This window comes from Lytechinus variegatus, chromosome 1, assembly GCF_018143015.1.
Source record: "Lytechinus variegatus isolate NC3 chromosome 1, Lvar_3.0, whole genome shotgun sequence".
Lineage (NCBI taxonomy): Eukaryota > Metazoa > Echinodermata > Echinoidea > Temnopleuroida > Toxopneustidae > Lytechinus > Lytechinus variegatus.
The window spans coordinates 49317165-49389253 of NC_054740.1; the positions used below are offsets into that span (position 1 = coordinate 49317165).

The 72089-nt window shown below is 36.2% G+C and overlaps 2 protein-coding genes across 2 annotated transcripts; both read left to right on the forward strand.

The window, feature by feature from the left end:
• Positions 1–17529: 17529 nt before the first annotated feature.
• On the forward strand, positions 17530–18888 carry LOC121406603 (adhesion G protein-coupled receptor E2-like). The gene is made up of 2 exons (XM_041597612.1): positions 17530–18054; positions 18625–18888. Exons 1-2 carry the CDS (start codon positions 17530–17532, stop codon positions 18886–18888), a joined length of 789 nt encoding a protein of 262 aa, XP_041453546.1.
• A 13778-nt stretch (positions 18889–32666) lies between these two features.
• LOC121415577 (protein white-like) lies at positions 32667–60412 on the forward strand. The gene is made up of 16 exons (XM_041608844.1): positions 32667–33325; positions 36683–36731; positions 37187–37382; positions 37895–37966; positions 38458–38547; positions 39267–39433; positions 39978–40152; positions 41403–41492; positions 43209–43237; positions 44029–44134; positions 46862–46999; positions 47747–47839; positions 48660–48795; positions 54110–54316; positions 58939–59012; positions 60097–60412. Exons 1-16 carry the CDS (start codon positions 33106–33108, stop codon positions 60202–60204), a joined length of 1950 nt encoding a protein of 649 aa, XP_041464778.1. The 5' UTR covers positions 32667–33105; the 3' UTR covers positions 60205–60412.
• Positions 60413–72089: the final 11677 nt, after the last annotated feature.

Consider the following 72089-nt stretch of genomic DNA (forward strand, 5'->3'; position numbering starts at 1 on the left):
TTTTAGGGTTACACTTCGTAATTCCGAAGCTTCGTAATTCCGAAGGTTCTTTATTCCGAAGGTTCGTAATTCCGAAACACGTAAATTGCCTATACCTCGATGTTCGTTAATCCGAAAACGAAAAAGGGTTCGTTAATCCGAACATTTGTGGCGTAATTCCGACGATTCGTTATTCCGAAGATTCGATAATCCGAAAACGAAATAAGGTTCGTTGTTCCGAAGGTTCGTTAATCCGAAAACGAAATAAGGTTCGTTGTTCCGAAGGTTCGTTAATCCGAAAACGAAAAAAGGTTCGTTGTTCCGAAGGTTCGTTGATCCGAAAACGAAATAAGGTTCGTTTTTCCGAAGGTTCGTTAATCCGAAAACGAAATAAGGTTCGTTAATCCGAAAACAACATAATCCGAAAAAAATAAGGTTCGTTAATCCGAAAAATGAAAACCGGGAAAGCAGAGGCAGAGGCAAGGGGAGGGGGGCGGGGGACACTTTTGCCGTTCAATTATTATGAGGATGGGAAGGCAAGGGCGGCCGAACGAATTTCGTTGGGGGTAAAGCCAAAAAATGAAACTCATACGTCAAAATGGGCACTTTGGTGATATTTTCACCTTAAGATTATCATCTGCTTGAAGTCATTGTGTGTTTGATAGTGATTAAGTAGAGAAAAACTTTTTTGAAGTGACTTCTTATTATGGCAAAATGTATATTTAGGCTTTATTTTTCGGGAGAGAGTATAATGAACGAGCGGCTTGGTAAAACAAATTCAAAGGTGAAGTTGTATAACGTTTTTTGTGGTCAATTATTCTTAAAATGGCATTATTGCGAGGTGTTGCGAGCGTGAATCACAAGCTAAAACTTTAGGTTATTTCAATAAAAAATGAAAATTAGTTTTTAAAAATCCGAGCAGATTTCTGCTGTCATTAAAAAGATGTGCATCTAACTAAAGAATTAACACGAGCGCAAAACGCGAGCTTAAACATACTGACCAGAAAAGGAACCTGTTAAAGAAAGCATTTAGTGACCTTTTTAGGATGCATATTTCACCAATCGAATAAGAGTACGAAGCGCAAGCTGAAAATTTTCAATATTCCAGCCTGAAATTTTAACTTAACTTGTATACTTTAAAAAGAGTGTTTTATTTCGAAAAACATGAAAAACGGCATATTTATTTTTGAAAAAGAAACTTTCCCATTTTGGAAAATATTAATTCCCATGTTTTTTATTTCATTTTTGATGCCCCCTGCCTCCCTCCCGACCTGATCTAAAGGGGACATTTTAAGAACTTTTTGCAGTTAGCCATGAAGACGATGTGTGTTTTAACCAGTGGCAGCGGAACGTTTTTTTTTTTGGGGGGGCAAAGCAAAAAAAAGGGGCCAATAGGGGCAATTTGGTGCAAACGGATATTTTCACCATTAGATTATCATCTGTGTAAAGAGGTTGTGTGTTTTGTAGTAACTAAATTGAGCACAATTTTTTAAGTTATCACTAAAGTTATATATTTAAGTTTCATTTCTGCGAGCGTAGAGAGCAAGCGGTTTGGGGGAAAAAGTCAAATTTGAAGATGTAAAATTCACCTTTTTGGTCAATTACTGTTAAAAGGGCATCCTTGTGAGATGTTGCGAGCGAATCACGTGCTCAAACTTTTGGAAATTTCACGTGGGCCTAGAATGATAATATTGATATAGATATTATTTACCCAGGGAAGCCACTTCAGTTCTGAAAACTATTCTCCCAGCTATTATTATTTTTTTACAAGAATGCTTGGAATGTCCAGTTTTCAGGTTGGGAAATCGGAAAAATTTGGCTCACGTTTCTCGCTCGCATCAAGTATTGTTTATTGAGCAACTCATTCTATTCCTGGTTACAAAAAGAAGTATGAAATGTCCAGTTTTCATGTTGGAATATCACAAATTTTAAGCTTGCGTTTCGCGCTCTCATTATTTAGTTCGTGAGATATATATTCTATTCATGAGTCACTAAATGCAGTCCTTAAAAGATTACTTTCTGAAGCATGTTACATAAAACTTTTTACATGAGAAAACTCTGGTAAAAAATGAAAACTAAGGTTAGTCTGATTTCCGCCACTGACTTTAGCACAGGGCAAAAACTCCTGTAAAAAAACCTGGTGAGTTTTCTCAGGTAAAAAGTTTCATGCAACGGGCCCCAGGTCAGTATATAAACAAATTACAGCTCGCCCTCGCATTAATAATTCTTTAGAAAGATACACATCTTCCTCACGATTACAAAAAATGCTCCGAATGCTCACTTCACGTCTTGTTACATGAAATGTCTACTAGTTTGAGCTTGCGATTCGCTTTGGTTTCAACATCTCACAAGGATCATTATTAGTATTGCATTGCATAATATCGTGTAATCTTGTAATGACAACATCGTTTTTGTTACCAAAATGAATTATTTTCATTTTCGGAAATACGAACCTTATTTAATTTTCGGATTAACGAACCTTATTTCGTTTTCGGATTAACGAACCTTATTTCGTTTTCGGATTAACGAACCTTATTTCGTTTTCGGATTAACGAACCTTCGGAATTACGAACCTTATTTTGTTTTCGGATTAACGAACCTTCGGAATTACGAGCCTTATTTCGTTTTCGGATTAACGAACCTTCGGAATTACGAACCTTATTTCGTTTTCGGATTGACGAACCTTCGGAATTACGAACCTTCGGAATTACGAACCTTCGGAAATACGAACCTTCGGAATAACCGAACCTTCGGAATAACGAAGCTTCGGAATTACGAATGTATGCGGAATTTTAGGTGCCATGTAAAAATGGCAGAGGTAATAATGGCAGAGGTAAAAATGGCAGAGGTAATAATGGCAGAGGTAATAATGGCAGAGGTAATAATGGCAGAGGTAATAATGGCAGAGGTAATAATGGCAGAGGTAATAATGGCAGAGGTAATAATGACAAAGGTAAAAATGGCAGAGGTAATAATGGCAGAGGTAATAATGGCAGAGGTAAAAATGGCAAAGGTAAAAATGGCAGAGGTAAAAATGGCAGAGGTAAAACTGGCAGAGGTAAAAATGGCAGAGGTAAAAATGGCAGAGGTAAAAATGGCAATGGTAATAATGGCAGAGGTAAAAATGGCAGAGGTAATAATCATGATAATGGCAGAGGTAATAATGGCAGAGGTAATAATGACAAAGGTAAAAATGGCAGAGGTAATAATGGCAGAGGTAATAATGGCAGAGGTAAAAATGGCAAAGGTAAAAATGGCAGAGGTAAAAACGGCAGAGGTAAAAATAGCAGAGGTAAAATTGGCAGAGGTAAAAATGGCAAAGGTAAAAATGGCAGAGGTTAAAATGGCAGAGGTAAAAATGGCAGAGGTAAAAATGGCGGAGGTAAAATTGGCAGAGGTAAAAATGGCAGAGATAAAGATGATAAAGATAGGCTACATTATGATTATCATCCATGACCCGACTCTTGTCGACGGAATGGGCTATAAAAACTGATTAAATATTATGTTGTTTTTCGTCATTTAAGATCTAAACTCAATCATTTTCTTGCCAAAATGATTTCGATTAGTGACTGCATGATGAAAGGATCTTAAGCTCGTAAGCAGAACAACGCTTTACATACAAACCCAACGATTTTTAAAATGTAAACACCAATGTGTGCAGCCACTAGCCCTCTGAAACGAACAAGTTCGGGTCTACGTCGAACTACTTTCATAATTCAAACTGGATTTAAAAAAAATAACTGAACATTCTGTAATAAAAGTGTTTTTTTTTTATTTCCATATCATGATGGATCATGATGAATAGATCCGCCAGTGATGTCACTGGCGGATCCATGGGGCACAGCTGGCCCCCTTGAGAGGTAATTATTAAAATCTTAGCAAATATGCTAACTCAAGTGTCCCTCCTTTTTAAAACGAGACCCTTTTCTGCTTGCTATTTATTTTGTTTACGAGTTAGTAGGCGGAGAACTTTTTTGCATGTCATTTTTCAGGAAAATGTGCCCCCCTTGGAAAATCCTGGATCTGCCCCTGCTTAATGTGATACGTTAAAGAGCAATACCTCAATGCAGCTAGTCCAAGTGGATGCCAGGTTCCCAAAGGGTTTGACGTCATACAGTGGCGTAACTACGGGGGGGCATGGGGGGCACGTGCCCCCCCCCCCAATCGGCTGGCCAAAAAAAAACGGAGAAAATGAGAAAAAGAGGGGGAAAGGGAAAGAAAGTAGTGGGAAAGAAGAAATTATTGTTCATTATAATGTTATATTATGATTATGTTATGATATATTATTTTTTTAAATCATTACTTTATGAAACATAATTTGTTCAGAGCCTATATGTCTTCATTGTTCCTGGCGCTCGCATTGTCTGTTTAACGAGATATTATAATCCTGTTGTACTAAAACTTCCCGTTTTCAAGTCAATATACACCGAATATATTTCCTCGCACTTCGAATTATTATTGTTTTATGTAGCTACATATGCTTCTTTTTCATGACTACTTAAAGTAGTTGCCCCGTTTTAAGACCTTGATATAATACACTTCCTGTCCGTGCTTACGTTCGCATTAGTGGATTGCTGATATATGTCTGCTCTCCATGAATTCCTAAAAACAGTTTTTAAAATGTAACTTTTTCTGATCTGAATATCAAAATTTCAGCTTGCGCTTCGCGCTCGCATCATTTGGTTAGCGAAATACGCATTATCTTCGTGAATTCCTACAAAAAGGCCTTAGAATTCCCCTCTTCAGTTCTGAATTAACCAACTTTCCAGCTTGCGCTTCGAGCTCGCAATATTTGATCAGTGAGATGCATATATGATAATCATGATTACAATTACTACAAAAAGGTTTCATGTGTTTAGATGTAATTCTTGTCTTAACATCAGCATGCACTTGGCACTTGCATTAGATGACTATGGTGAGATATGTGTACTCTTAATGGATTTCTTTTAAAAAATAGTCCTTAAAATATCCCTGTTTGGGGTAGTCAAAATAAAAAAAAATCAGCTCGCGCTTCACGCTCGCATCATTTAGATAGTGAAATACGCATTGTCTTCGTGAATTCCAACAAACAAGCCTTAGAATGCTTCTCTTAAGGTCTTAATTTCCTAAATTTTCAGCTCGCGCTTCGCGCTCGCAATATTTGATTAGTGAGATGCGCATTATAATTATGATTACAATGACTACAAAAAGTAATTTAAGTGTTTAGATGTAATTCTAACAAAATCAGCATACGCTTGGCACTCGCATAAGATGACTATGGTGAGACATGGATTCCTAAAATATAGTCCTAAAAATGTACCTGTTTGGGTTAATATATACGAAAATTTCAGCTCGCACTTCGTGCTCGCATTGTTTGTTTAGCAGGACAGGTACGTATCATGATTACAAAAATTTGCTTATAATGTCCATTTTAGTTCTGAATATTGATAAATTTTAAGCTCGCGCTTCGCGCTCGCATTATGTGATCAGTGAGATACATATCCGTTTAATGGCACTGTCCTTGAAATGTCACTATTACTTAGGTCAGTATACCTGTAAACTGAGCGCGCTTCGCGCACTCACTAAGTGACTCAAATTTTTTTTATGGTGCCCCCCAATGCTGTGACCTACGGTACGCCACTGACGTCAAGTGGGAAGCTGCCCCATGACATTTTATCCACTAAAAATGGTTCATTGCTTTAAAAAATATTTCAGGAGCGTCAGTGAAATGATTTGTCGCTTGATATATACTGAAGATATATTTTTTTTATTTTTCTAGAAAATGCTCGCAAATGACGTCACCATTGAAATATAAAAGTATAGCTTTTTAAATCTTTGATTGATTTCCTAAAACCCTCACCATTATCATTTTATTTTTTTTGCTATTCTACAATGACTTTTAACCGAGGTTGAACTTCCCCTGTAATGAATTAATTACAATTGCGATCAAGAGTGTGCTTCAAATTTGAATACTAATACAGCGATTTGACATGAGAAGGCCATCCATAAAAGTCCAGAAAAAATAAGATATTCTAGCCAAAAGATTATCAATTTGGTGCAGACGATCTATCTATGATTTTAAGAATGTCAACCTTTCCATTATTTCTATTTTCTTAAAGGAGACATCCGAAGAATCCAAAGTATTTTATAATGCCTTTTTGTGGACATCATTGTAAAGGGGAAGTATTACTAATCAGATATATAACTTCACTTTTCAAAATAGTCATTAGAGTTTGCAGAAATCAGCTCTCAAAAATGATTTATTTTCATGCCATATTTCTGCCTTCCATCGGTCCTCTTGCGAGCTCCAGCTGAGTGACGTCACACAATGAGCGTGAGCAGCTGAGCTGACAGCAGCCCATTAAAGACGATCTTTCCAATCAGCGTTTTTTGCTCTTAAAATTGTTTATTCCTCACAAGATTGGTCTTGTTATATAGATAAAAGTTTGAATTTACTGAACAGTGAAATAAAGTGCACATTTAACGTATTTTGGTAACCGATATTTAGCTTAGAAAAAATGATTTTTTTTCAAGAAATATATTTGAATAAACAAAGCATATTTTCACTCAGAAAACACACTTGCGACAAATTGATATTATAATCAATATAAAGCATAGACATTCTTCGTCACGACTGAAAAAAAATTATGAAATTTCATTACGTAACAAAGTCAGGAACCACAAAATAACATGGCAATATCCATCGCGAAATGATTGAAATTGCAGTTGAATTGCCGAAACATGATTAGCCCACAGCGGCCAGCGGACTTTGTTTAATATATCTTACAAGCACACAATAATGCAGGGAGTGGTCTGTGGCCAAACGTGTTGGTCATCGTTTTGTCGTGTGCGAGGACCCTGGTTCAAAACTCGGAATAACTTGGTTATTTTTTTTTATTCCTTCTCGTCCCTACCCAGCTTTTTTTTCTTGTGAAATCCCATTCAGACCTGTATTTATCAAATCTTATTTAATTGCTGCTTTTGATTTTCAAGTTCTTGATTAGATTCTACTCTTATTTGGGATGGGAGGGGTACAGGATGAGTTAAAAGTCAAGTCCACATCAACTAAAAATTATTTGAAAAGAGTAATTTCCCTTGCTGTTTTTACTCAAAACAGTCACAAAACAATGATATGCAAATTAGTGTTGTCACATCACATTCGTTTCTAATTTTTTTGTGGCATTTTGTTTTTTAATTCTTTGCAGATTTGAGTATAGGAATTTCTTCATCCGAACACAATAGGTTACATTTACGGAACTGTAACTCTAAATGTTATTTGGAGGAATTAAAATCCCTCTGAAAATTTTTCAGAAAATAAATAGAAAATTAAATATCAAATCTACATGTCATGTAAATATATCAAACAACAAAATACAAAAGAACTTAGTGCGTGTGACATAACGGTTAGTGTAATTTGCACATCGACACAGATGAGCATATCATCGTTTTATAAATTAGGCAAAATTTCTCAATGTTAGAGTAGTAATTATATTAATTTGAATCAAAGTTTTTATGAAATTTCCTGCAATATCTTATTTTTCTTTAAATTCAAATGAATTTTTGATTGTGTGGACTTCTCCTTTACTCTTAATGTAGGGAATGCATAGCAATATTTATCCAGAAACAAAATTGTCTTAAAATATGCAAATCTGTAATTGGGCACATGTTCACTTTTCTTTCATCCAGGCCACTTCCTCACACCCACCAGGCTTACAGTCTTAGAACAAAAAAAAATGATGAACCATCACACAACAGCACACAACATTCAGTGCTTCACAATAAATATTTCACTTCTGTTCATACATGTACATGCAATAAATATTGTGGAAAACAAATAAAAGGCGTACCCATATTCAAATACCGTTTAAAAGGACAAATATATTATACCTTTCGAGAAAAATCAGCACGTTAGATATCTGATAACAAAACACAAATATGGGGCACTGCAAGAAACTTATGTTCCATTGCAAATCAAGCGTAAGTCTTAAATTCAAATTCAAGCGTAATAAGGTCGAGTTGCAATAGCAGTTCAACTACATGTACATGTTTGTCTTTAATCAAAGGACTTACCCTTGATTTGGGACGTGTGATTGATTAGAAAATTTCTTGCAAAATGCCCTAATAACATTAAAATTGTTTTTTTCGTTTTAAGTTGTGTGTTCTTATTTTCGACAAGCTGTATTCCTGTCCAAGTCAATTTTTTTAGTTCTCTCCAAAACTGTGCTCAAAATCGTTTCCAAGATCGATAAAGATAAATTTTCTGTTGCATCATTATCAGTCCAAAACTTGCATCGTAGCTCCTGGAAAGAGTGAAAAAAAAATGGCTATATCCAAATCAGTAAGAGGACATGATGGAATCTCCCAGATTGAAGTAGCGAGCAGAGACCAGAAGTCACCAGAGTCAGCAAGTGTGCAGATCTGTGTGTAGAAGAGAGAAAAAATAAAGAAATAATTTAAATAATCAAATCAAAGTATGAATTTCATTATCTTGATGATTGACGACGTGCGGTGGCATGTAATTCCCGGTCAACAACAAATAATAGTAGGTTTAGACACCTGAAAAATTCCACTCAGAACACTGGTGCTCTACCTCAACGCTCAAGTGATGTTTGTGTAGGCCCCACTCTACTTACCGCTTAGCGGTAGTGAATCACTTGAGGTACGGTACTCTGTGTCATTACAAAGAGTGCATTTATCTTCATTGTTTTATGTTGAAGGCACTACGCATTCATATGTAGAAGCACTCTAATCAGAAAGAAACACCAGACTCTAGTTTTGGCCAGGAATCAGCATGATCAGGGTAACCACTGCTGAAAATTTGTCTTGCTTCATGACATCGGCATTATGGTGATATAATTCTGTGTATCTGGAAGTATACGATACAGGGCCCTCCTGAGCATAAACGCATTGGGTACTAGACCTGTGTATAATAAAAACTTAAACATTTGGCCTTATCGTGAAAACATTCGGCCTTATCGTGAAATTTGGTGTTTGTGCGCTCGTTGTGTACAAAGTCAATGGGAGTGGATCACCGCCGTTGACGAAATAAACGGCAGTGAATGGACTGGTGACAAAAACTACGATAATGCCAAACATTCCTCTGAAACAGCATATTTTCGGCCATGGTCCATGCCAGTGCTCCTAAATAATTTAATCGCCTGAGTCCTGACCAGTTTATTTAGTAGAAATCTGACTGAAGTCTTTGTGAAGAAAAATCTGCTGGAATTGTGCAAAAACATTATTTCTAAAATAAAGACTTTTTAATTTTAATAGTAGTCATGCCAAAATGCATGATTCTAAAATTATATCAGATCTGTATCTGTCATCTGACCTGAATGCATCGTCAGAACAAGTACAGACTAGGCTATAGTTTCCAAACATGCTTACCTTGACTTTTGACTGGATCAAACAGCGTAACCTGCACTGCATCGGCAGCAAGTGAATGGGACCGTACAGCTTGGTTGGAATCAGAGCAACACAACGAAGACTGTCGAGTGGACAAAATCGGTCTTTCCAGTTCATAATTCAATAAAAATGGACAAAGTAACACAGTTCTGGTTCTCTTATAGTCTGAAGATGTCGAAATCGGATATCACAACACATGAAGAAAACGGTAAATTCGAAGAAAAATAGAGACCAGGAAGGTGTATAAGTGTATTATGCACAGAGAGATAGTGTGTAGTCGATCATGTGACGTCATTATTCTCGACTGTTTTCGATCGCGTGAATGTCTGCCTGGGGGCGGCTGGGGGGCTGAGAAGGGTCTCTATTAATTTCATTTCTTGCATTTCCACAACATCTGTAAGACTTTTTAGTGACATATTTGTGTATAAAAAGACAAGACCTTTCCATTCATATATAATTTGTCTATAATCATCACTTTCGTGAATTTTCTTTGTGTGTATCCTTTAAAACCTTTCTTAGTTAATCTATGTAGGGCTTACATGCGGGGGCTTTTTTATTTTTTTTCATGGGGGTTGACGACTCTTTTTACCTATACCATTATGACCTCTGCCATTTTTACCTCTGCCATTTTTACCTTTGCCATTATTACCTCTGCCATTTTTACCTCTGCCATTATTACCTCTGCCATTTTTACCTCTGCCATTTTTACCTCTGCCATTATTACCTCTGCCATTATTACCTCTGCCATTTTTACCTCTTCCATTTTTACACCGAGCCGAATTTTAATGTATAACATGCTGGGTTTCTTTTTTGGTTTAAATTTACAGGGACGATGTAAATAAGAACATACAAATAAAAAATATAACTGCAAAAAAGTACTTCAGATAATGCGCTCAAATAATCAGATAACTTGAACCATAAAAAAACGCATTCCATAAATGCACGTAAATAAAACGATGCCAGATATATAAGCTTTGGAACATTATTTTATCAGTTTCAGATGAGGTGGCATGAACTTTTAGCTGTAGAATTGTATTATTTCTATAGGTCCCAGTGATGACAAAGCCCTCAAAGATCAATAGCGTCCCCTTATTCCTGATCTTGTTGGCAATATTCACATCCTGTGCATCGCAGCTGAACCCAACATCGGACTCTACCAATAATCGCACATGGCCATTTCGAGATACTGCAAACAGATCTAAAGCAGAAGAAAAATGGTCGCCTTATTGGGGTGAGTAAAAAAAAACACTGAACAATAATATTGTCAATTACTTTGAAACAGATTTATTAACCGCAAAACTCTTCATCTCATGTGAACAGATAATGATGATTTATTTCAAATCACATAGATTTTTTTGTGTGTGATATTGGTCCTATGCCCATGCAGGCTTGGATGAACAAGATATAGTCCAGGATAGAAGAGGCATAACCTTTTTTTTTTTTATATATATACAATATTTTTGATGGTTTCTTGTCAATTCGAGGGCGCTGATTACGAATTTGGATGACGCCACTCGTGTAACATTGAGCATTTTACGCAAATTAGCAAAATCCAATATTACCGCCAAGATATGCAAATTACCCATGAAAAATCATAAGATTGTCCGCACATTGGCTGTGAAATTCATGAAATTGTGTAGCAGGAGTGAAATACAATCTTAAAAAATAATTTTTGACAAAATATTTATTTTCCTGATATTCAAAATGGCCGCCATAGGCCATTGTATACACTATCGTGTACAATATGAATAGGGAAAACTAATTTTCACAAAAATGAGCACTAAACTGCAAAAAATCGCGATGTATGAACGAATTGATATATACAAATCATCATTATCAACGAGATATATCATTTATAATGTCATATATGGAAACATTGCTGTATTTTGATACTAACAGCCGCCACTGGCTCAAACAGTATTGCGTACAATGGCAGTGGGGGCCAAAACTTCACAAGAGTGATCACTAAATGCTTATTATGAAGATTAAACAGGTGGAATACTGACTATAAACATAATTATTAACGAAATATATTATTAATATGTCATGTATGTGGTGAATGTTATATTTTGATATTCAAAATGGCTGCCAAATACCCTAAAAGTATTATTATGCACGATGAGAAATGGGAGAAAAGAAATCACAAGAGTGAGCGCTAAAATGCATATATATGTGAGAAATTAATTGGATACTGTCTAAAAACGTATTTTCTAACGAAATATATCAATCAGGTTTCAAGTTTGTGTTAAATACTGTATTTCGACTTTAAAAATGGCCGCCATCGACATTAGCTGTATTATGTACAATGCAAAGTGGGAAACCAATATTCACAGGAGTGAGCACCATAAACGCACGTAATAGTGATCTATGAGTAAAATATTGTCTGATTTTTTTTATTTTAGAGTCAGAATGGCCGCTACAGTCCCTTACGGTATTAAGCACAATATGAATGGGAACAAATCATTTCAACAGAATTTGGCTTTGCTTGGTCAAATTGTGATGTATGAGTGGAATGTTGTTTGAAAACATGATTTATAACAAAATATGTCATATTCTATGTAATTCAGGTGATAAATACTGTATTTCAACATTCAAAATGACTGCCATATGCCCTTTTTCTGAACAATATTTGTCTCCACCCAAATTGTATATTATACGATAAGTGCCTATGGTGGTCATTTTCAATTTAAAAATGTAGCATTTATCACTTTAATTACACAACATTATGATATCTCGTTAGAAACCTGGTTTTAGACAATGATTCACACTTACATCACACTTCACAATTATATGCAATATTTAGAGTCAAGCAAAGCCAAATTCTGTCAAAATTATATGTCCCATGTTACAAAGTACACAATAATTTTAGGACCTATGGCAGCCATTTTGGATTTCAAAAGTACAGCATTTATTACCTCCACCATGTCCACGACCAATATGTGATGTATTTAGTTAGAAATAATGTTTAAGACAATATCTTTACTCGTACATCACAGTTATATGCATTTTATGATTCTCACTCTTGTGAAAATTAGTTTCCCTGTTTGCATGTTACATAATTTAGTTAGGGCTTGTAGAGATTATTTTGAATGTCAAATTACAGTATTTATCACCTATATGGAAGAAGAAATGTGATGATTAAAAAAAATGTTTTCAAATAACGTTTTACTCATACAACAGAATTATATGGATGTCATAGTCAAGCATATCCAAATTCTTACAAAATTATATGTCCCAATTCACATTGTAGATGATACTGTTAGGGCCCATAGGGGCCATTTTGAATTTCATAATACAGTATTTATCTCATGCATCGCAAAAGAAATGATATGTCTTGCTATAAAACATGTTGTCGGACAATATTTTACTCATAGATCACAATTACATGCATTTTATGTTTCTTACTCGTGTGAAAATTAGTTTCTCCATTCACATTGTACATGATGAATATAGGGGCTTTGGCGGCCATTTTGAATATCAAAATACAGCATTTATCACATAAATGGCATATTTACAATGATGTTTTTAGTCAATATTCCACATGTTTATTTTAATAATATGCATTTTAATGCTCAATTTTGTCATTTTTTGGCCCCAGCCATTGCCATTGTACATACTCTTTGGGCCAGTGGCGGCTATTTTAGATATCAAAATACAGCAATGTTCCCATATATGACATAATAAATAATAATTCTCATTAGTAAAGTTGATTTGCATATGCTACTTCGTTTATACATCGCGATTTTTGCAGTTTAGTGCTCATTTTTGTGAAAATTAGTTTTCCCTATTCATATTGTACATGATAGTGTATACAATGGCCTATGGCGGCCATTTTGAATATCAGGAAAATAAATATTTTGTCAGAAATTATTTTTTTAAGATTGTATTTCACTCCTGCCACACAATTCCATGAATTTCACAGCCAATGTGCGGACAATTTTATTATTTTCATGGGTAATTTGCATATTTTGGTGGCCATATTGGATTTTGCCAATTTGCAGAAAATGATCAAGGTAACACGAGTGGCATCATCCAGATTCGTAATCAGCGCCCTCGAATTGACAAGAAGCCATCAACAAATATTGTATATATAAAAAACAAGATTTGGTCAAATTTCTATGGGGCCTATTCTGGACTAATACATTGTGTAAAGGTCAAGTCCACCCCCAGAAAGTGGATTTTAATAGAGAAAAATCAAACTAGCGAAACGCTGCAAATTTTATCCAAATCCGTTGTAAAATAAGAAAGTTATTGCATTTTAAATTTTCGCTTATTTTTCATAAAACAGTGATATGCACAATTCAGTGACATGCAAATGAGTCAGTTGATGATGTCCATCACTCACTACTTATTTTGTTTTTTTATTGTTTGAATTATACAATATTCCATTTTTTTAAAAAAAGATTTGACAATAAGGACCAAGTTGACTGAACTATATAGTATTAAACAATGCTAATTCCATGTTCAGGGTTGAAGTCAAGTGAATCGTTGATTCACTTGACAATGAGGAGAAAAATTTGAATTTTCACATTTCATATAACAAAATACAAAGGATATTGCGTGTGGATAACGTCATCAGCCTCCTCTTTTGCACACCAACCAGGGTGAAATCAAGCGAAAATTTGAAATATCATAACTTTCTGATTTTAAATCCGATTTTGACGAATTTTTCAGTGTTATGCTTGTTGGATTTTTCACTTTTTATTCAAATCAACTTTGGGGGGGGTTGACTTTTCCTTTAAGGGACTGAAAAAAGCTGCATGTTCCAATATCAGGCATATTTAGGAGATTTTGTACATAACGTTTTTCTACAAATTACTAATTTCTCATTTAATATATAATTATCAACCGATTCGAATCTGTTGGATAATCTGCCCTGTCCGTCATGTAAATGCATAAAATATACATTATTGGGCATTATTTCATTTCATTTCATTTCATTTATTTCCATTTTCAACAATTACAGTTTATTCTGTACATGTTGACATATATAAATAACAAAACATATTTCAAATATTCCTGTACAGAAAATTATAGTCGAGTTAACATTTCATTTAGATATTCAGTGGGATATTTGCAATTTCATATGAATATGAAATATTTTAGGTACTTACCAATCAATAGCCGACGCGACAAAAAGTGGAGAGTGATCACGGTGAGTTGCATTAAAATTCAAATTTAGGCATTATTTGGGTCCCTTGAAATTCATCGAAGTGTAATAGTAACATGGCAAATATGTAGCACAAACATCACACTAAATAATTCTGGGCATCATGCTTTAATATACATATTTCAAATGAGGGAAATGGCTGCTGAAAAAATTTGGAAGAATGATCAGTTGCTTAAGTGTAAACCTTTATCTATTTTATCTGTCTCGAATATTAAAGGACAAGTCCACCCCAATCATAAGTTGATTTGAATAAAAAAGATAAAAATCCAACACGCATAACACTGAAAATGTCATCAAAATCGGATGCAAAAATGAGGAAGTTAAGATATTTCAAATTTTCGCTTAATTTCACAAAACAGTTATATGTACATCCTGCATGGTCGGTATGTAATTGAGGGGACTGATGACGTCATCCACTCATAATTTTTTAAAGTATTTTATCATATGAAATTAGAAATATTCTAACTTTCTCCTCATTGTCAAGTGAAGCAAAGATGAATTCCTTCCTGAACATGTGGAATTAGCATTGTTTCATACTATATGGTTCGGTCAAATTGGTCCTCATGATAGTCAAATCTGTAAAAAATAAAATATTGTATAATTCAAACAATAAAAAACAATAGAAATACTGAGTGATGGATATCATTGACTGTTTCATTTGCATGTCATTGAAATGTGCTTATAACTGCATATTTTGTGAAAAAAATAAGCTAAACTCTAAACTATCATATCTTTCTTATTTTATATCCGATTTTGATGGAATATTTAGCGTTTTGCTAATTTGATTTTCTCTATTTATTAAAATCATCATTTCTCTGGGGTGAACTTGACCTTTAAGAAACTCTGTGAGGTTGGTCTCCTTGGTTAAAGGAATGTTCCTATGCTGAAGATAAACTCACATGTTTGTACAAATACACCCTAAAACGCACAAATACATCTATAAAATGATGTAAATGTAATTTCGAATTGTGTGTGCCCTTCTTGTTCCTCAATGGATGGAATTCTCGTGTAAATGAACTCATACATCTCTTACCTTTTCTCATTATTAGACAACGATCGAGTAACGAATGTGACGATTGGAAACTTGACGGTACCAATTTGCATGGACTCCCATGTGTGTTCTGCTAGAACATGTGGTATGTTTAACAACCAAAGTCACACATGTCACTGTGATGAACATTGCACCTTCTTTGACGATTGTTGTCCCAAGTTTACCAAGGATCATCCAATCGATTGCAGTAGATACTGGAATCTACAGCCGTCACCTCTTGACTTATACGACCGAAGCTTCTTCAGTTGTGAAGAGGTTAAGATAGGTGAAAGAGATACGAGAGCGTATGTGCTTATCTCCAGCACCTGGAAGGACAGAGAGATTCGGGAAAGGTGCGAAGTTCCCTACCGAGTATTGCATTCTACTTTAGAAGATATCCCATTGTCTTTTGAGAGCACCGTAAGCTTTAGGAATGTATATTGTGTGATATGCAATGGGCTTGACCCTCAAACACTGATTCCATGGCACATTAACTTGATATGTCCTGAAGATGTTGTTACTGATCTGCAGGTTAATCCACAACCCTTTGGAGATATACTTAACAACAGCAATTGCTGGCCTTTTGTAAAATATCCTGCAAATGCAACAAATGGTCTTGCCGTAAGGACGTGTTTCAAGACGAAATCCCATGAAAACCACACAGACCTCTGTAAGACCTCACTTGACCCTGAACTCCAATATGCATGTGAAACTTTAACTGCTCCAATATTGATTGACGGAGACGGGAACCCTCGTTTCAAAAACCCAGCTTGTTACGCATGCTCAGTCGGTCCATACCCCGACCAGAGAGTAATGTGTCCTAATTACATGGACCTGGATCATTCCCATGGTTTAATTGGACAAGAGTCTGATGCGCCAAATCTTACCCCGATTTCTGTTTTGTTTGACTTCACGTCGGACAGCAACACCAGACTACAAGTAGGTGAAACTGTTGTATCAACAGTCACGGTGACTTGCCAATCGGGTGAAGTTTTTGACCCTTTCTCTGGTGCGTGCTTAAGACTTACCTGCCCTCATAAATACAGAATGGTTAAAGGTGCATGTGTCAAGGAAGATACAGCTGTCGAAACCATATGCCAGATGATGAAATATTACAATGAAACTGTTTCTGTTACGGTTCTCTTTAACATGTTTAAGGAGCAAGGCGTATGTCCCTACTTTGGGACCACTCATGCATGCTTTACCAACGAATTGATGGTAATCTTCGGACTAACGTCTCAAGCCAAGTGCATAGAAATCTTTACCAACGGCCATTATGAGACGCTTTTCATTTGGGGTCTAAAAAGTAATTTCACTTTTGAAATGGTGGATGAGACCATTGAACATTATCGCGAAAATATGACAACTGGATCATGCAACGTGTCAGCCGTGTCATTATTCAGTCGCTGTGGTACGTCCATAAATTGCGAGACATTAATGACAACATCAACCACCAGTTTTGAGATGACCACGGGCACAACCCTAATTCATCCTCACAGTACACCCCCCTTTCCATCAAATTATGACACTATGAACATAGAGAGATTTAAGGTACTTGAAACCACGTATCAACTCTTCCGGAGCAGACACAGCGTCACAAGGACCGAATCTAGGTTTGTATGTGACTCGAGTGAAGGAAACCTTCCATGTCCAAGTACCGTCTTTAACAGGAGCTTATTCATTCATTTAGGGGATGGTGGACTTTTGCAGTACATACCATCAGGAGAAATTTTGTCTCGAGAGCAATACGCATTGTTAAAAAAACGGGTTGCTTAGAGCGTGTCATTTCTTAAATCAGAATGGAACCGTTAATGAAACGACTACCAATTACTTCTTTCGATATTCACCCATGCAGACATACGTTAGTTTGGCAGGAACTTCCCTTTCACTTGCATCACTCCTAGTGACTTTTTTGACCTACGTGACTTTCCCTTCACTTCGCAAGCAAGTCAGTAACCACCTGCTCATGACACTATGTGTGTCCCTATTCCTCGCACAGTGTCTTCTGCTCTTCGGAGGAATGGTTAGCAGCGCATCGCAGCATTTGTGCACAGTGTTTGCTGCTGCATCCCACTTTTCATGGTTGACTGTCTTTACCGTCTCCACGATGATCGCCTTTGATCTCAGCCGGACCTTTGGATCCCATGCAAACATTAGGGTATCGACAGCAAACCTAAGATTGCTTACAGGTTACCTATCACTGGCCTTTGGGTTGCCATTTTTGTTTGTGAGCTTCACCCTTACTCTCAGTATCCTCAAAGGCAAAGATCTCGACTTTCATTACGGTAAACAATCGTCTTGCTGGATCGGAGATGGGTTGGCCATCCTTTTTGTATTTGGCGTTCCTGTCTTATTCTTGCTCTGTCTTAACCTGCTGTTCTTTGTGAAGACAGTCCATGGCATTGCAAAAAGCAAGAAGATCGGAATGACCCTTCATGAAGGAAAGAAAGCCTGCAGTTATACTGAAGAACTTCTCAAGATCGCAATAAAGGTATGCGTTTCGAAACTTATCACCCTTTTCATGCAAAAAAAAAATAATTCTATTGCTTTAGTCTATCCAAAAAAAGAATAGAATTGGTGTTCCTTGTTTCGACTCGCCAAATGCTACGACTGTGCTTGCACCGACGCGACGGCCCTAAAAAATTCAAATGAATGAGTTAGCAGAGAAGATGTTACATAGAGTACAGAAGTGATAGTATATAATGTGTGTCATATCTTAATTTTGTCACTGGAATTTACAAAAAAAAGAAACAGTGGTACCGGGTTGAGCGTTGCTAAACGCTATTTATAGTAGTAACAAACAATTTTGCATTGCATGAAGAAGATATTAATTGGTAGGCGGTCTGTTATTTGCAGCAATTAGAATATTTGGATTGGATAAAATAAGCGCCCTTCACGAAGGCATGTATGCCAACAACCTCCAACACAATTCAATAACATGGTTTAATTGGTCCAAAACAGTAAATGTTTTTTTTTCTTCGGAATTTGCCTTTCCTAAAAGTTTGATACTGAAACGCAAGCCTATAATTAACAAATAAGTTGGATTTTCATGGTTTAATAGGTATCTTCTATAATGGGCTTCACATGGCTCTTTGGATTTGTGGCTGCATTCAGTAAGCAGGAAGCTCTCTGGTACATCTTTATCATCCTCAACTCTTGTCAGGGTCTGTACATCTTTTTGGCTTTCACAGCTACCCGAAAGGTTTGCCACATGTGGCGGGACCTCCTGCTCAAGAAGTTATACGGTAGGAGACCTGACGTCGGATCTGAGATGAGACTGCGGACAAAGTCAGAACAAAGCTTAGTTCAAACAGTATCAGTATGAAGTATTCATTTAGCGGAGAGGGGAGTCGATATAGGACCATGGAAATATTTTCCGAACTAAAAATGATGAAGCAATCGAGCTTTTGTATATAATAGCTGAACATCTTATGCCAGTGACGTCATAATTTAATAGTACCCTTTTGTAAATAATAGCTATAGGCTTATGTATTTGACGTTATAATTGTATAGTCCCCTTATTCAGAGGAAATAGGAATACGCATAAACCGAGTATTTTTCAGACATGCGCCACCTGCAGATCATCAACACATGCAAGGCGATGTGTTCAGACTATATCATGTCTAAGATTTGTTCTGTTATTACTACTACTAGAATATGTGAATAGCCAGATATGATATATGATATTAATTTGGAGCTATATATACATGCATGTAAAAGATATAGGATGAAATAGGCATAGCAGAAACTGTTTATGTATTAGTGTTCTCAGATCATGGTATTTTAGATAAACAAAACAAACAGAAAGTATGTACATGAAACGTTATATAAATGGTGTTGTTCAGATCTGATATAGCGTTGTTTCCAGTTACCTTTATTTACAATTTGAAATTTGTCCATGCTGTAGTCACGATTTTTATTCCAGGAAACTTAGGATTGTTCATTCACGAAATTTAAAGAATTTGGATACTCTGACAAAAATCTATTCGCGTTTTCGAAATTTCAATCCATACCGGGTGGGAATAGTTTCCCATATGTTGCAGTAATCAAAACATTTATTAAAATGGTTCAATCCCCATTAGATGTATGTGATCCTCATCATGGCCCTGGAAAGCGAGGGTGTTGGGGTTACTAAAGCAAACCCATGGGGGTGTTGCGTGTGTTATTCTCCATTGGCAGCTGCAGCACCCCCCTATAATTCTAGATGTGAAAAATTGATCAATGTAACACAAAAATGTCCCCCCCCCCCCTTTTTTTTTTGCTCATCAATTTTCTCGGGACCAAAATTACCTAATTTTTTTTGGTGATATTTTTCTTTGTCAAATTCACATCAGGACCCCAGTTAAAATATCATTCTTAGATCCCTGCCAAAGGAACGTAGAGAGCAGCAACATAAAAGCAATACTGCAAAGTGTTGCTGCCCTCTACGTTCGTTTGTCTTGCCCAACTTGGTCTAGCCACATTAATGCGATTATTGATAAATGTAAGAAAACATTAAATTTATTACGTTGCGTTTCGGGTACGTCCTGGGGGAATAGGTATGAAATTTTAATGATGATATACAAAGGTCTTATTTTATCTGTTTTAGACTATGGAAGTGAAATGTATGATTCTGCCTGTACATCTCTTAAGAAAAAGCTTGACTCTATATAATATAGAGCTTTGAAAATCATTACAGGAACGATATACAATGTATCATTAGAGTCTCTACAAGTTTTGACCGGTGAATTACCGTTGTATCTTCGGAGAAAACTGTTTAATGATAAATTTAGATATAAATTTGTTGTTTAGTACTTCATGTCATCCAAGTAGAGAAATTCTCATTGAACATACGAACAGACACGAATGGACGGAAGGGGAAAAACCTTTCAATCTTCGAGCCTGTAGTGATGAGGTACTTGTAGAGAAGCAAGACAACTTATTAACAAAAATCCCGGAATGGCGTTTGTCCCGCCCTCCTGTGTCGTTTTATGCACATCGTATAATTAGAAAAAAAAGGATATGCTAACGGCCGAGATGAAATCGATTGTTTCAGAAAGAATTGGAATTGTGTGGAATGGTTATTTACATATATATACTGATGGATCCAAACAGGATAATTTTAGAACTGGGGCAGCATTTTATGTTCCTCAATATAAAATAAAAAAGTATTTCAGGTTATATAATGTAAGTATCAGGAGAGCTGAACTCATGGTCATTTTAATGGCACTTGAGTGGTTAGACTCCTTTGATAAACCATGTTCCGTAGCTTTTTTTTTTTTTTTTTTTTAAAAAACAAGTGCACACCTAGTTACCAGTAATGCATATAGCATTTCCATTTATTTGAAAGCAGGATAAAAGAGCATTGTAGATTTATAACGCCTTGCTCACGGGCATAGGTGCCGCGGCCGGGGATCGAACTCCGGACTTTCCATGTATAGCCATGCGCCTTAGACCGCTCGGCCACGGCTGTTAAGGCCCTAAACCGCAAATCGCCGCCTAAGCTTGTAGAAAAAAAGTATTTTTGAAACGAAGGACCTTGGATGAGTGGTTTCACTCCCCTGGTAACATTTAGTATTAAAGTTTGAAAATTTTTGAAAATAAGCTACTATTACTACTACTACCACCACTACTACTACTACTACTCCTACTCCTATACTACTACTACTACTACTACTCCTACTCCTACTACTACTCCTACTACTACTACTACTAAAACTACTACTACTACTACTCTTACTGCTACTACTACTACTCTTACTGCTACTACTACTTCTACTACTACTACTACTACTACTACTACTCCTACTCCTACTACTACTCCTACTACTACTACTACTACTACTACTACTACTACTACTACTAAAACTACTACTACTACTACTCTTACTGCTACTACTACTACTCTTACTGCTACTACTACTTCTACTACTACTACTACTACTCCTACTACTACTCCTACTACTACTAAAACTACTACTACTACTACTACTATTCTTACTGCTACTACTACTACTTCTACTACTAAAACTACTACTACTACTACTACTCTTATTGCTACTACTACTTCTACTATACTGCTACTCCTACTACTACTACTACTACTCCTACTCCTACTCCTACTACTACTACTACTACTACTACTACTACTACTACTACTACTCCTACTCCTACTACTACTACTACTAAAACTACTACTCCTACTACTACTCCTACTACTACTTCTACTATACTGCTACTCCTACTACTACTACTACTACTACTACTACTCCTACTACTACTCCTACTATACTACTACTAAAACTACTACTACTACTACTACTACTACTACTACTACTACTACTCCTACTCCTACTACTACTCCTACTCCTACTACTACTACTACTAAAACTACTACTACTCTTACTGCTACTACTACTTCTACTACTGCTACTCCTACTACTACTACTACTACTATTTCGTACTGATTATGACTATAATAATATGAGTACATGGCTTCATTACCCTCGTAACATTTTGTATTAAAGTTTTAAAAAGATTATAAATATTTAAAAAATTATTTATAGCGATTCTTTCTTTATTTTCCGCCTTTCATTTCTTCCCTTTTCCTTTGCTTAAACCTACAGGCGTTAGATTATACTAGGGGAGAATTAGGGATACACAAAAAAAAACCACAAAAAAAACCACAAAAAACGGCACTATGTACAGCCCAAGTTGCCCAACTCCCACCATAACCAAGAGTCCAAAACCAACAAACAAGAAGAACAATAATGATAGCCTTTTAGGGCCCCATGGGAGACCAACTTTATGTTGAATGAGTACCCTGGTAAAATATTTAAATAAATAAACAAATAAATAAATACGTGTATCAACAAAGGGATCAACAACAACATTTCTCATAAAAATGAGATCAGCGCCCGAGTTCTAATTCCTCACTCTTCAACCTCCATCCTTCTGCGATTTATGTTTGCCGCCCTCTGTGTTCACGCCTCCTATTTGTTTATTTATTTAAATATTTTACCAGGGTGCTCATTCAACATAAAGTTGGTCTCCCATGGGGCCCTAAAAGGCTATCATTATTGTTCTTCTTGTTTGTTGGTTTTGGACTCTTGGTTATGGTGGGAGTTGGGCAACTTGGGCTGTACATAGTGCCGTTTTTTTTTGTGTTTTTTTGCGTGTTTTTTTGTGTATCCCTAATTCTCCCCTAGTATAATCTAACGCCTGTAGGTTTAAACAAAGGAAAAGGGAAGAAATGAAAGGCGGAAAATAAAGAAAGAATCGCTATAAATATTTTTTTAAATATTTATTATAATCTTTTTAAAACTTTAATACAAAATGTTACGAGGGTAATGAAGCCATGTACTCATATTTTTATAGTCATAATCAGTACGAAATAGTAGTAGTAGTAGTAGTAGTAGGAGTAGCAGTAGTAGAAGTAGTAGTAGCAGTAAGAGTAGTAGTAGTAGTAGTTTTAGTAGTAGTAGTAGTAGTAGTAGTAGTAGTAGTAGTAGTAGTAGGAGTAGTAGTAGGAGTAGTAGTAGTAGTAGGAGTAGCAGTAGTAGAAGTAGTAGTAGCAGTAAGAGTAGTAGTAGGAGTAGGAGTAGTAGTAGTAGTAGTAGTTTTAGTAGTAGTAGGAGTAGTAGTAGCAGTAGGAGTAGGAGTAGTAGTAGTAGTAGTAGTAGTAGTAGTAGTAGTAGTAGTAGTAGTAGTAGTATAGTAGGAGTAGTAGAAGTAGTAGGAGTAGTAGTAGTAGTAGTAGTAGGAGTAGCAGTATAGTAGAAGTAGTAGTAGCAGTAAGAGTAGTAGTAGTAGTAGTAGTAGTTTTAGTAGTAGTAGTAGTAGTAGTAGTAGTAGTAGTAGTAGCAGTAAGAGTAGTAGTAGTAGTTTTAGTAGTAGTAGTAGTAGTAGTAGTAGTAGTAGTAGTAGGAGTAGTAGTAGGAGTAGGAGTAGTAGTAGTAGTAGTAGTAGGAGTAGTAGTAGGAGTAGTAGTAGGAGTAGCAGTAGTAGAAGTAGTAGTAGCAGTAAGAGTAGTAGTAGTAGCAGTAAGAGTAGTAGTAGTAGTAGTAGTTTTAGTAGTAGTAGCAGTAAGAGTAGGAGTAGTAGCAGTAAGAGTAGTAGTAGTAGTAGTTTTAGTAGTAGTAGTAGTAGGAGTAGTAGTAGGAGTAGGAGTAGTAGTAGTAGTATTATTAGTAGTAGTAGTAGTATAGGAGTAGGAGTAGTAGTAGTAGTAGTGGTAGTAGTAGTAGTAGTAATAGTAACTTATTTTCAAAAATTTTCAAACTTTAATACTAAATGTTACCAGGGGAGTGAAACCACTCATCCAAGGTCCTTCGTTTCAAAAATACTTTTTTTTCTACAAGCTTAGGCGGCGATTTTCGGTTTAGGTGCAATTTGCGGTTTAGGGCCTTAACACACGGCACCTCCACATAGCACTGAATATGATCGATTCATATTTCATAAAATACACTATTGTTAATGAAATTTTATTCAAAATTCATAAACTTAGTTTAAAAGATATCTGTATTAATTTTGAATGGATTCCCTCACATTGTAATGTTAACGGCAATGAGATCGTCGATAAAGCTGCCAAGAAAGGAGCCGCGAAAAATTTTATGGACATCGTTTTACCAAACATTATAAATGAACTTACATGCTCACGTATGACATTTTATAAAGGTGTCTGGCAAGCAGATTGGAATGCGTCTAGAAATGGTAGATTTTTATATGCTATTCATGATAATGTCTTTAAGCAGGCTTATAGAAAAGGTTTTTCTCGGAAAGAGGAATGCCTCCTTCATCAAATCACAATAGGTAAGTGCAGATAAAACTATTATATGTTTCAAATTAAACAGCACTCTTCAGGCCTCTGTGAGGTGTGCAATGTATTTGAGACTATTGAACATTATATTTTATTTTGTTCAAAATATGTAAAGGAGAGACGCATCATGTTTAATAAACTTAAGATGAATGACCCGAATCTAAAACAATTGTTAATTAATCCCGATTATACGCGGGAACTATTATGTTTTATATATGCTACTAACCGTTTTGACAGTTAGGTGTGTGTCATTTTCTTCAAACACTAGACATGAAAGAAGGATTGATATTTCCTATTAATAAGAAAAGACAAAACAAAAGAATAAGAAGAACGTGAAATTGTATGTGATGTCACAATTGAATTGTTATTTAACTAAGATTTTAAGAAATTATCTAAATATATAACTAGTCATGCTAGTAGCCGATCGGTTAGCTGGTTTGCCCTTTTTCACGAACAATCATTTAGCACGCGCGATATTTGATTTCTCTATTTATATTAATATGTTTATTCCTCGAAGATTTTTTATTTGGTAGGACCTACTAATATAATAGGTGGATGGGTGATTAATCTATATTAATACTTCATATAATCGTCACCAATGGTTTGACGTCGTATGGATCCCCTTTGCCGACGACGTCCTACTTACGAAAGCGACTGGCGCGTATAATCTGGAGAGATTGAAGAGCGCCATCATATTCAACAACAACAACCAGTCTATGTATATATAGGGATGACACAACCTTGCCATATAGACACCATCAGCTCATAACAAAATTCAGAGCTCAAGAACCAGTGACTAAAAAGATATTTCTTTATTAGGATCGAATATTCTCACATATTTTTTTCGATGCCATAATGCTAGTCCTAGGGTCTGTTGCAGAAAGAGATGCATTTAAAAACAACTAAAAATCAATTGCAAGTCACTAACCGTGTATCCCATTGGTTAAGAGTCAACGTTTTTATGAGTTCCGTTTGATCGAAAGTCTTTCTGCAACGGGCTCCAGATAACGAAGGGGTCACGTGCCTCGACATTTCCACCAATGAGGAGGAAGGAGCGGGGTTGGTCTGTGAGGTAAGGGCCACGCCCATGTTGTCTGTCCATTTTATTCTCCGTGTTTCTCACTGGTTTAATTTACTTAAACAACATCGAGCCGTTTGATCCCACATCCATTCTTATTGGTTAATTTAATCTAACGGGTAAGTAATTGCTACCCCCGCCCCAGGGGGGGGGTGGCATTTACTTGCTATCCCTGCATGTAGACACGCCACCCTCCTGCTCTTTAGTGCTTGTAGAATCAATCGGTGTCATGAGAATCACACACAATCAGGTCACGAAATATGCCGGCTTATACAGTGCGTATCAAAAAAAGTTTACACTTGGAAAAAATTCTGTAAAATTATACATTTGTAATATCCTGAAGATTTTCCACATTTTAACATTGGTACAAATCCATTTAAGCAAATGACGATATAACTGTCGAAAAATATTTCCGCTTGAGTGAGCACCATTTACTTTTGAAAAGTTAGTGAAAAATGATTGGCGCAGAACTTTGAAATAGTTATGCAAATAAAAGTAGACCTTAATCATGAAGACATATTTTACCTTTTTAAAGTGGTTTCCTTGCCCAAAACAATTCGAAGAGTGCATTGCTCCCCACCCCACTCCCCCACACATCGAGGCCATTTCCTTTACACTGAGCTGTGATTTACATGAAATGGTTTAGGCTTGATTTTTATTTTGTTAATCATTGTCAAGTGTAGAGAAACAAACATTACATGAAAAATGAAAGGTAAACCTACTTAAAATGATAAAAACTTAGTAAAAAAATGCTGGATATGTCTGATATAAAATTTTGTTCAGATTCAATTATGTCCTCATATCCAGCTGGAACAAAAAGGGTAAAGGGTGTGCTTACTAACTGTTGAAATTTCAATTTGGGTGGCAAATTTGTTACAAAATGGTTAAATGTATTCGTTTTATTTGAATTGACTAAAAGTCAAAGGAAAAATGTATGAGAAATGTTTCGCAGGGTAAGTTTGATTTCGCCCTTCTCCCTTGACACAGCGTGAAAACGAGCATTTCTGCGCAAACAGGATTCTGCGAGCTTTACAAAAATGGACAGTGCTAACTCAAGTGTAACATCCAGTCATTACTTTTACTCTCATTGGATATATGAGACCCAAACCGAAGAATCTATGCGAAAAAATTACCCACATGTTGTATATTTTTTAATTCCCAGGGCTTTTTCAAAGTGTAAACTTTTTTTGATACACACTGCAGTAGTGTGTTAAACTATCAAATGGAAAAAGGTTATAATATACGCCAGTTATGTTGACCAAACACCATGAATTCGATACTACAGCGTGTCCCTCGAAAAATGTTAATGGCACTCTAGATGTGTATTATATTAGAATTACAACATAATACTGTCTGTATTCTTTACGCCCGTACACTACTATTTCCTATAACTAGATTAAGTGCCATGTGATGTCATTCAATCATAACAAAACTCTAACCATTTGTTCATTACACATCAGGAACCTCTCCATCCAAGTTTTGTATTTAGTCAGGTTCAGCTAATGACATTGTTATCTATTTACGCATGTTAAATGGTGCAAATTGTATTAATTTATTTATTTTCAGCAATGGGCGTAAATCTGCAAGGAATCCCTTTTTAGGACTCGGGGATGACTAAATATTCGTCCCCTCTGGTTATAAGATGAGATCAAGATGATATCATGGATTAAAAAATATGATAATTCAGTTGGTCTACAATCAATCAATTTTATGTTTGATTAATCACGTTTGATTAAAGATATCATGCTAATCTTCTTAAACATTCAATTTTCTTTTAAATTCAAGTATTGGCCCGCAAGTTGTTGGCCGAAATCTAAAAAGGAAATAACGACGCAATAAGACGTTTTCTGATGAAATCTGAAAGAAGGCTCTTAGCTCTGTGTTTGGTGACATCCCGTTAGTTCGCGGTTCCGATAGTCCGCAGTGTGTGTAAAATTATGGTCATAGTGAGATCGAATGTCATCGAGAGGTTAAAAGGTCAAATGATACGAGACCATGGGGTTCTATCAGGCGTGGATCCATAAAATGGCAAAAGGTAAAAGTGGCAGAGGTAAAAATGGCAGAGGTAAAAATGGCAAAGGTATAAATGGCAGAGGTAAATGACAGAGGTAATAATATATGGCAGAGGTAAAACTAACAGAGGTATACATGGTCAGTCTTAAGCCCCCATGCGAAGAAATCCAATATTTCCTCCATGTATACAGTAAATTAAAGGTTCTGAGAAGAAAATTGGAATTATGTTAGACTAATGAAAAGGGTAACATTTTTGAATGATACTTTGGATCTTCTGCACCAAATTGTTAACACTGTCTTGAGGTGGTATTTCCTATTTTTCCTGGACTTACATGCACGGCCATCTCATTTCAAATCGCTTTTCTAATATTCAAATTTGAAGCACACTTTGGATCCCAAGTATACTTAATTCATTACAGGAGAAATTCACACTGACATAAAGTTTATTGTAGAAATAGCAGACAATAATTAAAATGATATTGGTAAGGGTTTTAGGGAATCTATCAAAGTTTTAAAAAGCTATTAAAATTTTACATTTTAACGTTGACGTCATTTCCGAGCAGTTTTTCCCACATATGATGGAATAATAAATATCTCACTGTATTCTGATCACAATTTTACACACACGAGGACTATCGGACCCGCGGACTAACGGGCCTGCGGACTATCGGACCCGCGGACTAACGTGCTGTAACCGGTTGATCTATGTGGGGATAATAACCAAATGAATGCATAGTGTGTAGGAATAAATCGTTTTCATTATTTTGGGATAACAGGTCAATGTTAAAATCACCCATTAAATATATTTGTTTATCTTCTTTTGTTATGGTATGAAGGCATGTTTCAAGCTCTTCGCAAAATAAATTTGCATTGCCATGAGGGGGTCTGTAAACTAACCCAATAATTATATTTTTGCCTTTCGGCTTCATGATTTCTAAGAATAAAGTTTCACTTTGTTTTAATGATATTTCTTTTCTTATTTTAAACTGCAAATGTTCATTGATGTAAAATGCTACACCACCTCCTCTTTGATCTTCACGATCTCGCCTAATAAGATTATAGTTTTGCAAGTTGAATATGTTAGGTGAATTATTATGAAGCCATGTTTCCGTGACACCAATAATGGAGAATTTGAAATTTATTTAGAATAAAGAGTAATGATTCCAATGATTCAAAGTTTTTGTTCAAACTTCGGGCATTAACGTGAAGCAAACTGAATTTGTGTTCTGTGTCTATAAATTTAGAAGTAAAATCTTCAGTTGAGTAATATGTATTACATGATGCATTGTTTGTATTGAAAATAGAAAAAATGTCTATGTCATTACTCGTGAAGAAAAAATGATATTACCAAGATTTTAAGATCGAAGATATGATAACTGGTTTGTATGTAAATTTTCTGTGCCGTAACAGTATGATGACGGTGATAATGGTGATGATGATGGTGGTGGTGGTGGTGGTGGTGGTGATGATGATGGTGATGATGATGGTGGTGGTGATGATGATGATGATGATGATGATGGTGGTGGTGATGATGATGACAATGATAGCAAATCATACGGGAGGTCAATGAAGTCATAACCTGCGAGCATCTGGCCACCTTTACGTTAACAGAAAGTAGAACCAGAATTGTTGTAATCACAAAAGTGAATAAAGAAATGAAACCTGTCTAAATAATTCTATAAAAATTTATCGATAAACCTTGGTCAAAGAACCAAACATAAATTAAAAAGAATAGTAAAAATCGGAATACATTCAGTGTAAAATTGCGGGTAACAGATCGATTAAATTCAGTACAGGTATTAAAGAGCATTTCTTGTTGGATTACAATTAACGAAATTAAGCAAACATGTGGTGAGAATCAAGGCTAGTACAATGCCTTTGAGAAAAATGGATACAGAGACAGTTATATACTAAAATGATTCAAAATAAATACCACTGAGCATGTACTTGCAAGATATTGACAGCAAAAAGTATTTAAAGGCTCCTTCGTATATTGAAAATAAATTAGACAAACTGTTTTTTCCTACATTACAATACCTGTGATCGGTTCGATTGACTTTACCTGTGTTGTAATGTTAAATTTTGTTATGTATTAATTTAATAGATTGTAATATCACCAAAGGTAAAAATAAAGCAGGCATCAAGCCGTCCAGAATGCAAAGAGTGTACGAAATGGTGAACATGGCAGCAATCGATTGCTGGTAATCAAATAGTAAGCCATTAATCTTGAAAGTTATTTTCTCAAGTGTGAATTCCAGCAATCGATTGTAAGTATTTCTTTAGCCATTACATATTTTGAATCATTATGTACTTTAATGAATGAAAAAATGTTGTCCATTCAATACAAAATGGTTGAGAAATTCACCATGAGTCGAAACCCATACATGGCAACATTACAAACATAAGTTGGTACTTTTTATCACTATATCGATGTAAATTTCGTTGGTAAATTTACAAGTGTTAGTAATCGATTGGAAGTATTCAACTCACTTCAGCATACAGGCTAAAACCAAAATGGTCCAAAACATGTACAGGCACACATCCTGGATCATTTTTTTCTTTTGGTGTATGAAAACATGTAGACTATTTCGTAAAAAGGACTGAGAAAATCACACATGGCAACATCACAACAGGTAAGTTGGTGCTTTTCACTTTACACATATTCTATATTGATATAAATTTATAATAGAGTTGATTCACAATAAGTCGAATCGCCTACATGGTAAGACCAATTATCCTTTACAGATATAAATTTATTAAGGTATGTTTTCAACGGAATTGATGAGCTTTATAACCAATACACTAAATGCTGAAATTTTAGTCAGTCTCGATTATACTTGTCTGATGGTGCTTCGCGATGGTAGCTTGGTAAGATATATATTTTTAGAACAATCCGTTCTGGTTTAACATGATTATATAATAAAGCAGATGCACTGATATAACACAACTCACTAGAAAATGTCGTCACTTATATTTAGTATCCATTATTAGAAACAAAACAAAGTAACGACCTGTAATCGATTGGCAGGATAACGTATGGATCCCGCCATGCGGACCTAATAAGCTTATTTAGTCGACATGGCAAGATAAAGTATCTCGCCATGTCGTCAAGTCGATGGCATTTTAGAGGCTCCGTATGGCGTCTAGCCAGGGTAAATTTCCGGGGGGGTAACAGTCCCCGCCGATAAATATATGGGGATAATATTTTCCTTGAAGTAGATGTCAGGGGGCGATTGCCCTGTGGGTCATCGTTATAGAACCCCATGGACTCATATCATTGACCTTTTGACCTCTTGATGACATGGATTTCACTATATTGTCCTGATCATAATTTTACACACACCGCGGACTATCGGACCCGCGGTCTATCGGGCCCGCGGTCTATCGGACCCGCGGTCTATCGGACCCGCGGTCTATCGGACCCGCGGACTATCGGACCCGCGGTCTAACGGACCCGCGGTCTATCGGGCTGTAACCTCTGAGTTTACAAGCAAAGCAAAGAGTCGTTATAATTGTGCAGTTTTCCCTTTATTGAGAATTGCAATTAAGTATTTGCAGTACATCCAGGGGGCCGAGGGGCCCGCCCCCCTCCTTATTGGCGGATCAAAAAAAGGGGGAAGAGGGAAAGAAAGAAAAAAAGAAAAAGAGGGGAAAAGAGAGGATAAAAAAGAAGAGGGGGAAAGAGTGAATAGAATAAGATTAGGGGGAGAGTTGAAAAAGAAATATTTCACGTCACTTTACAAAATTTTTGTTCGCGCTTCACGCTGGCATTGCCTGTTAGGTGATTTTTATATCTTGCTCAATATAGAGCATAAATATCAAGTTTTTAAGTCAGTATAATATACAAAACATATTTAAGCTCGGAAATTGAACTTACTTTATTTTCGATATATATCTATTTATAAATGTGTTCATGGACTTGCAACAGAATACTATTCAAATTATTTTCATGATCTAAACAAAACCCATTCGAAAAATATGAGGCAGTCCGTCAGACACGATCTTGTTATTCCAAGATGTCGTTCTGATTATTACAAACATTCCTTATTTTATGCCTGTCCAAAACTGTGGAATAGCTAGCCGGTCATCATAATGGAATCGTAATCTTTAAATTCATTTAAATATAATTTTTAAAAACATCTCAGGTCGATTGACAATTAAAGTTTGCGCTGGCACTTGCTACTTTGTTAAAATTGTGTTTTGAATGTTTGAATACCATTGAAATAATATCTCTAATTTGGCAATGTTTATTATTGATGTCTTGGCAATTTAGCTTTTATTGAATTGTTTGCATATGTTATGTTATTTTGAATGCTTTTATCTGTTAATATTATCTGTAATTGCATTAGTATGTATAGGGGCCCCATGGGAGATCAACTGATGTTGAATGGGCTACCCCATTTTGAATAAACAATAAACAGTTTATAAAAAAAAATCGGCTGGCGATTTGCGCTCGCATTAACTCATGCATCCTATTCATAAAAGTGTTTGAAATGTCCAGTTTTTAGGCCATAATATAAATTCACATGTATTTTGTTCGTGTTGGCTCTATATCGTGCGTGATACTCGATCGTTGACTTTTTCATGAGCCCATCTTTTCCCCCGATTTCCCTCAGCAGTATTCAAACACAACAATAGCTATCTTAGTCTATTATATATTATTTATATATACCTGTATAGCTTAGAATTCCTTTTCTGCATGCATTAGTCTAGTCAAGAGTAATATTTTCTATACTACCAGGCTAGTATCTTTACAGTGACACACATCCACATGGGCGTACAGGCTCCCCCCCCAAAAAAAAAAAAGAAAAAAGAGAAAAAGAGAGAGAGAGAGAAGTACAGAAAAGGGAAGGGATAAGCGTGAAAAATACTATTTTCTGAATAATGTGTTAAAATCTATCACAAACTTGGATTTTTGTAATAAAAATGTCTAAATTTGTTTTTGGTCGCTCGCAACGTCTTATTAATATTTCGTAATACGCCATATTGAGCCCCCTCAATTTATTGGTTCATTACACCACTGTACTATGTACATTTATATAAAGTACCAGTAACATTCCATTACTCATCCATGCATATGGATAGACCTACAATTGTGCTCATTGTTAGGTAGGTACAAGTTTCAACCAATAATACAAAATAGAGTCAAAGATGAATTCAATTCTGCGGGTAGTCGAAGTACCGGTAGTGTATATTTTTGATGGTATTCTGCTGAATCATTCTAAAAGTAGGTTCATTACTCGATATAAGGCAGCTTGTAAGACTGAGCCATTGGATGGGTATTTGTGTTTGGTGATAAATAGGATACTCATGGAATAGGACATTAAACTGCCTTTTCAGAGAGCTTATAGCCCTTCTTTATATCCATCATTTTCATGTCAATTGGGTGACAAGATATCACACGCTAAATAACGGCTGACATTCTAACGTTTCAACTTTCTACCTTTGCCAACAGCGCGGTCATATGCCAAACAGTTTCTTACTAGCGTCACTGCGTTAAGGTCTAATGTTCTTCAACTATACTCTTACTATTCAAGCAGATTTAAAGGATTTGATCTGTATTTCCATTATTACACCTGCGCCATTTAATTTTGAAAAACAACAAGTTGAAAATTCCTTTGCCGAAAGGAGGCGTTTGCAGCGCCTTGGTTGATATGGATCGCAGACTAGAAGAGTTACCTCTGCTGGGGAGAGACAGTCTCAACACCAATGGAATCCCGCGATATCGTAATCACTCGTCGATCACCGTTCCACCGCAGTCACAGCTTACACTTTCATGGAAGGATCTGGTGGTCAACCACCATCCCTCTCGCGGGATCATGGGCCGACTACGGAGGGAAAAACCGCCACCGATGAAAAGGATTTTGAAAGGAGGTAAATGTTCTCATTTTTATATTGATAGTACATTCTTATCCCGTGTTGGCCTATGCGTAGGCTATAGTGTTGTGTATAGAAAAGAAAACAAAAAGGAATGGAAAAGGAAAAATAAAATATAATAAGCTATTGAAAATGAACAAAAGCTGTGGCAAACGAAAATAGTCAATCCTGACTGGTTGCCAACCAAGGAAAGAAGAAGAAGGTTTACTCCGCATTGATTACTTTTACAAAAATTTTGTATTCTGATAGGAAATGAACGAAATCATATCACGAAACAACAATATTTCAGCATCATATTTACTCTTTACTGTCTTACTCTTTCGGACAAGCGATAACAGTTTTTCACACACAATAGCAGGCTTAAAAAATTGTTAGAGGCTCAATAATGCGAATTATTTTAGAGTTTCGTCCGACATTCCTTTGAAATGATTGGTCAGTGCAATGACCGTTCTGTTTTCCACCGATAATGATGTATTTTGTTTTTCAGTATATGTAGTGCCCTCTCTCAGAATTTTGTTGGAAGGGTTATTCTGTGAATCCGATGAAAAATTTCAACATTTGTCGGACAAAGTTTGTCCCACAAATTAATCAGACTGGATTCTAAACATAGGGCCTTTAGTGAGTATCGCGCCGGGACGCAAAACAAATTTGAAAAAAGGGAAAAATCGAAAATGCAATACAAATCACGGCCACTGGGAGACCTTTGTCGAAGATTTGTGAACTTGAACAGCTGATCGTCCGGAGCTGAAGATAATTGCAAATAAATTATTTCGTTAATTTGTTCACAATCCAGGAGGAAACTACTGTTTTAATTCACCAATTTTCGACAAAGACTTCTTGGTTGCTCTTTGCTGTGAAATGCATTTGCTAAAACATTTTTTATGTTTTTGAAAGCGTTCTGCGTGACAGCGCGAACACTCCCTTTTAAAATAGAATGATTCGTCTCTATGCTCATGGCTGAAAAGTGCCCGCCTGTCGAAACTGAAATGCACATCACGATTCGCGGGTTATCTATTGTTCACTCATACGCACTTTCCATAATGTTCAAATTGAAGTAGGTATAGGAGAATGAATCAAAGGCTACGAATAAACCTATAAATAACCTATAATAAGCCAATTAAGTCAACTTTTAAATGACACCAAAAAGTTGGAAAGCTATTCATGCTTGAGCGAGCACAGCCCACTGGGCCGGAATAAGACTTCCAATTTCTTTCAGTTTATTCTTTTTTGTTTGTAACTTGCAAAGTTGAGGGTTTTGTGATGAATTAATGATCTATTGTGATCAGTTTGTTGTTTGAGAAATTTCATGAATTACATGTATGAAATTGAAATTTAATGCATAAGTGATCATGAATTGCAATTTTTAGTGCAGCATTTTGACTTTATCATGTGGACCTCAGCAATGTGTTCATAGGAGTCAGGAGAAAAGGGGGTAAGATAGGAATTAAGTATGTGAAATACGTTGATGAGATAAAGGTCAACAAAACATATAGCAACCCCTCCACCCCCCCCCCCCCCACTTCTCTCCTCCTAAGCTTGGCTATTATAGGCTATATAGGCAGGAATTAGCCTTACTGGTTTTTTGAGAGGTTAGTCCTTTGGAACTTGCAAAGCTAAGGGTGTTATGCTAAATTAAGGAGTGAGAAAAGTTTTGGTTTTATAGGCAGATTTAATGAGGTATTAAAATTTAATGCAAGAGTGAACAGAAATTGTAATTTAAGGGTAGCATATTCATCTTGTGGATTTCAGCAGTGTGTCCGTGAGAGTCAGAGCAGGGGCCGCGGAACGGTTTTCAAAGTGGGGGGGGGCTGACCATGCCAAAAAATCATAATCATATGGTCGTTTTGACGTTTTTGTACACGGTTTTGGAAAAAAGTTGGGGGCTGCCCAAGGCACAAGCCCCCCCCCCCCCCCCCGCTTCCGCGGCTTCTGCAGAGTAATGTGATGGTACCCGTTAAAAGCAGGAGGGCGAGATATGGCTAGACTTGGTTAAAAGGACATTCCTCTTCTTTGTGTCCTTTTTCAAAATAAAAGTCATATGTTCCCCACCTCCTTCACGTCCATTTCCCCGGCTCCTTCTCTCTCTCTCACTTCCTGGATTGTAGCCTATTCAAAACCTAACTGCCAAGTGACCGGTGGCTGATGGTCAGTTTTTTTTCATTGAATGATTACCAAGAAATTGAGTGTTTATGATGATTTATGAAATGATTTATTGAAAAAAAAATGAATGTTTGATTGATCACATTGCACATTGATTGAGTTTATTTATTGATAAATTGTTGATTTAATGATTATTAGGAAAAAGTTGATGCCCCAATTCAGAATTTACCATTAAATCAGCATTCTGCTCTGACTTCACGCGTATATGACAATACTATGAGCAATCAGTCTCTCAACAGGAGGGGAGGGAAAGAGAGGGTGGGGGCTAAATATTATGTTGATCCTTATTCAATCGACCTACTTCTCCCACTTTAAGTCCTATCTCACCCCCTATTCTTCAGACTCCCATGAACACATTGCTGAGATTTACATGATAAAGCTGAAATGCTTCCCAAAAAGTGTAATTTGCATTCACTCATGCACTGAATTTAATAATTTATTAAATTTGCTTAAACAACCAAAACTGGTCACGGTTGATCATTAATTTATCACAACACCCTTAAGTTTGCAAGTACCAAAGGATTTGCCCCGAATTTGCCTCTCAGAAAACTGACAGAAATTGGAAGTCTATTTCCAGCCCAGCCTAATTTTCAAACCCTTTGTATCAGTTGGCAGTGCTCGCTCAAGCATGAATAGTTTTCCAACTTTTTGGTGTCATTTGAAAGTTGACTCTATTGGCTTCCAAGTATGTGTTTTCCCCCAATTGATATAGTTTTTTATTTGGCAGCCATTTCAAAAGTGTAAAGGTTTTTTTTTTAACGCACTGTATATCTATCGAGCATCCGTCCACTGTGATCTCATCGTTCGCCCATTTGTCCATTGTCTGAAACGGATTGAGCCACCCCGAAATTTTGCTTGACCGCCGTGTCCGTTATGAATACGTTTTGTGTTCGTCGGCCAGTGGGACCAGGCCTTTATTAGAAATTCTATGGAGATATTCAAAGCTACAATTTGCATTTACAAAGCGTGCGCATTATGCCCGCATATTATCTATCTCGGAGTTATTGCTATTGTTAAATCTGCTGAATCAGTACTAAATGTGATTCTACGCAAGTAGGACTACAACTTGAATAATTCCAATGCAGCATGTCAAATATATTTAAAATGTTTCATTACGATTGTTGAATGAGGCTAAACCAAGGAGTAGTTTCCTTACCAACTGGAAGACTTATTTCTTGATCGTTCACATTGCAGTTAGCGGTGTAGCAGACCCCGGTACACTCACAGCGTTGATGGGAAGCAGGTAATAAAATTAAACATGCTTTTATTTTATTTTTACTTAATTTTTTACACATTAATTGATTGAATCATACTGAATAATAATTCCCCCGACTTGATACGTGTATGGTAAATATCGTTTATAGAGTAATGAAGTGATGACGTCATAAAACTTTTTTTTTCTTCAATTCAGTGTGTGTTTTTAATACCATTTCATCACGCCTTGCGTGATGAAATACCTCCAAAACCCAAATATGATGGGAATAGGTCCATGCCGCCCGAAGATATGACCTCTTGAATATAGCCTCATTGCGGCTTGTATATCAATGTATTATTTGCCTGGTTCTTAACCTTCTCATCAAAAATGCCTAAATACGTCTAATCATTCAATTTCAACTACCCAAACTCTGTTTTTACTTCCCGCCCCCCCCCCCCCCTCTCTCTCTCTCTCTCTGTCTCTTGGTGTAAACCTGTTTATAGTGGCGCCGGTAAAACTACTCTGCTGAACGTCCTCAATCAGAGAGGGTTGGCGGGTCTCGAAGTCAAAGGTCATGTGTACCTCAACGGAATCCCAATCAGTGAATATGGCATGCAAAGCAGCAAACTTATTGGCTACGTACAACAGCATGACATTCTCCCCGGTGAACTCACAGTCAAGGAATACCTCACATTTTGTGTAAATATCATTCCTCAATACAATATCAAAGTAACAAATTAGGATTTGTTATACTTCAATGACAAAAAGCAACATAATAATATTGATCATTGATAAAAGTAATATGATTAATGATGATGATATTGATTATTTCATTGTTACCTTATAGACTCTGATAATGACGACATTGATTATTTGCATTGTAACTTATAACAATCAAAAGACTATATTTTCGAGAAAATAAAGAAATGCATATTTCTTCAATATACGTTCTATAAAAATTACATTTGACATCTTTGGAATTATCTAATGATCTTAACTTTAACACACATAAAAGGTTTATTTTCTGATGATTAAAGACCGATTTTTTTTAATCTGCTTCAAAGTGAATCGTGAATATTCACTTCAAATTATTCCTAAGTGTGATTATTCATGGATTTTGTATAATCATTATCGTTTCAAGCCTCTAACCATCAATCAACCGTTAAATCTTCAGAATTGATTAAACTCTTTTGTTCTTTTTCTATTCAAAGGCTCAACTCACAATGTCTAAATACCTTTCAAATGAAGCAAAGGTGGCTAAAGTAGATGAAATCTTAGAAGAGGTATGTATATATAAAAAAAAGAGTGATGATAATTATTATAATGATCATGATGATGAAGATAATGATGATGAATCAGTAATAATGATAATTATGATTAGTTGACACCACTTCCAATAAAATAAACTTCATAACAATGACAATAATAAGGATGACGATCATGATCACTACAATAATTTTAATGAAGATTATAATGGCAATGAGAATGATATCAATGATGAAATAATATCATTAATAATAACGTTTATATTGATAAGGATTATAGTTTAAAAAATACTGATAATGATATACTAATATTGATAAAGATAATGATGGAAATAATGATAAAAGAATAACACTAACAAGAAGGAGGCGTATGCATAATCATAAGTTGTGAAGTATGTCAAACCAATGATGATAGTATAATAATGAATGCGAAAATTGCACTGAACTATTATATCCCATCTCCTTAGCTGAGTAATATTAATTATCATAATTCATTTGATTTTCTGCAGTTTTCGTTACGTAAGTGTCAGGACACGGTAATAAAAGGAAAGCAATCCGTATCAGGAGGAGAAAGAAAGCGAGTGTCAGTGGCGACTAAGGTAAGTAATATTCATAAAGTTATCTTAAAGGGAAAGTCCACCCCATCAAAAATGTGATCATTAAAAAAAGGAAGATTGATTTTTTCTCACAATCGGTTATAAATTGGGAATATTGAAATTTCACAGTTTCATGCACATCCGGTTTAGTATGCAAATGAAGTAACATATGACGTCACCCATGATATATTTTTTTATTTTCTTTTGTTTTTACTATACATAATCATGATGTGAAACATGGCTTGATTCCTCCGTGAGCGGATAGGATGGTCGTAACATCATGATTAAGAGGGTCCTTTTTGTCAAATCTGCAACAGCAATTGATATATTTTTTAATTCAGAGCGTACGAAACAAAAGAAATAGTGAGTCATGGACATCATTGACTCTCTGAATATGTCTGTGTTGTCCATGGAACTGCTTTGTAAATAGAACAAGCATCATAATGTTCTCTTTTGTGTACATCGATTCGCGTAATGAATTTCAGGTATATGGTTGTTTGAATCGGGTGAAAGATGATACTACTTCCTAGATATATTGTAAAAATCTTCCGAAAGGAAAGCAGATTTTGTATTAAAAAAACCCCGTCAAATGATATTCGCTCGTTCCTTAGCTTTTCAGGATCTTTCCCCCATTTGCCATCTCTGACCCCCTCAAAGCTTTATACTGATTATATACGCTAATACTGCCGCTGACAACACTTCTTGAATATATTTTACCGCAGCTGTTTGCCGAGCCAAAATTGTTGTTCTTGGATGAGCCAACCACGGGTCTGGATTCCTACATGGCTGCTCTTCTGGTTAGCAACCTTAGATCATTAGCTGAACAGGGCTACAACATCATCTGCACCATCCATCAGCCTTCAACCGAAGTCTTCAACATGTTCGATCAGTAGGTTAACCATGTTCACCCCCCCCCCCTTCTCTCCCGAATGCCGGCCGTTTTTAAAGTCTATCAGTCTTATCATCCCATTATATGCAATCATTAACCCCGATATATGTACTCACCTTGATTTGTTTTGTTAAATGCATATTTTTATCCATATTATATCTAGCCTATATAACGTTCCAGCAACGATTTTTTTTTCATGTGCATGCGATGGTGAATGGAACATATTTGAACGTCAGTACATAGATTCTTTGATTTTTTTTATATGTTTATCTTAATAATCGAGTGCTCAAAATTAAGGCTGGGATATCGAACGACATCGGTAATTTCTACCATGCATGCTCTGCAAAGACGGCAATCGCACATACCGGCGTCTAAAAAAACCGTCAGAAATTCTTATAATCACATCAGACTTACTAGATTGATGTAATAATTATAATGTATATAGGGCCTATCAAAACTATTTTTGGGGGACGTAACGACTCCCATCACATCCCCTTAGCAGTCTATACCTCTAACAAAAATACTGTTTTCACATCTTCGCTAGATTGCTTCTTCTCGCTGACGGAACCATTTCCTACTTCGGTCCACGCTCGGAGAGTATATCATATTTCAGCAACATTGGGTACGATTGTCCAGAAACCTACTCACCCGCGGATTACTTCATCGCCCTCCTGGCCATTGTTCCTGGTCAAGAGGTGGGGTGCCTCGATCGCGTCCAAGTATGTCACTTCTCTTTTGACCACTTAATATATGTCATTCCCATAGGCTTTGCACAGGGACTACCCTGTTCCAGTAAGCAGTGAGTTAAACCTTTCTTCAACGCACAAATGAAACTGAAGTTTTCGTGAATAACAGTGAGGTCTCATATTTATCTACTGTCTTACTTTTGGGGAATTTTTGTAATATCACTCTCATATAACATAGACACTCTCCCTGGATCGAACCTCTTTAACCACTCGCGTAAACTTGAGGCCATTGACCTCTAATTTTTTTCACGACGTTGGACAAAGGACGGTGAAATATAGTATTATTCTAGAAATATTATGTAAAAATCTATCGCAAAATTAAATTTTTGTATCAAAACGATCCACATTTTTGCTTGCTAGCAGCTATTTTGAAACTTTGCCAAATACGCCTTGAAAACTTGGCTCAATGCGCTGCTGTGTTTGGCCAAACCAAAATTTTGTTCAAACGTGAACCTACCAGCTGTTAAAAAAATAATGCGATTTGGAAATACTTTTAACCAATAGCTGACAGCAGGGGCGGATCCAGGATTTTCAAAGGGGGGGGGACACATTTATCCCAAGTCAAGGAAAGGTCATGGAATTGCATTTACCTCTTGGCTATGGCAGCTTTCCAGTATGTCCGTGTCTTGCAACTCTCATAGTCTGTGGTCATACATGCATACTCTGCTATTAAAATTGGTGTTCATGATTTCCATTTTTCCCAGTTTGTCACATGCCAACTCACGGGAAGTCATGGAAAGCAGCAATTTAGTCATGGAATAGTAATGGAATTCTATTTTCAATTTTCTGTTGGAACCCTGCTTGTGAAAGAACGGCACATTTACATTACATTTTTTTTACCATGGCTCTTTACAGGGGGCATGGGCCGGGTGTGCACTGAATCCACCACTGGTTAACAGGTTCTTGATTTTAACCATAGTTTGGGTGGTCAGAATAAATCTGAGAGTGTGTAGTAGCTACACGGTCCTTTATTAATGTCCGATCGGCCGATATCCACTGCAGATAGAACTTTGAATGGCAAAGGGACTATAGAGTTGAATTTTGATCACATTGAAATCTGCATTGGACACAAATACCTGCATGCAGGAGCGTAACCTGGAGGTCGTTCTCTGTCCATTGCGGTAAAGCGTGTGACCTTTGAAACCAGAAATACATGATGAGGGCTTATTATAGTTTATGTGGATATGCACTATTTTCTTTTTCATTTGATCTTTTGTTTGCAGAGGATTGCAGAAGAATACAAAAAGTCTTCCTTTGAAACCGAGGCTCGGCGACGACTTGCCATTGATTTGAGTAGGAACGCCAAAGTGGAGGTAAAATTTCCTTACATTTCTTGGCGTCGATTTATCTTGACGGTTTATGTTTATAACACGATTAAAATTCCAAGGTTATTAAACGTGAATTCAGTGACCAATGTTGTAAAAGCATTTTATACCTTTTCCGAATTTCAATGTACCTCTCACAAACCTGATACCTATTACATAGGTTCGAATTCTCAGAGGTAATAATAGTATGAAATGTTGCAAAGCTTGTGATTATTAAACTTTCTAGGAATTACTTTTATTTTATTTGCAATCATAAAGGCCTATTATCATGAGGGTGTGTATTTTGCGTTGTGATCCTATACAGTGCGTATAAAAAAGGAACAGTTTTGAAAAGTCTATAAAAAAATTATTTCAAATTATTTATCTCTATTTTGATGTTAAGATGCTCTGAGATCTTATCTTTGAAATGCCATTCTAAAAAAATTGTTTATGCTTGAGCGAACACGGGACGTTTTTGTCTGGGGTTCAAAAGAGGCTTGCGCCCAAATGGCAGAAATGAGAAATTTGATGATTAGACTTTTGGCTAATCAGCGGACTTCCTCTTTATCTTTTCATTATCTTTGCCATAATTTTCGAATTATGCTGTCAAATTTCATTTACAAATTTATTTATTTATCTGAATTATTTTGTTTATCATTTAAACTTTTTTACCTTTGTATTTTCCTTCATAAGTAAGAGAAGAAGACTTTTTGTCAACCCAATTAAGAATATTTGCATTATTACTTGGGAGAATTTGTAATTATTCAAATCCTTTAATTAAGTGAAACAAATTATTTTAAGGTACCTATAAAAGACATGAATACTATTTTCAAGGGGTTACTGAATCCTTCATCAAGTTTGATTGTGTGCTTGACAGGACAAACAGGAGAGGATTCATGTCTTTCAATGGCATTGGCGTATTTGAAGGAGCAAAATGTGGCAGATTGGGTAAAATGTATTGAAAAGTTGTGAAACGACCAAGCGAAAAATTTCCACTTGTTTTGTTAAAATATCAAACTTTGTGATTTTGACATAATATTCAGAAAATGATATTACATTTCATTTTCTATGTGTTCTGTTATTTTCCTTTCCACTTTTGTTTTCTTGGTCATGATTTTGTCATGGGGGTGCCCCGAGCCCCCATGCATCAGTATGCCACTGTTCAAAGGTACCATAACCTTTGTAGGATTTGAAGAAAAAAAACACGCTCTCCCATACTTCGGTTTTAAAAAATAGTTCTTGCCTAAAGAAGGAATATTCAAAGCTTAAAGAGAACATATTAAAAAGGAACAACAGAACTATTCAAGCAAATAAGAAGATTTGGAAATGAATTTTGACCGCATAATTCGAAAATTATGGCAAAGATAATGACAAGATTAAGAGGAAGTCTTTATATTAGCAAGAAGTCCGACCATCATATTTATCATTTTATGCCATTTTGGCGCAAGCCTCCTTTTTAACCCCAAACAAAAACATTCCGCGTTCGCTCAAGCATGAACGAAACTAAATTATGTTTATGGCATTTAAAGGATAAGACTTCAGAGCACCCATTGACACCAAAATATACAGACAATGATTTGAAACAAAAAAATTATAGACTTTTCAAATCTGTCCCGTTTTTTTATACACATTGCATATTTCTTTGTTTTGACGTCCTGTGATACGACTTTCTTTGTTTCTGAAGCTATATTTCCTTCGTTTTTGTCTGTTTCATTTTTCAATCAGGATTTCACTTCTGATGCGCAAGATATAGGGTATGTACCACTACATGATAATTAATATACTCACTTTCACCTGTATTCCTTTAACATGAATCCTGTACAAATTTCATTTATTGTTAAAATCATTAATTATAATAATACGCCTATACCATTTTAGCGTTGATTGACATAAATTAATGACTACATTCGATCTTAAGTGGCATTTGTTTTCCCGGCTTTGAATTCGAGTAATCGGAAAGACAAGGACTAAATCCTAATACCTATCCATTATTTTAATGCACATGGGTTGATTGAGTCAATAATGGCGTGGATATTGAATCAATGGCTTGAATTAAAGAATATTCATTGCAAATTGAATAATTATGAAGATGCTTTGTTTATATACTGGATTTGGACTTGGACTTCGAGCAAGATTAACAACCTGGTATTATTTTGAAGGGGGTAATTCTTTCTCCAATTGTCTCTTCAGCTCCATCTCTCTAGAACGCTCTTCCACTGAGGATCCGGTCAGCAGAATCGTCTTATAAGCAGTTAAAATATATCTTAAATCATTTGTTTTAACTTATATTTCCGCTTAAAGTTGTTAATCAATTTCATGTCTGCATATCTTCACGTACCCAGAAATAAGCACACATAATTGATCTGTACTTCCTTTTCTTTGACCTTTTTTCATACCTTTGCGCTTCAGAATAATTAACTACATAGGTTGTGCTGGATTAAAGTTAATGGTGTGCTTATCATTATTGTCATTATCATTACCTGTATTTTCTAATATCAATTACGGAGTTACTTATAAGTCATGGTATATCCCTTTATGTTATTAGGTACCAGGCAGGATGGTTCAAACAGCTTTGGTATGTTATGTGGAGAGGATTCATCTACCTCAAAAGAAACCCTGCCCTCTTGCGTACGAGAGCCATGTTCGTAGCGGTAAGAATATAACGACATCCATGCACATTTACAGGGGCAGGGGCGGATTCAGGGTTTTCCCAAAAAGGGGGAGGGCACAAAAATTTGACAAGCAATGAAAAAAGTCTTCACTTCACAAGGGGGGTGGCACACTTGTGTTTTAATGGCATTTTTACATTACAATGCTAATTATGCTTCTCAAGGGATGGGGGGCACGGGTCGGCTCTGCCCCCCCCCCCCTCCTGGATTCGCCATTGCCTGTTGGTGAGAATTATGCCCGACCGATAAAGATGGTCAATATCAACCAAAAGTATGGTAGAATTTAATCGGTGAAATTACTGATTTTGACCATTCTTTGTAGACAGACACTTATTCACCAACATATTGGTTGTTTTGACCAATCCTTTAAAGAGTGTAGACATCAATGAGAGGCCTTTGTTACCGGGTATCAGATCAGGGGAGCGTTTCATCAATATTTTCATCCGACAAGTTGTCAGATCTTAGAGGCTGAGAGGCACTGTTAACTCTAAAATGGGACTTGTCGGATAAAACGTCCGACAAGTCCTTTCATGAAACGCCCTCCAGCGCCCCGTTGAATGAATATAATAGTTACCAACATGGTAACTATACTGTCCAGTGGTAACGACGGATTCCTTGATTTTGATTTGCTGTTAAGCATCGTGACCATGGTAGTTATCATTGGGTGACATAGTAACCATAATAGTAACTTTTATGCAACGGAGCCCTGATGCACTCTAAAAAAATATAGGGTAAAAGTGCTCCATGCGGTTAATTAGTGTCCAACCAGCATTGGGCTTTTCTTTTGAGGCATTTTTATTTATCCAGTGTGATTTTTTTTCTTTAATAAGCCTTATATTTTATTTATTGAAATATATAATTCCCTTATTCCCCCTTTTACATTGATGTCACGTTGCTATTACTTGTAATGATCTTAACCCTTTGATATTTTTTAGTTTTAGACATACATTTATATTTTATTGTCGTTGTTTCACTCAACTTTCTATAATGTCATTGTTATTTCATTGCTATCATTTCAGTGTTTTTATATCAGTGAATAAATTATACAATTAGCAATTTTATAATTAATAACTGTTCCCTTTTGATGACTAAAATATTTCAGTTTGATTCTATATTATAATATAAGTAAAAATGTTTGTTTATTTATGTTACCAAGCATTGTTATCTTTGACTTTATTTTCATGTGTGACATGATGATTTAGGTTGTTCTTTATGTTTTCATCAGGTCATTGTTGAAAAATAGTTTTATACTGATCTTTTGTACCTGAATGAATATGTTCTAATAAATAAATAAATTGAAATTTTGCCCATTCTAAAGTTATTGCCATTATTGCTGCTTAATTTTTTAACCTTACTGGACAACGTGCTTCCCGTTTTGCGGAAAATATTGCCCCATATTGGCTGGACACATAATTACCCTCGCGTGGTGGTAAAAATGTTACCCAATATTTTTTTTTAGTGTATGACACTTCCTGTGCAATAAATCGCGAATACTCTTGAGTCGAATTGTCGTTATATAAATCAATCAAATTGTTAACATTAGGCTCTCACAAGAGAGTATTTTTTTTCAAAAGCTAGTAGGTCTCAGTGAAATTTTGGCAATGTATTCCAACCAATATCCGTAGGTATTTCTATCAATTCCTTTTTAGTTCTCAGCGAAATGTTAGCAAGTTATTATAGCCAGTATCAGTTGGTATTGACTCAAGTACATGAATATTGGACCTAGAGATGCCGGTGTATTGGCTAAGTTGGTAGAATGTCCGTCTCACAACTGGGGAGGGGGGGGGGTCGGGAGTTCAAGCCCCTGCCTCGTCACACCAAAAGATTAGAGATGCTGCCATCTTACTCTGCGTTCAAGAATACAAGTGATAGAGCTACGTTGATCTGGCGCTGCACAGTGGCTGTCGGGCCCACGATCAATTGGGCAAAATGAATTTTCGGAATATTTCTATTTCAGATTTCATTTTGAACAATAACATATGGATTTTCATTTTTTTTTTATCTTAATGATAGCTTTATTACTAGTATGACTATGTGATCATGATGTTCTTTATTGTACCAATTATTCTGTTATGCGTTTAATTTCAGACCTGGTCTTCATTGTAAATATCTTGTTGCCCCTTTCCATCCTTGCTAGAGATGTTTATTTCAAATTCGTCTAATGCCAATTCGTCCAATTGCAAACTCGTCTACTATCATTTGGTCTACCATCAGCTCGTCCACTCGCCACGTGGTCCACTTTCATTTAGTCTAATGCCATTTTGTCTAGTAACCAGTTGGTTCAATAGCCATTTAGTCCATATACCATGTGGTATAAGTAAACTTAAGTGTTAATTGTGCAAAATGAATGAAAAGAAAATGGGTATTATACCAACTGGAAGAAATTGTAATAGACGAACTGGTGATTAGACAAGTGATTATTGGACGAAATTGCTATTGGACCAAATGGTTGACGAAATGTTGATTGACAGAATGGCATTAGACTAAATGAAGGTAGACCATGTGGTGAGTGGACGGGTTGGCAGTGGACGAATTGGCAATTTACCATTAGATAGGGGATAGTATCTCCAATAATGTATTTGTCTCAGGAAACTTCTGCATCCAAAGAAAGGACAATTGATCATTGAAAGGTCCTTTTTTGCATTTTTTTTGTTAAAAGCTGGTTGTTAAATATTCACAAGATATTTGTTTAATTTTGTTCAAAACTAGTTCATGTGCATCGTAATGCTTCTCATCTACTGGAATCCGAAAGCCATCTACGACCAGTCTCGATTGTCTGCAGTCCAGGGTCTGCTCTATTTCTGTTGCGCAAACTTCACCTTCGTCAACGCGTCGAGGATTTTGGTGGTAGGTGGCATACAATTGTCCTGTTTATCCCTGCCCCCCCCCCCTCCTTCTCTCTACCTTTCTCTATCCTCCTCTGTCGCCCATCCCCCTCTCTTCGCACTCCCTCTATCATGTCACACTTTTTTTAGAATGACCTTTCATTTCTTCTTCTCCAAACCTAAAATGTATTGAAATAAATCCTACATCAGTGAACATTAAAAAGCACGCGTACACACCAAATTCACTCATTGTTATGTCAATTTCTCTCTCCTCTCTTACTCTCTTTCCCTTTCTCATTCTCTCCCTCTTTCTATTCTAATTTCTCCTCTTTCCTTATCTAAAAGCCTACGTAAGAGAATAAGCAAATCAGATGTGTTCTGATTTACAAAAACGCGGGTGACATGAAGTAAATTGTGCAATATCAATTAAAATTAAATCAGTTTCGTTTACATTGGTTGGTAGTGCGCTGGTTTAGTATTCCGATGACCCGGGATCGATTCCCACTTGGTGCGCTTAATTGAAGATTGATTATTCCGAAACCTTTTCATAAGATTCCCAGTAATTGTCATCTTATTTCGGAAAGTCAATGTCACTTGTCATTGCGCTGCCAAAAGCCACACTGTCTTTTGTTCCTGACTTAATACAAAAATGATGTTGCAATTACTAACAAATTTGTGAAGCGATCTATATACTTACTCCATTGAGTAATTGATACCACCCCCTCTATACTCGTCACCATTCACCTTTTCATTGTCTTTTTTCTACCAGGTTCTGCCTCATGAACTGCCATTGATGATTCGCGAGCATTTGGATGGCATGTATTCTATGACTGCTTATTTCCTTGGAACCTTCATATCTCAGGTACATGTATAAACAATGTCAATTTATATGATTGATTTTAGATTGTAAGACGCGTCATGAAAATCGACAGATATTGGTTAATTGATTTTAGAAAAAAAGTTACAAAGATTATTCATCAATATTAACAGTATTAATACAATTAGAAAAACTAGTAGCACTAGAAGTGGCGTGGTGGCGGTGTTGGTATAGTAGTAGAAGCGATGTGCTGCTCGATTTTCCAAAATGTTATTGGAATTAGTCATCAAAGATCCTCGCTTTTATTTGCTTTTCAGCCGCTCTTATATCCACGTATTTTCCACATCTTTCTTGTCAAGTAAAACACTTAGTATTCTGATACCGCTAATATCATCTAACGACATAAAAGGAAATGAAATTGATATGTTTCAAGCTTGTAATTCCTTTGTAAGAAATTGATTGGGGCAAAATATGCTTACCCTTTTTTCAGGTAATCCATGCGAGCTTTGCAGTAGAAAATGATTAAACTTCTCGATTGGACGAGATGCTTTGGATAAATGGATAAATATCAAACCATTTTCAGGAGCTTTTTTCAAGGTTCATGATATATACATTTCTTTTAGTTAAAAAAACAAATAAAAGAAATCGCAAGTGAAAAAAATTTATCTGCTCTTAAAAAATTGCACAGTAAAATTGAAATCTCAAGGAAAACTGATGTTTGGAATATAAAATAAAAGCCATGTCACAGTAAGAAATCTTTTACTCTTATTCTGTAACCAGTTCTATCTGACGGAGTGACAGAATGAAAATAAATATTGTCATTTCGTTAATGTATAAATTTCCTATGATATATTTTACTTTGCAGTGCTCTCTTGGTGTAGCATTGATGGTTTTATCTGTGACGGCGGTGTATTTCCTTGGCGGTCTGGAGCCCCGTTTGGATACCTTCTTGGTCTGTCTCCTCGTACTGATGCTCGCATACCTCATTAACGTTGGTTTTGGTGCGTTAACACTAATTGTACTTTCAAACTCATTGATTTAAGTTGGCTAAACACGCAAATTGACTGACTGATAAAAATTTATTTCATTTTAAATTTCCAACAAAATTACAAAAGTAAAATATGATAAAACGTAATGAAATGGGAACCTTTTGGGACGGAAGTTCCCTTGAACTGTTCAATTAATTAGTCTAGGTGACGTAATATTTCTACATATCATCATGGTCATGGTTTATGTATTCACATATGAATGTCTTTTCAATGATTTTTTTTTTAATCTTAATCTCCAAAAAATGCAAATGAGGCTGGATAGTAACTATATATGACGTTTCAAAAGACGAGTGAAAGGGACAACATGAAATCAAACGTTAAATGATGGGGCCTGTTGCAGAAAGAGTTGCGTTAAAACGCAAGTCAAAATATCAAGCGCAAGTCCCGAATGCGGGTGCTTCATGGGCTGAAAATCAAGTTGCCCAAAGATTTTTTTTTGAGTTGCGTTTGATCGCAACTCTTTCTGCACCGGGCCCCTGAACACACACGTGTCGCTGAACAAGTAAATTTTATCAAAGGATTACGCTGCATACATTCGTAATTCCGACGCTTCGTTATTCCGAAGGTTCGAATAATCTGACGCTTCGTTATTCCAAAGGTTCGTTATTCCGAAGGTCCGTAATTCCAAAGTTTCGTAATTTCGAAGGTTCGTTAGTCCGAAATCGAAATGAGGTTCGTAATTCCGAAAGTTTGTTAATCCGAAAATGAAATAAGGTTCGTTTGACTTAGTTGCATACGCATCTTGTTCATAATCACAAAAATTGCTCAGAATGTTCAACTTTTAGGACTAATTTCTATAAAATTTAGCTCGCTTCTTGCGTTCGTATTATTCTACCAGGGATTATGAGATACATTTATCTTGTTTAAAAGAATAACGCTAAGAAGTCACTGTTTGGACTACCCCTTCAAAGAAAAAAAAAATCCGCTTTGAGCAGCCGATCGGGGAAATCCCCTTTATTGGCGAATGCTTGTTCCATATGTAGATTTAATGTGAAATAAATGTGCCCCCCCCCCTCATTCTAAAAAGCTGGCTACGATGGCTGCAGATGGCATTTTTGCCCTGTCCCATTAAAAAGGGGTCTTTATCACCTTTTTCTGGTCCTAACAATCAGCCCCTCCCCCTGCACAGAGCGATTTTGTTGGGGGGGGGGTTATACGTGGTAGAAATTTAATCAAGAATGGATCCTGTAGTAGACATTTTGAACTTTGACAAAAAAATCAAAATGCATCAACATGCCCCTATCGATATTTGATTTTATAACTTCTGTGAAAATAAATCTGCTCTCATACTGCTTTTCGTTAAAATGGTAATAGTAGTTTTCTCGTTGAACGCAATTATACTTTACTTGTTTGATGTTCATAGTCTGATATTTTTTAGATGTTCAACCTATTGCAGACATGTTCAGCTCGGTCCTTGCACCTTTGTGTCATGTACCTTTATTCATGTTTAAACCTGTTAAAATGAATAATAAAATAAATACATTGTAGGTGTAGCAATGAGAAAAAACATGAACTGACATCATAAGCCTATGATGATCCCTTTAAAAGAATTCTGCGTACGTAAACGCCCCTGGTAACGATAGATCAGACCCTTCCCGAAGGGGCGGTGAAATCGGGGGGGAGGGCAGGGGGCACTTGCACCCCAAAAATAATCCCCGTAGGAACGTAATACTATTTTTCCAAAATGGGAAATTACCTTTTTTTCCAAAATGATTATTTCATTTTTCGGCTTAACGAACCTACGGAATAAAGAACCTTATTTTGTTTTCGGATTAATGAACCTTCGGAACAGCGAACCTCATTTCGTTTTTGGATTAGCGAACCTTCGGAACAGCGAACCTCATTTCGTTTTCGGATTAACGAACCTACGGAATAAAGAACCTTAATTTGTTTTCGGATTATCGAACGTTCGGTACAACGAACTTTATTTCGTTTTCGGATTATCGAACCTTCGGAATAATGCCACAAAAGTTCGGATTAACGAACCCTTTTTCGTTTTCGGATTAACGAACATCGAGGTATAGGCAATTCATGTCAGGCGCGTACGCAAGGGGGGGGGTTCAGGGGTTCAAACCCCCCCCCCTTTTCGTTTCCTTTTTTTTTTTTTTTTTTTTTTTTTTTTTTTTTTTTTTTTTGCTTGTCTCCCCAGAGGTCGGTCTGGTCAAGGAGTTATCGGGCAAGAGCCTGATAACTCCTTGGTCTGGTTACGGCCAGTTCCCCTACCCAATAATGTATATGACAGCAATAATGAACAGAATCTCATGTTTCCGACGAAAAACACTGAAAAAATTTCCGCTCGCTTCGCTCGCTCCATTTTATTATATCTTTTATTTCCGCATGTCGCCGACATGATCACGGTATCGCCATTAACAAGGCCATACATGATTATCATGATGTATACTTATGAATACAAGTGAACCAAGACAAAAACATACGTTTTCTTACAAAATATGTTTAACCAATATGAAAACCAAAATGACGGAAAACGCTAAAATATCGGTTAGCTCGCTCCGCTCGCTCGTAATAATTTATGAAATTCCATAAGTATCTAGTCTCCTGTTCAAGGCCGTATTATGAGTGTTACGAATAGAAGGACATGTAGCATCGACTAATACTTGATTTACTAACAAACTATTGACAAGAAATGTATGTTTTGACGGGAAAACGCGAAAATTTCGGCTCGCTCACTCCGCTCGCTCGTAATCATTTATGAAATTTCTTAAGTTTCTAGTCTTTTGATCAAGGCCATATCATGAGACTTACGAGCAGAAGGACATGTATCATCAACTAATATGTAATCATTACCAACAAGCTATTGAGAAGAATTGTATGTTTTGACGGAAAAACGCAAACATTTCGGTTCGCTTGCTCCGCTCGCTCGTAATTATTCATGACATTTCTCAAGTTTCTAGTGTTCTGATCAAGGCCATATCCAGGCGCGTAGCCAGGGGGGCGGTCGCCCCCCCCAAAAAAAACGTCCCCAAAAAGAAAAAAAAAGAAGCGAAAAAAGGAGAGGAGAAAAGGAAAAGGGAAGGAAGGAAAGGGAAGAAAGGTAGCTTTGTGTTTTTTCTATTTATTCTTTATTTTTTTCTCAAAAGAGAAACTCCTTCACTCTTCTTGCTTTAAATTCATATATGAATTTTGCTTCCGCGCTGCGCGCGGTTAAATGACAATATTGAAGTTCTCCATTGTTCCCCCACCTTTTCTCTAACCCTGTTTTTCCACCTCAGCTATGTGCTTCTTGCCAGTTAAAGTTAAAATTGTATACATTAGGGCATGAATTTGAGTAAGGTTAGGCCGAAGTAAATGTATGAAATTATCTTTTTTTTTCAATTGATCGCGCAACTTCTGGTCTGGTCGGCTCCGAGCGGGTAAAATCTTTATATCAGTTTCTGCCGTCACCTCCATAAAGTCAGCTTCTCCCGCTTTTCAGCTCATTACTATAAACAACCATAATTTGGGGGCAAACAGGTTCCTAATTTAAAAAGAGGAAGGTATGGAATTAGTGTCGTATTAAATAAAAAAGTACAATATTTTTTTATCAAATTGTATTAAACTTCATGTCATTTCCCTGTATACATTCATCTCCTGTCCTGTTTTGCGCCCTCAGTTTGAAATTTTGAATGAAACTTAAGTTTCTTTATATTCAAAATGAAGCGCTTCAGGATAAGTCAAAAAAATAATCATCCTTTATTATATAGATAGATAATTTCAATAAATCACAGAAGTTTCAACTTTATGCGCACTATTTTCCTTGTAATGAAGTTCAATAATCGTAGAAAATCAATTGAATTAGAGACGATTGGGTATTAGAGATATCTACATTTGATGAAACTTCCGCCCTTTGAAATTTCAGAGTTTCATTGCTCATCGCGGGGAGGAATATCTCTACCAATATTCTCCTCTGTTTTGCGAGTTAAAAATATGCACTGATGCTAAATTGTTTGTAATCAAATCTGATCTTTCCAAAGAAAGTTTCAATATATCTTTGAGAATACCCTTTTCTCGGGACCCTTTTCATGGCAAGAAAAATTGATAAATCACTTTAGCTTCCGCGCTTCGCGCGGAGTTATTATCATTTTAATTTTCTCCATTGTATACCTCTTTTGTGCGTTTACAATCACTTTTGAAAACAAGGTTAAAAATCGCAATATAGTCAACCGAATTGGAGGTACTAGAGACAAGAGAAACGGCTCCTTTTCATTTTAATTTATGAAACACTAAAAGCTTCGCGCTTCGCGCGGGAGGGGGAAACTCCCCCTCCCTGCACCCACCCCCTAGGGAGCGCGCTTCGCGCGCTCTGTAAGTGTTGGCACGCTTCGCGTGCATTTACCGCCCCCTCCAAATTGAAATCCTGGTTACGCGGTTGGCCATATCATGAGTGCTACGATCCGAAGGACATGTAGCATCGACTATGATACCAACAAACTATTGACAAAAAGGTTATGTTTTCAACGCAAAAACGAGAACATTTCTGCTCGCTCGCGGGTCATGACCGCACTGTTACATACCCATCCCCACTTAAATGTTATTGTCTTATTTGCAGCGCTGAAAAAAAGAAAAAAAGAATCATCACCCCCCCCCCCCACCCCCGCTCATCACTTTTTAGAGACTGGGCGGGATATTTAAAAAAAAAAAATCAGCTCGAAAACCCCCCCCCCCCCCCCCCTTTCAAAAATCCTGCGTACGCGCCTGATTCATGTGTTTCGGAATTACGAACCTTCGGAATAATGAACTTCGGAATAACGAATCTCCGGAAGTACGAAGTGTAACCGAGTTACGCGATCGCTCAATTTTAATCAATTCTGTTCCTTCCTACATTTTTGTTGCAGTGTTTATGTTCTTCATGTCTTTTATGTCTTCAGTAAAAGGAGGAGATGAACTAAACATGAAAATTAAAATTTGAAATAAAAGTGTCTACATGGGATATAGTCAGATTTGCATATGCTTTACTTTATTTCACCATGTTCATGAAAGCAAAGCTGAGGATAGATAAACGTTCTTCTTAATTCTAATAGTATAATAACTTTTATATATCTGCAGTAGAACTTATCCCTACATGCTGTCTTAAAATTAGGAGTAATGAAATCGCATGTCTTCTCTCGGAAAAATTATCAATGATTATGATTATATTCATAACTTATGTTAAATACCACTTGAGATGAGTGGCTAAACTGTGTAGTGCAGACCTTATTCACCATTTTAGAACAAACTATTCTTTTGAACTGAATCATGCATTTCAATTCATCTCATTTCAAATCTAAAGTTGCCATGCAGTCGGTTATCTGGGAGAAACCGGGACGAACGGTTACAGTGACTACCCCTCAGATCTTCGTGATGAACGTCCTAGGTGGATTCTACATCAACCCTAGATCTATTCCCATCTACATACAACCTATCCTTTATATTGATTGGTTGCCTTGGTCCTACGAGATTCTCAACGTCAACCAATGGGAACATGTCGATCATATCGGTGAGTAGGGAGGGGGGGGCTTATGAACTTCTCTAGAAACTGCCATCATAACCTGTCTGTACACTTCAGAAGAACAGTAGTTCGACTGAAGAGGGCTATCCAGCGCACACGTCCTAAACGAATGAATTGAAAGTAAATGAAATTAAAATGATAATCATTGCAGAGGCAGTTTCATTATAGAGCTTAATTGGTTTCGTAGAGCAGCTCGTAAAGTAAAGTTTGACTTCATGAACAAGTGGATTTGAAAGGCAATATCCATCCTCACACGTTTCCATGAAATAGTATGTTAATGAAGGTTTGCGGGAAAAAATGACCGTAAGAATGACAATGTTTTATTTTTCAACGTTTTCGTCTTGGGACGCAACTGTTATGGACCTGCCCCGTGTCATTGAATATCGATGGTATGCAGTTTTTTTTTCAAATAGACGGGTCAATATACGACCAAAAATAGCCTTACCCGGAACAAATTGCAACAAATGAATTTTTAACGGTATTTTGTACTATTTGACCTCAAGAATAACCAAAATCCGCATCCGGATGGCGTCCAAGATGGCCGCCATTCACTGGAAATGGATACAACTGACACATTATCCACCATAGAATCCTATTTCGGTTCATATTCCATGGTCTGGGGGTACAAAAAATGATTTAGGCTAGAATGAATTATAAGCCCTCCAGTGTACCACGCAAATCCAAGATGGCGCCCAAAATGGCTGCCGTACGTAGGCTGAAAATCCACAATACAACTAAATTTGTTTTTATTCAATGGTTTTAAGGGTGAAATATTAGATTAAAACAAGTTACACGAACAGCCAGTGGTCTGGTGTGTCCAAAAATCCAAGATTGCTTCCAAAAATGGAGTTTAAAATGGCTGTTGATAATTAAAATGGACATAGTTCATTTCATAACCGCCTGGGACATAATGATTTTGGTGTCTAGACCATGATTTCAATGGTCAAATAAGACATTGGGACAAGTTACAAGCACAGTCAGTGGTCCAGCATGTTAAAAAATCCAAGATGGCTTCCATGAATGGAGTCGAAAATTGCTGTTGCTACTTTTTAAAAATCCGACATAGTTTGCTCAATGTCCAGAAATATGATTTTTTGTGTCTAATACCATGGTTATATGGGTCAAATAATACATTGGGACAAGTTACAAGGAAAGTCAGTGGTCTGGTATGTGCAAAAATCCTCGATGGATTCTACAAATCGATTCTGAAATGGCTGCTAATACTTAAAGCGGACATAGCTCATTTCATTTTGGCCTGTGATATGTAATTTTAATGTCTAAACCACTGGTTTTAAGGGTCAAATTAATAGGATAAGTTAAAATGACAGTCAATGGTCTGGTGTGTCCAAAAATCGAAGATGGCGTCCGAAAATTGGTCTTAAAATATGCTGCTGATACTTAAAGCGGACAAAGCTCATTACATATTGGCCTGGAAATGTGATTTTGGTGTCTAAACCACTAGTTTCAAGGATCAATTTATACATAAGGGCAAGTTACAAGGACAGTCAGTGGCCTGGTCGGTCAAAAAAATCTAAGTTGCCTTCCAAAAATTGATTCTAAATTGACTGCTGCTACTTAAAGCGGACATAGCTTATTTCATATCGGCATGGGAGATGCGATTTCGGTGTCTAAACTATGGTTTCAAGGGTCAAATTATATATTAGGACAAGACAATGGCAGTCAGTGGTCTAGTATGTCCAAAATTACAAGATGGCTTCCAAAAAAAGAGTAAGAAATGTCTGATGTTACTTATAAAAGGACATAGTTTGTTTAATATCTGTCTTGGGAATATGAGTTTGGTGTTGAAAGCATGGTTTAAAAGGGTCAAGTAATATACTAGGGTAAGTTACAAGACCAGTCAGTTGTCTGTATGTTAAAAGATCCAAGATTACTTTTTAAAAATGGGGTGTAAATTGACTGTTGCTACTGAAAAGTATGCATAGTTAGTTATAATAAATACATCTTGGAGGTATGATTTTACTGTCTATACTAGAGTTTACAGGGTCAAGCAATACATTGTGTTAAGTTGAAAGGACAGACAGGTGTCAGGTATGTCCAAAAATCAAAGATGGCGTTAAAAATGGGGTTCTTAAATGACTGCTGTTACGTACAAGTGGATGTAGAACATTATAAATACACATTGGGGATATTTTGGTGTCTACACTAGGGTTTCAAGGGTCAAACAATACTTAGGGACTGGTTACCATGATATGCAGCTATCCATTTTGCCTTAAAATCCAAGTTGGCTTAAAAATGGGATCTAAATCATGTAAAGTGACTACTGCTCCATAAAATATCTACATGTTAGAAATAATCTTGTTGCCTACACTTAAATGCATGGGGACAAGTTATCATATTGCTTCATGAGTTGGTAACAGCATCCATTTGGTGAAATTTTAGAATCCATCATGGATTCTTTGACAAAATGGAGTACTAACCATCATTGATACTTGGCCGAATGTATTATTTGACCCTTCATACCACAATTTGGACGCCAACATTATTTCTTGCAGATGAATATTGTAGAACTCTGACCACTATTGAATGATATGAGTCGTTTTAGATTCCTTTTTTAAAAACCCTCCTGTGTTTTAGGCAAACTGGACATCTGCATATCAATGTAACCAGTACAAACGTATTATTTTAACCATGAAACCATAGTGTGGACACCGAAATCATATCTCTTAGTTGGATTTTAAATGAGCTCTGTCCATTTTTAAAGTAACAACATTCATTTTAGACTCAGATTCTTCGAAGCCTTCTTAGATTTTCGACAAACTGGACCACTGACTGTCCTTGTAACTAATAGCCACCGTGGACTTTTGGACATACTTGACCACCAATTGTCCTTGTAACTGATCCCATTTATTATTTGACCCATTTAAACATGGTATAGGCAAAAAAAATCATATTCCCGGATATTGAACAAACTATGTTGGGTTTTTTTCAAGCCACCGTGGACTTTTGGACATACTTAACCATCAATCGTCCTTGTAACTGATCCCAATTATTATTTGACCCATTTAACCAGGGAATAGGCAAAAAAAATCCTATTCCCGGATATTGAACAAACTATGTTGGGTTTTTTAGTAGCAACATTATTTTCTACTCCATTTTTGAAAGCCATCTTGGATTTTTTAACATACCGGACCACTGACTGTCTTTGTAACTTGTCCCAATGTATTATTTGACCATTGAAACCATGGTTTAGACACCAAACACATATCTCCTAGGTGGATTTTAAATGAACTATGTCCATTTTTAAAGTAACAACAGTCATTTAAGACTCAGATTTTTGGAAGTTTTCTTAGATTTTCGACATACTGGACCACTGACTGTCCTTGTAACTAATTTTCTGCCTTTTGAACCCATGAAATAGGCAACAAAATCGTATGCCCTTGACGAATAAAACATGAACTATGTCCAATTTTAAATACCATCGCGGCTGATTGATACTATTTTTTAAGCCACCGTGGACTTTTGGACATACTTGACCACCAATTGTCCTTGTAACTGATCCCACTTATTATTTGACCCATTTAAACATGGTATAGGCAAAAAAAATCATATTCCCGGATATTGAACAAACTATGTTGGGTTTTTTAGTAGGAACGGCATTTTTTTTACTCCATTTTAGGAAGCCATCTTGGATTTTCTTAACATACCGGACCACTTACTGTCTTTGTAACTTGTCCTAATGTATTATTTGACCATTGAAACCATGGTCTAGACACCAAAATCATATCTCTCAAGTGGATGTGATATGAGCTATGTCCATTTTAAGGATTAATAGCCATTTTAAACTCAATTTTTGGAAGCCATCTTGTATTTTTGGACACACCTGACCACTAGTTGTCCTTGTAACTTGTCCCGACGTACTACTTCATCATTAAAACAATGGAATGCAAACCAAATTAAAGCCGCTTAAGTAAGTAATAGATGAATTGTGGATTTTTTAGACTACGGCAGCCATTTTGGGCGCCATCTTGGATTTTCCTGGTACCCTGGAGTGCTAATATTCACTCTAACTTGTATAAATAAATTCTTTTACCTATTGGACCATGGAATATGAACCCAACTAGGATTCTAGGGTGGATAATGAGTGAGTTATATCCAATTTTAGTGAATGGCGGCCATCTTGAAAATAACCATATTCCCGGATGCGTATTTTGGTAGATTTTTAGTATGTAATTCCTGAGGTCAAATAGTACAAAATACCGTTAAAAAATCATTTGTTGCAATTTGTTCCGGGTCAAACCATATATTGACCCGTCTAAAATGTCTAATGATTACTGCGTCAATCTTTAAATATACTTTATGAAAAATAAAAACCTGTAAATGTGACCACTCTCCATTCCACAAGGAGGGGGGTGGTTCACACCAGCTTAAAGTGTGTCTTCAAGGGCAGATGAATGTCATATGAGGATTGAGAAAAACTTGTAAAACGAAATTTAATCAAAGCTTCTTCAGGGTTACTGCTTCCAAAATATCATGCAATGGCAGATGCACAGATTGCGAAGTATATAAGGCAGGGTGCAAAAGACGTGAAAATATTCATATTCTTTTCAATTGTCTTATGATCTTCTTATATTTTACAACTGTATTCACAGAATGTGAATGGTCCAATCCATCGGCCTGCTCAAACACGGGTCAAGACGTTATTTACCGATACGGATTTTCACCAGTAAGTACATTTTCTTTATATTGAAGGGAACGCGATAATAATTCAGTCAACAATAGCGATTTTCGATAACTTCACCAAATTATTATTCCTTTAAAAAAAGTCACGGGTTTGCAAATCTTTAGGGGCACCATGATCATTGATTGATTTACTAGGGATGGACCGGCATGAGCAAAATCTCGACACGACAGCATTTCTTAGAAAATAAGATATGTATAATACGATGGAAAGCCTTGTGTCAGTTGCTGAAAATGGAGCAAAAAGTTGAAGGAATTTAGAATTACGCTGCTAGCAACGTTGAGTGGCAGTCAGCTGGTGTAAACTGCCTGGTTTCATAACATTTCATAGGTTCTGTAATCACAGTAATCAGCATTGTCACATTGGTACTGTCAAAGCAGACGATGCTAATGGCCTTTAATTGTAATAGAGATGGAAAATGCTCAGCTTTCTGTGTTGAATGCTATGGGGTTCATGTAGTCCATAAAACAAGTTTTTGAACCTTTCTTTTTTGTTCTTACTTTCATTGTCGGTGTTATTAGCTCTTTTCTGTCATACCCCTCCCCTGAAAAAAATATAACAATAATATAAAAAGAGAAGTGAACAATGAGAAGAGGACCCATTTGGTAGGATATAGAACAATAACCCTAGATTTCTAGAAGACTTCCGGTTGCTGTTTAATATACCAACAGAACATCAAGTAGTGGAGAAAGTAAATACTGATGATGATGATGATTATGATGATAATAAGAAGAAGCAAATCGAGATTAGGTAGGTCACTCAGCCCCAAGAACAATGGTTTTCGAGATTTAAACCGTATCTTCGTTCATATTTCATTCCCTCATTCTCCAACGTGTCATGATTGATTTCATGTATGGTGTTGAACGCCAGTATTTAGAAAAAAAATAAAAAGGTACAACACCCAACTTGCAGAGAAGCTGGTGTTAAAAAAAACATTTGCTGTTATAACACGAATAGTATCATTTATTTCGCTAAGCCTAGTGTACAGCCTAATTTCCTGCATCCCTATACACGTCAAATGATCAACACCACTCGCTTTTACTATTTCTTTTCCTTCCTCGACCTGCAGTCGAACCAAGTATTTGATTACGCCATTCTCTGCGGCCAAGTGCTCTTATACCACTCTCTGACGCTCATCATTCTCAAGCTCAAGATGAAATACAAGTGGTCCGGTTAAAGGATGGAGTAGATTCAAGCATATGCGACGACCTCATGAGAATTCTGGTCCACGCAGGGGGTACGAGATGACCCTTTCCATGAGGTTTCTGTACCAAATTTGAAAATCAAAGGGTGCACGCCATCCCCCCTGTTACACCCACAAATGTAATAATCGCCCACAAATGTAATAACGCCCACAAATGTAATAACACTTTACCCACAAATGTAATAACGCCCACAAATGTAATAACACTTTACCCACAAATGTAATAATTTTTGATCGCCCACAAATGTAATAACACTTTACCCACAAATGTAATAATGCACTTTACCCACAAATGTAATAATGACTTTACCTACAAATGTAATAAATTTGAAGTGATTTTTGGCGAATTCGTTCTAAACTAATATCCTATAGTAATGCGTTCACAAAAGTTCAAAGTCTTTTTTTCCAGACCCGGTTAATGAAATATTACAGTACAAGTCCAAGTCTTTTTCCAGACCCGGTTTTTCAAATACGTCCAAATTCTTTTTACCAGACCCGGTTGTTTCAAAATTATAATAAACGTCCAAAGTTTTTTTTTTCCAGACCCGGTTAATTAAAAAATTATGCAAGTCCAAAGTCTTTTTTTCAGACCCGGTCATTTCAAAATTTATAATATACGTCGGTGAGGGGTAAAGACAACACTCTAAGCCCAAGCATTTTAAGTGGGTTTAATTTTGAAGATTGGTCTCAGCTGTCATTTTTTTTTCAATATTTCTTTATCCTTTAAATAACCGGGTTCAGACGAAAGACTAAGCATAATACTCGTGTTATTCCACAAGAATAAGAATATGAGTCTTTTGTTTTTAGGATTGTTTAAATCATTTTTAAATCACCGGGTCTGGAATAAAGACAACGCTCTTAACGTGTGCTATTCTACATGCATGGTCTTAATTTGGAGGATTGTTGGTTCTTAGATTCGCTGTTGGGGGTTGAGTTTTATTAATTTTTTATTCCTGAAATAATTGTGTCTGGAGGAAAGTCGATCTTCGACGATCGGTCTTCATGTTGTTTCTCAGTAATTAGATTATTGGGTATTCGTTTTAGAATATTTGTAAAAACTATTTCATTTTTCAAATAGTAACCAAGTCTGGAGAAAGGATGTCTGCTTTACCCACGCGTTATTACAATGTTTTGTAGGGGTAGTAGTATTATTTAAAAAAAAAGACATAATTTTACTGGGTGAAACTTTGGAAATTTGGTCTTAGATTCGAAGTTTTTCAGTTACTTTTTTTAATAGCCGGGTCTGGAGGAAAGAGTACGTTTTAAAACTCGTGTTATCAACGAGAATAAGAATATAAGGTCTTATGTTAGATTTTTTTCGTAACTGTTTTAGGTCTGGAATAAAGAAAACACTCAAAACCTCTTCTAAAACAGGTTCTTAGGTTGAAGGTTTGTTTGGTCTTAGACTTTGATTTCTTTTAATTCTTACTATTAGCGTTTTTTTCAAGAAAAAAATGGTCGGGCTGAAAGACTACGCTATATCCAGCATTAATAAGATTATGGGGTCTTTATACTGTTTTTAAACTGTTATTCATAATGTTTAAATAACAGGTAACCGGGTCTGGAGAAAAGACTACGCTTGATTCTCAATTTACTCTTAGTGCATATATTCACAATATACACCGTATAAGTTGAAACAACAACAAAGACATTAATTCCACCAGTTTTAATTAACTGGGTCTGGATGAAAGACTAAGCTCGATTCCCATTTTTTCCACAGGAATATCATTATCGTATCTTAGTTTGGACTTATATTATAAATTTTGAAATAACTGGGTCAGGAGAAAGACTTTGGACTTATTAAGATTCTTGAAACAACCGGGTCTGGAAAAAAGACTTTGGACTTATATCACAATTTTTCAAACAACCGGGTCTGGAAAAAAAGACTTTGGACCTTTATTATATTTTTTAAACAACCGGGTCTGGAAAAAAGACTTTGGATTTATATTTGTACTTTGATGTTTTATTAACCCGGTCTGAAAAAAAGACTTTGCACTTTTGTGCTATATGAACGCATTACTATAGGATTTTAGTTTAGAACGGATTCGCCAAAAATCCCTTCAAATTTATTACATTTGTGGGTAAAGTCATTATTACATTTGTGGGCGATCAAAAATTATTACATTTGTGGGTAAAGTGTTATTACATTTGTGGGCGTTATTACATTTGTGGGTAAAGTGTTATTACATTTGTGGGCGTTATTACATTTGTGGGTGCAACACCCCCCCCCCCCTCCCCGATCGCCGGCAATGGAGCCAAGTGTAAGGAATCATACTTGCATAGTAGAGGGAAAACAAAGGATTGTATCACCATTGATAGAATAGCTTTAAATTGTTATGAATTTGGAAGATTGACTGTGAATTTACAAATATATATATATTTCAAAAACCAAAAACAAATATGAAAGAAACTTATCACTGCAAATTCCAAACCTTTTTTTTTTCAAAATTACTTACATTTAACACTTCTTCCATGTTTCTATGAAGTGACATCCAATATGTCAAGCATACAATTAACTGGATACCAAAACACTTTTTTATTCATTAACCCTTTATCATGTAACAGTGCCATGGGAAAATCTTGTCATACATCGTACCAATAGGCGAGTATAATAATGTTAAGTGTAAATCATATCAATATTTTGGGACAACGCTGACACGCTGTAAGGTCCCCACACTACATATTTGGATTTATCTTAAACTGCTTTACAAGTGCACCCTGCATATGAAATACGTGATGCGAAATAGGAAGAGAAAACCCTTTCTGTATGAATTACAAAACGAAAATGACTAGATATTCAATTAGGGACTAACTTTATTACAGAGTAGGTACCATGACCTGATAAAGATGGTCGATTAATATCATAACAGCTGGGATTTAGGTCAGTTGTATCAATATTATTCCTGTCATGAACTGAATTACAGGCGGAATCCGACAATGCTGTATATAAGATGTCATCATTCCATCAGATCGGATGATTTTATCCTCCATTTTGGAATTGACATGATTGTATGTTAAATGTAATTCTTTCATTTTGTATTTATTGACAATTAATCAAATTGAAAGGCAAGCCAAATTCTGAAGAACAATGTGGATTTCAAATCGAAGGAAATTAAATTTACATAAACGCGTAAATATTTTCTTTGAAATCGGAAGCAAATTATAAGTTTGCGACGATTTTGATTATAATATAACAAGATATAAACTATATATGACATATCTCTGTTATGAATTATTATGTAAGATATATTATGTTTATTGTCATGTTCCAAATGTAGATTCCATTGTTCATATTAAACTTATACAATTTGTTGTCTATCATTTTGCACGGCACATAAACAAGAAGAATTTCCAATTATGGATAATGAATAAATACTCATACTTATATATATTCACATTTTCTGGTTCACGGATATAAAGAATATTATAATCAGTAGTATATAAAGTATTGCAACAAAATTATAATCCTTGTAGCCTCTTGATATACATGAGAAACGAAAAATACCGCATCCTCGTCTTCAAATCACGTGGAACAATCACAATTAAACTTATGTGTTTGTCTTCCAGTTTCAATTGAAGGGAAAATACGACATTTTGTCATTAATTAAATTCAAGCCGTGTTTACTCTGGATTAGAATCAAATTTAATGTTCTGTGAGGTATCTATTTACGAAAAAAAAATCCGTCAACATGACTCATTCCCGAACTAAGGATTGACAAAATCTAAAATTCAAAGCATTATTTATGTATGACTTAACATTATATAATGAGACGTATACGTAGTTATTTCTCCGACTAACATGACTAATGTGTCAGTTTGTGTCGCGTGTGTGCTTATATAACCTGAAATCTATTTTATCATTCTTATCTTGATAATCCTTTATTCGCATTCGTTATTATAATTTTATAACACCCTATTCATGCTATTGGTGATCTTATTTCATAGCACCCTACCCTATTCATACTATTGATGATCCCCTCTCTTACATTGTACTTGATGACCGTCGTTTTCTTTCTTTCCCGTTTTTGTTTTGTTACTTCAAAATGCTCTTTAAAAAAATACAACATCTAAATCCAAAAGCTTGGCTGAATGAATTTGTGGATTTATTTACAGAACAAAAAAAGTAAGCCCCCCCTTAAGCATCCATAATTTCCGAACCAATAAAGGATAAAGGGTCTATCCTCTCCAGAGAACACAAATTTTCAATACCTCACCCCCCCCACGCGCTATTCTGATAGATTCAAACATTTATAATGAATAAATGAATAGATGTTTGTCAGCAAACAAGTATGTGTAGGCACACTTTATGTTACACCTTGAAGGTGGTCGCAGGTCCAGCTTGGTGTTAAAATTCAGTTTGCCCCGACCAGTCAGTGAAAAGAGATTGTTAAAGAATGAAACATTTGGAACAAGATAGCTTGTGTGAAAACAAAAAAAAATCAAAGAAACAGATCAACGAAAGCTTGAGAAAAATCGGATAAATAATGAGAAAGTTACGAGCATTTGAATATTGCGATCAATATCATGGAGATCTTCACATTGACAATGCGACAAATACGTGGGATGTCACTTGTTAACAACTCGCCCCATTACTTAAGTATATATTTCACTTAAAATGCCTCTTTTATCACATCTATTAGTAGATCATGTATTCTTTTTATAAGAGGACACGTATTACAGAGTTGTAAAGAATGCATCATGGATAAAGAGTTTGTATCACCATAAGAAAAAGCAAAAGAGACATTTTGGGGGTATTTTATAGTCCATCAAAGGGAAAGTTGTTTACATGTGACATCACACATCCTTGTCGCATTGCTATATTCAAATGCTCATAACTTGCCCATTATTTGTCCGATTTTTCTCAAAATTTCTTTGTTCTTATTCTTTGACTTTTCTGTTTCGACACAAGCCTACTTGTGCCAAAGGTTTTATTCTTCTTTACGGATTGGTAGTTATGTTCAACCACTTATTGCAACTATGTGAAAGACCAAGAGAAGGAATGACCAGTGAAGACTTTTGATGATATTCTGTAGGTGAAGGTACCAGTTCTCTTGCTGCTGCTGAGTGAGTGAGTGTTAGGAAATAGTTCTCTGATAATATTGAATTAGATAGAAAAATGAAAAAAGATACTGTCTAAAAAATATATTTGCGATTTACAAAATGAGTTTGCCATAACCTCCATAGCAAACTTTTTTTTTTTGGGGGGGGGACTCGGGTGTTAAAATTCCCAAATATGATAAGATGAGAGACATGGTGAAGGGGAATACTTTCTTTTTAAGATTTCGAAATCTGTTATCACTTCTGCATCTTGCATGTCACGCCAGTTTCTATGCTTCCAAAAACGAACTGATATTAGATAAGGAAAACAGGGATGCATGTAGTTTATCGAACATCCCATGTCCCAAGTATGAGCCCCTCACAGTCGGTCAATTGGAAGCTTCTAATACTGGAACCAACGGAACAGAGAATACCAACACTGCAATTTTCTTCTCGTCTCTCCCATTAATTTTGTAGACTCATCACATTTAGTGTTATCATGTTTACTGCCAACTGGAACTAAATTTCGTATATTATACAGTTAATAATCAATACAGAGAAGTGAAAAGAAAGAGGGGGGAGAGAATTACCATAGGTGGATCCAGGTGGGGGCCCGAACCCCTATTGGCGGAGCAAAAAGGGGGAGAAAGAAAAAAGGAAGGAAAAGAAAAGAGGAAAAAACAAGAGGAGAAAGATGAGTGAATAAAATAAGATAAGAGGAAGACTCGGAAAAAATATTTCATTTCGCTATATAAAATTTTCGCTCGCGCTTCGCACTCGCATTGCCTGTTAAGTGGTTCACATATCTTGTTCAACATGGAGCTTAAATATCATGTTTGGAAGTCAATAAACAAAACGCATTTCTTCTCGGAAATCGAACTTTCATTAATTTGTGTGATTTACAAATTGATTTTTTAAAAGTGCTCTGTAAAAATATAAGTTTTATGGTCTGAATATTAACATTTTCCGCTCACGCTGCGCGCTAGCGAATTTTTATTTGTCAGGTGCCTAATATTTTTCATGTATTCCATAAAGTTTCAAAAATATCCCTTTTCAGGTTTGATTGTCAAACGTATCAGCTAGCGCTGCCATGCTTGCATTTTGATTGGCGGGTTATATATGTCTCAATATTGATAATATAACAAACGTTATGGAACCCATAAACAGATAAAAAGACATGAATCCTATTTTCAAGGGGTTGTTGAATCCTTCACCAAGTTTAGTTGTGTGCTTGACAGGACGAACAAGAAAGGATTCAAGTCTTTAAATGGCAATGGTGTATTGTGTCATTTTTGAAGGAGCAAGATATGGCAGATGGGGTAAAATTAAAAAGTTGTGAAGTGAGCAAGCACAAATTTCCACTTTTTCATTAAAGTATCAAATTTTGTGATTTTGATATTATTCAGAAAATGATATCATATTTCACATTTTATGTTTTCTGCTATTTTTCTTTCCACTTTTTTCTTCTTGGTCATGATTTTTTTTTTTGGGGGGGGGTAGCACCCCGAGCCCCCACCCATCAGTATGCCACTGTTCGAGGGCACCATAACCTTTGTAGCACATAATGAAAGGGTTTGAAAAAATACTTCCCATATTTCGGTTTTAAAAAAAAATTGTTCTTGCCTAAAGAAGGCACATTCAAACCTAAAAGAAAACATATTAAAAATGACCAACAACAGAAATAAGTAGATTTGAAAATAAATTTTGACTGCATAATTCGAAAAATCATGGCAAAGATAATGAAAAGGTTAAGAGGAAGTCTGCTGATTAGCAAGAAGTCTGACCATCATATTATCATTTGATGCCATTTTGGCGCAAGCCTCCTTTTTGACCCCAGACAAAAACATTCCGTGTCCGCTAAAGCATGATTGAAACTAATATTTTTCAATAACATTTACTAATAATATTCCGCATTTATATAGCATTTATATATATATATTTATATATTATTATTATTATTATTATTAACATTTGAAGGATAAGACCCGAGAGCACCTATTGACACCAAAATATAGAGATCATAATTTGAAACAACAATTTTATAGACTTTTCAAATCTGTCTTGTTTTTTTATACGCACTGTATAGCTATCCTGTTCATGATTACAAAAATTCATTAAATTTTCCATTCTTTATGTAGAAATGTCACAAATTTTCAGCTCGCGCTTCTCGCTCGCATTATTTGATTGTTGAAATATGTAACGTCTTTATGGCTAAGTGGAAGCAGTCCTTAAAAGGCACTTTTCGATCAGTTTAAAACGTATGCAAATATTTTCTGCTCGCGCTTTGCGCTTGCATTATTAATGTAGGAAGATCCCTCTTACTCATCCTTTCCATGATTTACAAAACATGAATGGGGTGTCCTGTTCTAGGTCTAAAACTAGAATTTTTCGCTGGCGCTTCGCGCTCCCATCACTTGTTTAGTTATATAGCTATGCTGTTCATAATTACAAAAATTGATTAAAATTTTCCATTCTTTATGTAAAAATGTCAAAATTATTCAGCTCGCGCTTCGTGCTTGCAATATTTGATAGTTGAATATGTAACGTCTTAATGGCTAAGTGCTAGCAGTCTTTAACAGGCAGGCCTACCTTTCCGATCAGTTCAAAACGTGTATCAAAAATTTCTGCTCGAGCTTCGCGTTCGTAGTAATTATTGCAGGCACATCCTTTTTTCAGAATGTTCAAATTTTAGGAAAACATTTTCAAAAAAAATTCTCGCGCTTCGCGCTCGCATTATAAAATAAGGATTATTATATTATATTTATGTTGATTTAAAGAATAAAACTAAGAAGTGACTTATGAGACTACTCCTTCAAATAAACAAAAAATAATAATCTTCGAGCGGCCGATCGGGGAAAATATGGCGGGAAAAAAATTCCGCCCCCCCCCCCTATTGGCGAAGGCTGGATCCGCCCCTGGAGAACTGTGGATGTGAGCAAGTGGAGACACTTACATGAAATTGATTATGATAAATATGGTAAGATTAGATAAGCAGCAAAGAAAAATGAATGTATTTTCATTACCTGGGTCGATCGAGTGTGACGAATACGGATCTCCGTCTTGCTAAAGGGCTTTAGTGCATGCTGCAGCGGAATTCGAATATATCTTTTGATCTGTAGTCTGGAAACATAATCACGAATTTTACGTAATGACTGCAGTAGAGTAAGGACATGTTTGAGCCGATCTTCCCTTCGCCATTCGATTTGTACGCAATTATGAGCTGGTGCTATATCGTACAAAATGAGCAAAGCAACCACTGGAAACGCCGGGTCGAAGCGGTGTCGAGCGCTTATGCCAACCAGCCCCATCTACAGCACACCAGAAAGCCCCCCCAATTACTTGAATGAGCAGATATACGGATTCCCATATTGGAAAAATAAATGAACGTTTGACTAAGCTGGAAACTCATTTATCTCAGCAGGTTGAAAGATTTGACAAGCGTTAGAAGGAGTTTTCTGAAGCGCTTAGATTTCAAAATCATCAAACAAAGCATTTGAAGAAGGAGATTCTGCGTCTGGAGAACGACGTAGCTAATGTAACACCCCTCTTCAAGAAAGGTGAAAACAACAGACCAGGCAACTATAGACCCATTTCTCTAACATCTGTTGCATGCAAAGTACTTGATGAGCACATCGTCTTCAGTGCTGTTATGAGCCAGCTCGAAAGCAACAACATCTTGACAGACGCTCAGCATGGCTTTTGAAAGCGCCGTTCATGTGAGTCACAGCTAATCCTTGCAGGTCAAGACCTAGCCAAGGCAAGGGATTGGGTGAGAAGGAACAACATGATATTATCCTGCTTGACTTCTGCAAGGCATTTGCTAAAGCACCACATGCTAGACTATTCTACAAGCTGCAACAATATGGCATTACGATAACATCCATGGTTTGCAGACTTCTTCACAAACCGGATTCAACAAGTTGTTCTTGAAGGATGTACATCGAAAACTGCACAAGTCACATCTGGCGTGCCACAAGGGAGCTTCATCGGGCCGCTGCTCTTCCTACTGTTTATCAGTAGGAAGACCTTCCCGAGTATGGCTCAGCTGGCTGCACAGTACGTCTGTTTGCAGACGACTGCATGATATATCGGAAGATCAGCTCGGAAGTCGACTCTAAACAACTGCAGCATGACCTGGAGGCCTTACAAACATGGAAAAGTGACTGGCTTATGGCTTTCAACCCACAGAAGTGCCAGGTACTGCATGTAACTAACAAGAGAAAGCCTGTCAAATGGACTTATAGCATCCATGGACAGCCTCCTGAGTCAGCCGACACAGCTAAGTATCTCGGTGTCCATATCAAGAGCAACCTGAACTGGACTCATCATGTTAAAGTGATTACCAAGAAAGCCAGCGCTGTCAATGCATTTCTTCAGCGAAACATCAACCATTGTCCAAAAAAGACTAAGACCTTATGCTACTTGGCTTTAATACGCCCCATTTTAGATTATGCATGTGTGGGACCCTTACACCCAAGAGAATATCCATCGACTGGAAATGGTCCAGTGCCGTTTTGCCAGGTTTGTTGTCGGTGACTTCAAACGCACAAGCAGCGTCACATCGATGCTTAGTCAACTCGAGTGGCCAACACTTCTGGAGCATAGGGCACAATACAAAATGATGATGATGCATCGTATCGTCAATCAGCATATAGAAATTCGACGTACATTTCTGACTCCGGCAATGACATCAAGCCGTGGACACTCCAAGCGATTCCAAATACCTTTTGCAAGGACTCTCATCATCAGAAGTCATTCCTTCCAGACGCCATCAGGTTATGGAATTCCTTGCCAGATGAACTACCCAATATCACCACTGTTAGCCTCTTCAAACAAGAGGTACAGAGCATCCTGCTTCGCTAAGAGGAGCATGTTTTTTTAGCTGCACTTACAAGTAGAAACTTTTTAGTATCTTCTAAAATGGCACTGTACATACTCCACACCAGACCTGCCAAATATAGTAAGACAATACACCAGTCGGTGGACTGTACTTTATCAGAAGAAGAAGAAGATATTGAGATTATGCTTTTATTACTGATATTCATAATAAATCTTATCAACAACAGTTCATATACAATTTTTTACCAAAAACATACAAATCTTGGCCAAAAGTCTTAATTCTTTCAAAAATCATATCGACTTTAGATTAAAGAATAAAGGGATTGTAGAAAATTCTACCAACAAAATAATAGATAATTTCGCATTTTATTAAGGCCTATTTCCATTTTCCGATATGCAGTAAAAAAAGCTAAATTTCTGAAATTTGAATTTTCAAGTTTGAGACATTAGAAGTTTGTGACTAAAAATTATATCAAATTGGAATTTCGTCCACTTAATATTGTATATTAGGAAAGTTTTATCGACATTTTCAAAGCAATCCCCATTTTTTCTTTAGATTTATGGTAAATCATGTATTTCGCAAATTTTCATTTTTGGGGGGAAAAAAATCTCTAAAAAAATTTTCAATTTTATTATTAAAATCTAGGCCGAATTACATTTTCATCACCCATGAATAGTATCACCTTGTAGAAAATCTATTTATCTTTCATATGACACTAATTTTGTGGCAAATGAATGTTTGTGTCGGAATCTATGCATGAAAATATAAATCCCGTGAATATATGGCGGCCATCTTGAATTTGAACCCCATGGGAAAATATTTCGTTATGGTAACATCAAAATTCATTCACTAGACATCTTAAGGATTTCAAAAATATAGGTTAAAAAATAAATCAATGGGGTGCATGGGAAACCTATCTCCCTACCAGACTAATATGGTTTGTCTTATTTTCCAGATTTTTTTTTTTTTTGAACAACATGGTTTGTCTTATTTTCCAGGATTTTTTTTACAACTTGAAAAAAGTAAGGAGTTTCAATATTGTATATATAAAAAAATTTGCGATCATCAGGGAAGTCCAAATAGAATGATTGATATGTAAATATATTTTTTAATCTTATAATAATTTCATATTAGCATACAAGAGTGAGTCATCTTCCAGGCTAGGGTGAATCATTTTCTTTTCATGCTCAACGACAAAGAAATTAACATGCTCTCACCAGTGAAAATCACCAGTTTAGCTGAAGGGATTCACAAAAGAATACGCCTACATGAAGTCAATTAAAATGGTTATAATCACCTATTTCATATTCAATGGATATTTAAGAAAAGTACCTTTTCAGTTCAATATGTCAAATCAATTAATTTGTTCTAACTTATTATCTAGTGGTATAAGTTTCATTCAAGTGAAAGCTTATTAATTTGATTTATATTAATTACCTCATGCCGTGCATCATAATATACAAATATTGACTGCCCATGAGGATGAATGTAAATTATCATGCTCGAGATGCGTTTCACCCCCGCAGGACAACCGATAAATCCAGTTGGTCAGCCAGCGCATTGTTGGCTGCGCATACATGTCCAGCGCAGCCAGTTAGCTGGAGCCAGCTCGATGCGTGCATGGAAACACAGCTTGTGGCCCCACTCTCAAGGGTTACGAGTACTATCAGAGGGGTTCATAAAAGAAATGTACAGTAAATCAAACTCCCGAGATAGTCCAGGATAGGCCCCATAGAAAATTGACCAAACCTTGTTTTTTTATATATACAATATTTTTTTATGGTTTCTTGTCAATTCGAGGGTGCTGATTACGAATCTGAATGATGCCACTCGTGTAACCTTGAGCATTTTCCGCAAATTGGCAAAATCCAATATGGCCGCCAAAATATGCAAATTACCCATGAAAATCATAAAATTGTCCGCACATTGGCTGTGAAATGCATGAAATTGTGTGGCAGGAGTGAAATACAATCTTAAAAAA

Bases quoted from the DNA above. Each gene is read 5' to 3' on its own strand.
- LOC121406603 (XM_041597612.1), top strand. From the start codon at position 17,530: ATGACACTATGTGTGTCCCTATTCCTCGCACAGTGTCTTCTGCTCTTC. The intron at 18,055-18,624 runs GTATGCGTTTCG...ATGGTTTAATAG, and splicing joins TTCTCAAGATCGCAATAAAG to GTATCTTCTATAATGGGCTT.
- LOC121415577 (XM_041608844.1), top strand. From the start codon at position 33,106: ATGGATCGCAGACTAGAAGAGTTACCTCTGCTGGGGAGAGACAGTCTC. The intron at 38,548-39,266 runs GTAAGTAATATT...ATTTTACCGCAG, and splicing joins GAGTGTCAGTGGCGACTAAG to CTGTTTGCCGAGCCAAAATT. The intron at 59,013-60,096 runs GTAAGTACATTT...CTCGACCTGCAG, and splicing joins ACCGATACGGATTTTCACCA to TCGAACCAAGTATTTGATTA.